The 72089-nt window shown below is 40.9% G+C and overlaps 2 pseudogenes; one reads left to right on the plus strand and one right to left on the minus strand.

Annotated features, from left to right (window-relative positions):
- Window positions 1-33752: 33752 nt before the first annotated feature.
- Window positions 33753-34387, minus strand: Atp5po-ps1 (ATP synthase peripheral stalk subunit OSCP, pseudogene 1; annotated as a pseudogene).
- A 36559-nt stretch (window positions 34388-70946) lies between these two features.
- On the plus strand, window positions 70947-71422 carry Rps18-ps1 (ribosomal protein S18, pseudogene 1; annotated as a pseudogene).
- Window positions 71423-72089: the final 667 nt, after the last annotated feature.

The following is a 72089-nucleotide window of genomic DNA, read 5'->3' on the forward strand; positions in this document are numbered from 1 at the left end:
AATGTCATCCACTATATAAAGAAACTCAAAGATACGAACCACATGAACATTTCATTAGATGCTGAGAAAGCATTTGACAAAATTCAACACCCCTTCATGACAAAAGTCCTGGAAAGATCAGGAATTCAAGGCCCATATCTAAACATAGTAAAAGCCATATACAGCAAACCAGAAGCTAATATCAAACTAAATGGAGAGAAACTTGAAACAATCCCACTAAAATCAGGGACTAGACAAGGCTACCCATTCTCTCCCTACTTATTCAATATAGTACTCAAAGTCCTAACCAGACCAATCAGACAGTGAAAGGAGGTCAAAGGGATACAGATTGGAAGAGAAGAAATCAAAATATCACTATTTGCAGATGACATGATAGTGTACTTAAGCAACCCCAAAAGTTCCCCCAGAGAACTACTTAACCTGATAAACAACTTCAGCAAAGTGTCAGGGTACAAAATTAACTCAAATGGCAATTTCCAAATTCATTTGGAATAACAAAAAACCCAGGATAGCGAAAACTATACTCAAAAATAAATGAACTTCTGGGGGAAGCACCATCCCTGACTTCAAGCAGTATTACAGAGCAATAGTCATAAAACTGCATGGTATTGGTACAGAGACAGGCAGATAGATCAGTGGAACAGAATTGAAGACCCAGAAATGAACCCACACACCTATAGTCACTTGATCTTTGACAAAGGAACTAAAACCATCCAATGGAAGAAGAATAGCATTTTCAACAAATGGTGCTGGTTCAATTGAAGCTCAGCATGAAGAAGAGTGCAAATCGATTCATTCTTGTCATCATATACAAAGCTTAAGTCCATGTGGATCAAGGACCTCCACATCAAACCAGATACACTAAAACTAATAGAAGAAAACATAGAGAAGAATCTTGAACTCACGGTCACAGGAAAAAATTTCCTGAACAAAACATCAATGACTCATGCTCTAAGATCAAGAATGGACAAATAGGACCTCATAAAACTGCAAAGCTTTTGGAAAGCAAAAGACACTGTCATTAGGACAAAACCTCAACCAACAGATTAGGAAAAGATCTTTACCAATCCTACATCTGATAGAGGGCTACTATCCACAATATACAAAGAACTCAAGAAGTTAGACTCCAGAGAGCCAAATAACCCTATTAAAAATGGGGTACAGAGCTAAACAAAACATTCCCAGCTGAGGATTATTGAATGATCATAAAGTACCTAAAGAAATGTTCAACATCCTTAGTCATCAGGGAAATGCAAATCAAAACAACTCAGAACTCAGAAACTGAAATTTAAACTCTGGATTCTCAGGGCTAGAGAGAGGGCACAGTGCCTAAGAAGCCTTGCTGTCCTTCAGTTGGAATTCAGTTCCCAACACACATATCTGTCTATAACCCCCAGTTCCTAGGAGTCTAGCATCGTCATCTGGCTTCCATGGGCACCCACATGCACACAAGATACACACACCCATGAACAGGAATAATAAAATTCACAGTTTTAAAAATAAACTCTGGATTCTTAAATTTAAAAAAAGTACTTAAAGAAATGTTCAACATCCTTAGTCATCAGGGAAATGCAAATCAAAACAACCATGAGATTGCACCTCACACTAGTCAGAATGACTAATATAAAAATCTCAGGTGACAGAAAATGCTGACCAGGATGTGGAGAAAGAGGAACACTCCTCCATTGTTGGTGGGATTGCAAACTGGTACAACCACTCTGGAAATCAGTCTGGAGGTTCCTCAGAAAATTGGACATTGCACTACCTTAGAACCCAGGTACACCTCTCCTGGGCATATACCCAAACGATGCTCCAACATACAGCAAAGACACATGTTCCACTATGTTCATAGTAGCCTTATTTATAATAGCCAGAAGCTGGAAAGAAACCAGATGCCCTTCAACAGAGGAATGGATATAGAAAATGTAGTACATCTACACAATGGAATATTACTCAGCTATCAAAAACAATGACTTCGTGAAATTCATAGGCAAATGAAATGAACTAGAAAATATCATCCTGAGTTAGGTTACTTGATCACCAAAAAACACACTTGGTATGCACTCATTGAGCCAAAAAGCTCAAGTTAACCCCAAGATGCACAGACCATAGGAAGCTCAAGAAGAAGGATGACCAAAATGTGGATGCCCCCACTCCTTAAAAGGGGGAAAATAATATCCATAGGAGGGGATATGGAAGCAAAGTTTAGAGCAGCGACTCAAGGAATGGCCATTCAGAGCCTGACCCACATGTGGCATATATATATATATATATATATATATATATATATATATATATATATATGTATATATATATATATATACATATATATATATATCCACCAAAACTAGATAAGATTGATGAAACTATAAAATGCATGCTGAAAGGGACCAGATATAGATCTCTCCTGAGAGACACATCCAGAGCCTGTCCAATACAGAGGTCAATGCTAGCAGCAAACCACTGAACTAAGAACAGGACCCCCCTTTGGGGGAATTATAGGAAGTATTGAAAGAGTTGAAGGAGCCTGCAACCCCATAAATACAACAATGTCAACCAACCAGAACTCCCAGGGACTAAACCACTACCAAAAACTATACATGGACTGACCCAGGGCTCCAACTGCATGTGTAGCAGAGAATAGCCTTGTTGGGGCACCAGTGGAAGGGGAGGCCCTTGGTCCTGCCAAGGTTGGACCTCCAGTGCAGTGGAATATTTGGGGGTGGACAATGAGGGGGATGTATTCCAGAAATACCCGTATGAGGGATGGGGAGGGGAGGGAATGGTGGCTTATGGACAGGAAACCAGGAAGGGTAATAACCTTTGAAATGTAAGTAAAGAAATATATCTAATAAAAATTTTTAAAAAGAAAGCATCTGGAATAAAAGAAAAGTGCTGGACTAACTGGATGTCTACATGTAGAAGAAGGAAAATAGATCCATATTTATCACCCTGCACAAATCTAGCCCAAGTAGATCAAAGACCTTGACATAAAGCCAGATACACTGAACCCAATAGAAGAGAAAATGAGAAATAGCCTTGAACATACTGGCACAGGAGACAGTAAAATAGTGAACAGAACTCTGATTATGCAGGCACTAAAAACAACAACCAATAAGTGGGACCTGAAAAGTGTCTGTAAGGCAAAAGAAATTGTCGTTTGGACAAAGTGGCAGACTACAGAATGGAAAAGTTTTTTCTACTAACTCCACATCCAACAGAGGGTTATTTTCCAAAATATATAAAGAACAGGAAACTAGGCATCAACAAACCAAATAGTGCAATTTAAAAAATAGACTACATATCTAAACAGAGAATTCTCAACAAAGAACTGGCTGAGAAACACTTAAAGAAATTTTTAACATCCTTACCATTCAGGGAAATGCAAATCAAAATGACTCTAAGATTCTCTCTTATACCTATCAGAATGGCTAAGATCAGTAACACAGTGACAGCTCATAATGAGGAAAATGTAGATCAAGGAACATTTCTCTATTGCTGGTGGTAGTTCTATTTCTATTTTCAAGAATATGAATTTGAGGCCTGGTTGAGGATCTTGCTCATTCATTAAAGTCCTTGCTGCACAAGCAAAAGGACCCAAGTTCTGTCCCTGGAGTTCATTTTCTTGTAATGCAAAGATAGAGATAGGCAGATTCCTAGTTTACTGTCCAGCTAGCCCCACCTAAACGGTGATCCCCGGGTACTGATGAGAGGCTCTGCCTCAAAAACTAATGTAGACAGCTGCTGAGGACCAGCATCTGAGGTTGATATCTGGACTCCACAAGCACAGTTACACACGTGCACACACATAGAATGTCACACAGAGAATGTCACTCCACATATTATCAATCAAAATAATTTTCACAATATGGCAGAAGGGCTTGAGAACATATGCGTACATGTCACATGAACAAAAAGGGCAACAATTACTATTGCTGAAGCCCTAGTAACTCTCACCTGTTAGTTAGCTAGGTACCAATGGATGCCTTGGCATTTGACCACTGCCCGATTTCTAGGTGATTTCAGTTACAACTTGTATGGCTTTATAAAGACTGTCACTAAAACCAAGAAGTATGAGGGGCGCTATATCGTGAGCTGGTGTGAAAACAATAAAAATAGTTCAATTAAAATTATTTTATTCAACTGATAAGTTGCAACTGTCTATTTGCATTTATAATTCTCAAATAGCCCATAAACTTACATCTAAATTTTTATGACAAGAGGATAAAATATAGTACCAGCAAATCAAATCCTTTTTTAATAAAAATGTGCCCTATGAACTGAGAATCTTACAAAAAGCTAGCCTAAAGCAGTTTTTCTTATTTTGTCTCTCAGAAATAAGAAGTAAAATTGAAAAAATAGGTTATTTTGAGTTCAAAATATAAAATTACTATATTTATAGCTGTGACTATATGGGGGTTGAGAGGTGGATTAGTGTCTAAGAGTGTTCATTGCTTTTCCAGAGGACCCCGGTTCAATATCCAGTACCCACATTGCGACTTGCACCCCTCTGTCCCTCTGGTTCCAGGTGTTCCAAGGCCATCCAGGGGATCCACAACCACCAGGCACATGCATGGTACACATACACATGAAGACAAAACACCAATGCACATAAAATAATAAGATGAAATAAAACATAAATAAATGAATGTGGCTTTGCCTGTTTTTGATACCTTACAATAAAGGTAGAGCTTTATAGTAAAGTAAATGCATTTAGCTAAGTTTCTTAAGCCAAAAGTAATACATGCCACTTTTTAGCAAACAAATCTTTTTAATATCTAGTATAAAATAAGCCAAAATAGCTTTCATTCTTTTTATTGGTTATTTTATTTATTTACATTTCAAACGTTATTCCTCTCCCTGGTCTCCCCACCCCCGCCCCGCAAACCCTCTCTCCCATCTCCTCCTCCCCCTGCCTTTATGAGGGTGCTCCCTCACCCACCCACCCCCTCCTGCCTCAGCGCCCTAACATTCTCCCTCACTGGGTCATCCGAGCCTCCACAGAACAAAGGGTCTCCCCTCCCAGATAAGGCCATCCTCTGCTACATATGCAGCTGGAACCATGGGTCCCTACATGTGTACTCTGTTTGGTGGTTTGGCCCCTGGAAGCTCTTGGGGAGCGGGGAGGGTCTGGTTGGTTGATATTGTTGTTCTTCCTACGGGGTTGCAAACCCCTTCGGCTACTTCAGTCCTTCCCCTAACTCCTCTGTTAGGGTCCCCATGCTCAGCCCAGTGGATCTGTATTGGTAAGGCTCTGGCAAAGCCTCTCAGGAGATGATTATATCAGGCTCCTGACGGCAAGCACTTCTTGGCATCAGCAATAGTGTCTAGGTTTGGTGTCTGCAGATGGGATGGATCTACGGGTGGGGCAGTCTCTAGATGGTCTTTCCTTCAATCTCTTCCCACTCTTTGTCCTTCTATTTCCTTTAGACAGGAGCAATTCTGGGTTAAAATTTTTGAGATGGGTAGGTGGCCCCATCCCTCAACCAGGGACCGTGCCTAACCTCTGGATATGGTCTCTACAGGTTCTCTCTCCCTTTTATTGGATATTTCAGCTAATATCATCTCTGTTGGGTCCTGGGAGTCTCTTGCTTTCCTGGCATCTGGGACTTTCTGTTGGCTACCCCAGTTCCCCATCCCCCATTGCTACACACGTCTGTTCAATTTCCTGACCTTCAAGGTATATGCTCAAGCATCCAGTAAGTTTCATGTATTCATATCTGAGCATGCGTGTACTCAGGAGACAAAACAACCACACCAAAAACAACTCACTCAGTAACCCAATCACAGAAAAACAAACATGGTATGCACTCATTGATAAGTGGCTATTAGCCCAAATGCTTGAATTGCCCTAGATGCACAGAACACATCAACTCAAGACGGATGATCAAAATGTGAATGCTTCACTCCTTTAAAAGGGGAACAAAAACACCCTTGGCAGGAAATAGGGAGGCAAAGATTAAAACAGAGACAGAAGGAACACCCATTCAGAGCCCATACATATACAGCCACCCAATTAGACAAGATGGATGAAGGAAAGGAGTGCAGACCAACAGGAGCCGGATGTAGACTGCTCCTGAGAGACACAGCCAGAATACAGCAAATACAGAGGCGAATGCCAGCAGCAAACCACTGAACTGAGAATAGGGCCCCCGTTGAAGGATTCAGAGAAAGAACTGGAAGAGCTTGAAGGGGCTCAAGACCCCATATTTACCACAATGCCAAGCAACCAGAGCTTCCAGGGACTAAGCCACTACCTAAAGACTATACATCGACTGACCCTGGACTCTGACCTCATAGGTAGCAGTGAATATCCTAGTAAGAGCACCAGTGGAAGGGGAAGCCCTGGGTCCTGCCAAGACTGAACCCCCGGTGAACGTAATTGTTGGGGGGAAGGTGGTAACGGCGGGGGGGGGGGGGAGGATGGGGAGGGGAACACCCATACAGAAGGGGAGGGGGGAGGGGGATTTTGGCCCGGAAACCGGGAAAGGGAATAACAATGGAAATGTAAATAAGAAATATTCAAGTTAATAAAGAAAAAAAAACTCACTCAGCTCTGACTGACAGACAACAGTGACCACTGAGAAGTGAGGGAACGGCAAAAGCAATAGGCACCCCGTTACAAGGAAAATACAAAACTGAAGTAAAATAGTCTAAAAACATACTTTCGCCTGAGGTATGCTTAGAATAAATAAAATAGCTCTAAATAACAGACATAAATAGGTTCTCCCTCAGCAAGCATGTGAGTCCTAGCACCTAAAAAGAAAAAAAAATTCTGTGGTGGAGAAAACATGAGAGGGAAAATTAATGTCAGCACCAAATTACCTTTACCATTCTGCTGCCCCATTGCTAACAAGGACATAAGTCAGTGCTAATGAAGGGACCCAGAGAGACCATCTTACCAACTGCACCATTTTTTTTTAACGCACACTAGAAAGCATATGTGGTCTGCCAAGGTCATGCCCAGTTAGAAGCACAGGCCAAAGATTCTAGATCATTTACTCTTTCTTGTTTTAAAAACTGAAACAGCCTCTGCGTGTATGTGGCAACTGTGAGGCGAAGGTTGCTAACACTGCTGATAACATGTGCTTGACTGACAGTAAGGTCGAAGATTGGCAGGGAGAAGCCCTACATTCCCCAGGATGGATAACATGCCGTGTTCTTCTTCCAGCAGGAGGCAGCTGGAGTAAAACATTCCTGCTGTCAGAGTGACCACTGTTTTCAGAAACATTTCCCCCTACCCTTTAGCATGGAAATGAGCCCAAATCCCTTCCTCGGAACAGTTAGGCACAAAATGAGCGCACAAAGGTGCGAGCAGCTTGAAGAATGGCTGCAACGAGTTGGTCCCCTAGTAAACAGATTGAACATTATCACTTTACTTCATACCCTTAATGGAACTCCGTCTCCTGAATGGAATGGTATATTATAACTGGCATAAAATAGGCCACCACTTTAGTTACAACACAGGATTGTCCAAATAAACAAGCATTAATCATGCATATTATGTAGAACATAATGCTCCAGCAAGCTTCGGCAAGCAGTTCCAAATGAACTCAACCAAATTATACCATCTGACAGCTGTTCTGTGACCTGTGGGAAATGAGTTGGTGGTCTCAGTCCAGTTCCTACTGGACAGGTGTCCAAAGCACAAAAACTACCCTCACAATTGGGCCTAATTAGCAACCTGGTTGTTGCAGCCGCAGTAAAACCTGGAGCCCATGTCACCGCCGTACAGTTGGAGGCGTCATGCGCTATCAGGTGCCCATGGACTGAGCGATTAGTGGAGAAAAGCTCATAATGGCGCCTACAAAAAAAATATTATTTTTTTACTTCAAAAGAAACAAAACAGTGTCCAGACCAGCTCTGCCTCTCACCTGACTCCCAAAAGTCTGCCTCCAAAGGTGTCAGAGACAGGGATGCAGTTCTGGGTACGATTTTAATTCACAGAAAAGATGTTTAGAATGCTTACGTTCCCGAATTTCATAAGTGAAATTCATGTGTTACATAAGATCTTAGGTTTCCCTGGATGCCCAATTCCATCTCAGAATGATTCTTTTTACCTTTTGGCTTAAAGTAAAAACCTGCTGCTTCTGTGGACACAGCCCTGCTAAATGTCCATAGCTTTCCACACCCGGGGACACACACTTCATGTAATGTGCTTCATAATGATAAATTGCCCCTGTGTTGTTCGAGCACACTGAGAAGCTGACTCTAGAAATGAGGTTGCCGCCACACCATTTCAGATTCAAGAATTTTTGTCTCAAACTGTTTTTCGATGCCCTGGGTCTGAGGGTGTTCTGAGAACACACAAGCACGCGCGCGCACACACACACACACACACGCACGCACACACACACACGTCCCACATGCACGCATGCACTCGCTCACGCACACACATATGTATGCTTGACTGGGAACAGCAAAACAGCCCAAGAGTAAAAACATTCCCCAAAGGCATCACTGTCATTTATCCCAATATAAAAGCGCCTGCGGTGGGAGAGACGACGTGGAAGTTCACTTAGGGGAAGGTCATCGGCGCAGAAAGGCTAATGAGAAACCCCAGCTGACTGCCTCAGCTTCCTCATCTGTTTCTGCTGGAGGTTGCGAGTGCCCAATTGGACAAAAACTTTATCTCCGTCTGTTAATATCTGTTCCTTCACTTGGAAGCCTCGTCAAAGAGAATACTATTTTTTCCCACTCATACACACTTGCCAGACTCTCTTGAGCTTCGTGGCTCCCACAGGCTGCCCAAACAGAGCATCCCCAAAACTGGATTTTAAGGAGTGTTTGTAAGGCCTGGTTTAGAGATGTCTTGTTAGGTTGTCTGCTAGATATTCTTTTACTCTGGCTTTTATATACTAGTAAATCCCTCAAAACCCAAAGCATGACTAAGCTCCTTCACCAGACTGTACAGAACAAGTATTCTTCAACGTCACTTCTAGACCACCAGTTCCCTTCTTTGCTACACAAAACTTTCAACTCTGTCCCTGTCTACCACCTCTCTTTTTAATCCTCTTCTTCAGCAAACTTCCTGTCTTAATCTCCTTACTTCCGCATCCTCTACAGGATGTCAATAGTGATTTCAGTCCCTGGGAGTGGCTCTCAAGCGCGGCCTTATTTTCTTATCTCCCTAACCTAATGGTCTGTTTCCCTTCAAATCCACCGGTACCCACCCCCACAGCTATCCCTCAGACACTGTCATTGCCTAAAGCTTCCACCTCCAAAACTCGTTTTGTTACAGCTCCCAGGTGTATACTCAGCACAAGTGCACACTACACTGAGACTAGACTTTCGCTCTGACAGCAAGAGCCTCCACTTTGCCTTCCCACGGAGCCTCAACTTCTTTCATTCTTTTACCTGAATTAACATCAATTCCTGTTACTTTTATCTCCAAATCATATTTCCTTTTGTTCACCATTTTATCCTATTTTGGTTTCAATGGTATAAATTCAATAATCCTTGCAGAATGAGTGAAGAATCAGAAATAGATGATGTTTTCATTTCTGGTTAGAATATAGAAGCACAAGAGAAGTCACTCCCACATTGAGAATGGATAGAATCTAAAGTTTTTCTTCATGCCCAAAAAACAGAGAAGGTTGCAAGCAAAGATAACCAGATTATAAAGAATGATAAACTGGAAAAAAAACTGTGAACTATTTCACCTTTGACAGAGTATAGAAAAGAATGGTTGCTATGTAAATAGAAAAGCATTCAGTTAAATTTTTTATTCATTCAAAGAGTGGGATAGAAAGACACTGAGGTATAGCTAGACAAGACAATGAGGGATATTATATATTTATAGAAGTTTTGGGTTTGCAGGGGTTGCTTTGTTCCATTTTGGTTGTGCTTTATTTCAGAACTCCTATTTTTGAGAATTTATTTGATACCTATAATACCATATAGCAAATTCCAAATACTGTACATATAGCTCCCTAATAAGATAACACAAAGACATTAAGTTTTTAATAAAAAAACCTATCACTTATAATCTCCAAACAATACTACTGCACTTTAGCTGCTGAAATCTCATAAAGTGTTCATGTAATAATCTGCAAACCAGTTTTTATATACATTTTCAGGTTTTTTATTTTTATTTCTTCACTTTACATCCCACTCACTGCCCTCCTCCCTGTTACCTCCTCCCACAATCTTCCCCACTCTCCCCTCTGCATCTCCTCTGAGAGGGTAGAGACCCCCTGGGTATCCCCCCACCCTGGCACTTCAAGTCTCGGTTAGACTAGGTGCACCCTCTCCCACTGTGGCCAAACAAGGTAGCTCAGCTAGAAGAACATATCCCACAGACAAGGGCTTTTGGGATAGCCCCACTCCAGTTGTTCAGGGCCCACATGGAGACCAAACTGCCCATCTGCTACATATATTCAAGCAGGGAGGGTTTGGTCCAGCCAGTGTAGATTCTTTGGTTGGTAGTTCAGTCTCTGAGAGTCCCAGGGGTCTGTTGGTGTTCCTGTGGAGTCTCTATCTCCTTCAAGGCCCACAAGCCTTCCCCCACCTCTTTCATAAGAGTCCCCAAGTTCCAGCCATTGTTTGGCTGTAGGTCTTTGCATCATTCTGAGCCAGATGCTGGGCGTAGCCTCTAAGAGAAAGACATACTAGACTCCCATCTGCAAGCATAACAGAGTATCATTAATAGTGTCAGAGATTGGTACTTCGCTATGGTCTGAAGTTGGAACGGTTATTCCCTCAGTCTCTGCCTCATTGCCATCTTTGTATTTCTTCTAGACAGAGTAAATTTCAGGTCGAAAGTTTTGCAGGTGGGTTGGTATAACTATCATATCACTGGGGTTCCTTCCTGGCTTCATGAGGGGGGCTCTTCAGGTTCCATATCCTCAATGGTGTGAGTCACAGCTACATTCACCCCCAATGTTTCTTGAGAGCCTCCCCTATCCCAGTTCTCTATCATGTCCTCAAGATGCCCCCCACCTCCTGACCCCTGTCAGTTGCAGATTTCCATTCATTCTCATCGCCATCTGATCATCTCTTCTATCCCTCCCCACACCTGATCCTAAAACCACCCCATCCCCCTCCCATCACCTCTCCCACCCAATTCCCTCTCTCCATCTGCCTCCTTTGACTACTTTATTCCCCTTTCTAAGTGGTATTCAAATATCTGTGTTTGGGCCTTCCTTCAGGTTTAGCTTCTCTGGGTCTGTGGAGTGTAGCATGGGTATCCTATATTTTATGGCAAATGAATACCTATAAGTGAGTACATACTATGCATGTCCTTTTAGAACTGCGTTACCTGACTCAGGATGATATTCTCAAGCTCCATCTACTTACCTGAAAAATTCATAATGTTTTGTTTTTAATAGCTAAATAGTATGCCATTGTGTAGATACATCACATTTTCTTTATCCATTCTTCAGTTGAGAGACATCTAGGTATTTCCAGTTTCTAACTACTATGAATAAAGCTGCTATGAACATAGTAAAGTGTCTTTGTGAAATGGTGGGGAATCTTTTGGGACTATGCTCAGAAGTGGTAGAACTGGGTCTTGAGGTAGAATTATCCAGTTTTCTGAGAAACGGCTAAACTAATTTCCAAAGTAGTTGTACAAGTTTCCACTCGCACCAGCAATGGAAGAGTGTTCCTCTTGCTCTCTATCTTTACCAGCATGTGCTACCACTTCAGTTTTTTATCTTATCCAGTCTGGTCAGTCTAAGATGAAATCTTGGTTATTTTGATTTTCATTTTCCTGATGACTAAGAACTTTGAACACTTCTTTAAGTGCTTCTCAGCCATTTGAGATTCCTCTGTTGAGAAGTCTCTGTTGAGCTATGTACCCCAATTTGTAATTGGGTTATTTGGGTTATTGATGTCTAACATCTTGAGGTTTTTAAAATTTTGGTGTTAGCCCTCTGTCAGGTGTAGGGTTGATGAAGATCTTTCCCAATCTGTAGGCTGCTGTTTTGTCGTATTGATAGAATCCTTTGCCTTACAGAAGCTTTTGTGTTTCATGAGGTTCCATTCATCCGTTGTTGATCTTAGAGCCTAAGCCATTGGTGTTCTATTCAGGAAGTTGTCTCCTATATCAAGGAGTTCAAGGCTATTCCCCACTTTTTGTTTACTAAATTTAGTGTTTCCAGTCTTATGTTGAGGTCTTTGATCCACTTGTACTAGAGTTTTATTCAGAGTGATAGGTATGGATCCATTTGCATTTTTCTACATGCAGACATCCAGTTAGACAAGCATCATTTATTGAAGATGCTTTCATTTTTCATTGTATGGATTTAACTTCTTCGTCAAAAATCAAGTGTCCATAGGTGTGTGAGTTTCTTTCAGGGTCTTTGGTTTGATTCCATTGGTTGACCTGTCTGTTCCTATACCAATTCTGTGGAGTTTCTAATCACTACTGCTCTGTAGTACAGCTTGAGGTCAGAGATGCTGATACCTCCAGAAGTTTTCTTATTGTTCAGATTGTTTTTGCTATCTTGAATCTTTTAATTTTTCATAAGAACTGCTCTGTCAAGATCTGTAAAGAATTGTGTTGGTTTTAGTGGGAATTGCATTGAATCTGTAAATTGCTTTGCTTTTCGTAAGACAGCCATTTTCACTATGTTAATCTTACTAAATCCATGAGCATGGAAGATCTTTCCATCTTCCGATATCTTCTCAATTTCTTTCTTCGGCAACTTAAAAGTTCTTGTCCTATAGGTCCTTTTATTTGCTTGGTTAGAGTTACACCAAGGTATTTTATATTATTCGTAGCTATTGTAAAGGGTGTTGTTTCCCTAATTTCTTTCTCAGCCAGTTAACATTTGTATAAAGGAGGGCTGACTTCTGTGAGATAATTTTGTATACAGCCACTTTGGTGAAAGTGTTCATCAGCTATAGAAGTTCTCTGGTAAAATTTTTGGGTTCACTTATGTATATATACTATCATATCATCTGAAAATATCAATACTTTTGAGTTCTTCCTTTTGATTTTTTTTGTTGTGGCTGGTGGTGATGGTAGTGGTTATTTTATTTATTTACATTTCAAATGTTCTGTGGTTTAGATGTTAGAGTGACTATGGCCTTGTAGAGTGAGTTTAGCAGTGTTCCTTCTTTTTCTATTTTGCAAAAGAGTTTGAGGAGTATTAGTATTAGCTCTTCTTTGAAAGTCTGGTAGAATTCCTGACTAAAACTAGCTGGCCCTGAGCTTTTTTTTGGTTAGGAGATTTTTGATGACTGTTTCTATTTCCTAAGTGTATATAGGTCTGTTTAAATAGTTTACCTGATTTTTGACTTAACTTTGCCAAGTGGTATCTGTCTAGAAAATCATCCATTTGTTAAGATTTTCCAATTTTATGGAGTACAGGCTTTTGAAGTAAAAACTAATAATTCTTTAAATTTAAGTGCTTCTCAGCCATTTGAGATTCCTCTGTTGAGAAGTCTCTGTTGAGCTATGTACCCCAATTTGTAATTGGGTTATTTGGGTTATTGGAGTCTAACTTCTTGAGGTTTTTAAAATTTTGGTATTAGCCCTCTGTCAGGTGTAGGGTTGATGAAGATCTTTTCCAATCTGTAGGCTGCTGTTTTGTCCTATTGACAAGTCCTTTACCTCTCAGAAGCTTTTGAGTTTCATGACGTCCCACTCATCAATTGTTGATCTTAGAGCCTAATTCCTGTGTCTGTTGCTATGGCTCCCTTTTAATTTCTAATTTTATTAATTTTGATATTGTCTGTCTATCCTTTGCTTAGTTTCGCTAAGGGTTTGACTATCTTGTTGATTTTTCTCAAAGAACCACTTTCTTGGTTTGATTAATCCTTTGTATTGTTTTCTTTGTTTCTAACTGACTGATTTCAGCCCTGATTTTGATTATTTGCTGCCTTCGACTCCTCTTTAGTGTGATTGCTTCTTCTTTCTAGAGCTTTCCGGTGTACTTTTAAGTTGCGGGCATGAGAACTTTGCAATTTCTTTATGGAGTCTCAGTGCTATGAACTTTCCTGTCAACACTGTTTTCTCTGTGTCCCATATATCTGGGTATGTTATACCTTCATTTTCATTGAATTTTAGAAAGTCTTTATTTATCCTTTCACTGATAATATTGAGTAGAGAGTTGTTCTGTTTATATGGTCCAGTTTGGTGAAGGATTCATGAGGTGCTGAGAAGAAGGTATATTCTTTTGTGTCTAGATGAAATATTCTATGGATGTCTGTTAGGTCCATTTGGTTCATAATGTCTGTCAGTTTCTGCCAGAGTACTCCACCAGAAGTCAAACAGTACCTGAAGGGGGAGTGATGATTTAAAAAGACCCAGAGAATAGAAAGAAGTCAGAGACAAGAGATAGTTTCTGGAGGACTACCATTGAATACTGCATTACAGCTTTTTTATACACCACAGTGTTGTGGGAAGCAAAACCACAAGGTAGCAGAAACAATTACTCACATTACACAGGATATCTATTTTTATCCAGAACTTGCCTGTTCCTTCCACCAAGGCCAATAAAACATTGAGCACCTCACCTTGAGACTTAACTGTATTTCTTCCCAAAGTTACATGAGACAGCAGACCAGAAAATTTGCCTGTTTGCAAAACAGCTTGGTAGGCCAGCAATCCCTGACCTGTTTTGAACCTGCCTTAGCTGACAGATTTTTACTATGCTTCATAAGCAGGTGTATGGCTCCCAACAAGTCTCATTATTTCTCTGTTTAGTTTTTGTCTGGATAAACCTGTCAGTAGGTGAGAGTGGGGTGTTGTAGATTGCCACTACTAATGTGTGGGGATAAATGTACAATTTAAGCATTAGCAATGTTTCTTTTACAAATGTGGGTACCAATAGGATGTCAAACAGGATAGAAAATGGGCTGTCAATGGACAAGAAGGAAAGATGGGGGGAGAAAAGTTTGAGGTAAGAGAAGGAGACTGGAGGGGAAAGGCGAGGAATGGGAGAAGACTCCAGGGAAGCCATAAAGAGAAAACATGGAGGCTTACATTAAAATTCCACTCTGTGTGACAAAACGTGCTCAAACTTATATGACACAATGAAAGCTGTGCTAAGAGGAAAACTCATAGCTCTAAGTGCTTGCAAAAAGAAACAGGAGAGAGCATACATCAGCAGCTTGACAGCACACCTAAAAGCTCTAGAATAAAAAGAAACAAGTACATCCAAGAGGAGTAGAAGGCAGGAAATAATTAAACTCAGGGTTGAAATCAACCAAGTAAAAAGAAAAAGGACTATACAAAGAATCAATAAAGCCAGGAGCTGGTTCTTTGAGAAAATCGACAAGATAGATAAACCCTTAGCCAGACTAAACAGAGGTCACAGAGAGTGTACCCAAATTAACAAAATCAGAAATGAAAATGGAGACATAACAACAGAATCTGAAGAAATTCAAAAAATCATCAGATCCTACTACAAAATCCTATATTCAACAAAACTGGGAAATCTGGAGGAAATGGACAGTTTTCTAGACAGATACCAGGTACCAAAGTTAAATCAGGAACAAATAAACCATCTAAACAACTCCATAACTCCTAAAGAAATAGAAGCAGTTATTAAAGTTTCCCAAACTAAAAGAGCTTAGGACCAGATGGGTTTAGGCTGAATTCTATCAGATCTTCATAGAAGACCTCATACCAATACTGTCCAAACTATTTCACAAAATAGAAACAGATGAAGCACTCACTACCAAATTACTTCTCTGAAGCCACAATTACTCTTATACTGAAGCCACACAAAGACCCGACAAAGAAAGAGAACTTCACACCTATTAGCTTATGAATATCTACACAAAAATACACAATAAAAATCTTGCAGTCTAAATCCAAGAGTACATCAAAATGATCATCCATCATGATCAAGTAGGCTTCAACCCAGGGATGCAGGGATGGTTTAATATACAGAAATCCATCAATATAATCCACTATATAAACAAACACAAAAAGAAAAATCACATGATCATTTCATTGGATGCTGAGAAAGCATTTGACAAAATTCAATATGCCTTCATGATAAAAGTCCTGGAAAGAACAGGGATTCAAGTTCCATACCTAAACATAGTAAAATCAATATATGGCAAACCAGTAGTTAGCATCAAACTAAATGGAGAGTAACTTGAAGCAATCCCAATAAAATCAGGGATCAGACAAGGCTGTCCACTCTCTCCCTGCTTATTCAATATAGTACACCAAGTCCTAGCCAGAGCAATCAGACAATAAAAGGAGGTCAAAGGGATACAAATTGGAAGGAAAGAAGTCAAAATATCACAATTTGCAGATGATATGAGAGTATACTTAAGTGGCCACACAAGTTCCACCAGAGAACAGAGGAATGGGTTTAAAAAAATGTGGTACAACTACACAATGTAGTACTACTCAGCTATCAAAAATGATGACTTCATGGAATTCATAGGCAAATAGAATGAACTAGAAAATATCATCCTGAATCAGGTAACCCAATCACAGGAAAACACACATGGTATACTTTCATTGATAAGTGGATATTAGCCCAAAAGCTTGAATTGCAATCCACAGACCACAGGAAGCTCAAAAAGGATGATCAAAATATGGATGCTCCCCACTCCTTCTTAAAAGGGGAACAAAAATATGCATAGGAGGGGATATGGAAGTAAAGTTTAGAACAGAGACTGAAGGACCAGCCATTCAGAGCCTGCCCCACATGTGACCCATATATATACAGCCACCAAAACTAGATAACTTGGATGAAGCTAAAGAGTGCATGCTGAAAGGCACAAGATATAGTTCTCTCCTGAGAGACACTGCCAGAGCATGTTAAATACAGAGGTGACTGCTAGCAGCAAAACACTGAACTTGGAACAGGACCCCCTTTGGGGAAATTATAGGAAGTATTGAAAGAGCTGAAAGGGCTTGCAACCCCATAAGAACAACATTACCAACCAACCAGAGCTTCTAGGGACTAAACCACTACCCAAAGACTGTACATGGACTGACCCAGAGCTCCAACTGCATATGTAGGAGAGAATAGCCTTCTTGGGGCACCAGTGAAAGGGGAAGCCCTTGGTTCTGCCAAGCTTCAACCCCCAAGTGCAGGGGAATGTCAGGGGGTGCTAAGGGGGTGTGGATGGGGGAGGAACACCCTTATGGGGGAGAGGGAGGGGATAGGGGGTTTGTGGCCAGGAAACTGGGAAATGGAATAACATTTGAAATGTAAATAAATATATCCAATAAAAAAAGAAAAAATATACCACTCTGGGTATTTACAGGGTGTTTGAATATTCTTAAGGGATGGGTATGTGCAGGGTTTTGTATGTTTAAATGGTCAATTCTATCTTATCAATTAAATCAATTATTGTGTTGTGTGTTCTTTCTTGTGGAAAATTTAGTTTGGGAGAGTATGTGGCAGCAGAGACCACCACGGTGTTAGGATGTGTGCTTCTGGCAAGATATCTACCAGATATCTTGGGGCACTGTGGTGCCAGGTCTTGTGCAGGTAAAAGACAGCATTTTATTTTTTATAAGTTTACAGCTACAGGTATCCTTGTGTTTGGGACACAGATGTTCAGAATTGAGATACCAACTTGGTAAGTTTTTCCTTTGAGGAGTATGAAGTGTCTTTCCCTGCCTCTTTTTATTAATTTTGGTTGAAAATCTATTAGATATCTTTTATTAGATATTAGAATGCCTGCTCCAGCTTGCATCTTGAGTCTGTTTGCAAGGAAAACTTTTTTCCAGCCCTTTAATCTGAGGTAGTGTCTATCTTTATTGCTGAGGTGTGTTTCTTGTACACAGCAGAATGATGGATCTTGCTTTCTCATCCATTCTGTTACCATGTGTTTTTTAATTTGGGAATTGAGTTCATTGATGTTGAAAGATATTAATGATCAATAATTGTTAATTATTGTTATTTTGATATTGGTGGTGTTAGTATGTGTGTGCATGTACATGTGCGTGTGTGTGTGCATGTGCATGCGTGCGTGTGTTTCCTTTATTTTGTTTTGCTGGTGTGGAATTGATTATTTCTTGTATTTTCTTTAGTGTAGTTAACCTCCTTGGGTTGGTGTTTTCCTTCTGGTATTTTCTGTGGGGCTGGATTTGTGAATAGATATTGTTTGAATTTGGATTTGTCTTGGATTATCTTGTTTTCCCAATCTATGGTGATTGAGAGTTTTGCTGGGTATAGTAGTCTAGGTTGGCATTCTGTGGTGTTTTTTTTTTGTTTGTTTGTTTGTTTTTCTTTTTTTTGTTTTTTGTTTTTTGTTTTTCGTTTTTTTTAGAGATTGCAAGATATCCGTCCAGGCCCTTCTAGGTTTTAGTGTCTCTGTTGAGAATTCAGGTGTAATTCTTACAGGTCTGCTTCTGTATGTTACCTGCACTTTCCCATTTTTAATATTCTTTGTTTGTTCTGTAGATTTTGTGTTTTGATTATCATGTGCTGGGAGGATTTTTTCTGATCCAGTCCTGATGGCATTCTATAAGCTTCTTGTGTGTTTATAGGCATCTCTTTCTTTAGGTTGGGAAAGTTTTTTCTATGGTTTTGTTGAAAATATTTCCTGGGCTTTGGAGCTGGAACTCTTCACCTTCTTCTATTCTTATTATTCTTAGGTTAGGTCTTTCCATTGTATCCCAGATTTCCTGGATGTTTTGTGTCAGAAATTTTTTTAGACTTAGCATTTTCTTTTACTGATGTATTAATTTCTTCTATTGTATTTTCCACACCTGAGATGCTTTCATCTCCTGTATTCTGTTGGTGATGTAGCAAATGTTATTCCTCTTCTCTTCTCTAAGTTTTTCATCTCCAGGATTTTCTCAGTTTGCATTTTTTATTGCTTCTTTTCCCATTTTCATGTCTTGAACAATTTTATTTATTTATTTCACCTACCTAATTGTATTTTCTGTATTTCTTTAAGGGACTTTTACCTCTTTAAAGACTTCTATCAACTTTAAAAGATTAAATGTAAGGTCATTTTCTTGTGCTTCAGTTGTGTTAGAATATCCAGGGCTGGCTACAGTATGGTATAGTATAGTATTGCCTGGCTTTTGATTATTGTGTTCTTTTGAGGTCCTTTAGCCATCTGAATGACTTCGGTCCTTGGATGTTGTAGTAGGTATTGGAAGGTGGGGTAACCTTGATGGTAATGTGTGAGCTTCTGATGGGTATTCTTTGAATGTATGGTTCCAGATTAGCATGTGTGTATGGTTTACGATTCAAAGGTCTGATGAAAGTGGGCAGAGAGGTTACAAGAGAATGGAAGTCTACCAGAGATAGACCTCCTCTGGGGGTGCCCCAGAGGATTCACAAAGCAAGGAAGATAGGAGGGGAAATGGAAGCTAACCTCAGGATTCAAAGATTCAGGATTTGAAGGTCTGATGAAGGTGGACAGAGAGATAGCAGGAGAATGAAGATCTGTTAGGGATAGCAGACTGCTCCCTGCAGACCAATTTTAATGAACAAATAACATCTTTAAGCAGACGTGACTTTCCTAAATTGTTATTGGGTATGAATTTTACAAGCATTACTTATATTAGTGAGGACTATGAGAGCTGCCAATTGTTGCTTTCTTCAAGCTGCACAACAAAGCCCACCAATCATATGGTGGAACTTACAGCTCTTTCCAAATCTGTGACTCTTTCGGCTTGCAGATGTCAGTTCAAGAATCTTACTGTGTTTGTAGACTAGATTGGTGATCCATTGGGTACCTTCTGATCGCTTTTTGGATTAGATACAGGAAGATAACCTCGAGAGATTTATATGCAGAATCTTCCTTAACCCCGAAAGAATTCAGGACTCTCAAAGATCCAAAGTGGCTTCTAGGTCTCTGAGCAGGCTAAAGGTTTGTGGCAAATTTCAGCTAGTTATCTTGCTGATGAACAAGCCTTGCTGTGAGTTGCAGGAACTGGTAGTTTGTGGGCCACAGCTAAAAGCAATCCTGTAAATGCTGAGACCATTGCTCAGCTTTGTATCCCAGCCTGCTTGCTTTATCCACAACAGGCTTAAGGGGAGAGCCAGATGCAGAGCACAGAGACAGAGGTGCTTTCAACAGGGGACCCTCAGAATAGCATGGAACTGCTTCTTCTTCTCTAGCTCCAGATGTATGTGTTCCGTTGTCAGACAGATGCTTATTAAAAGACTTGATTCAGCAAAAAGACATAATGTTGTGCCTAAGGACATTCAAAATAAGTGTTAAAAAGACAAAAGTACGAGATAAATATTTTTGCAAACACGATTGGAAATGTTAATGTTCCAGTTTTAATAATGCTTAGCAAAACCAAAATATAAGTAATGAAAAGGAATCAGGACTTAGCCCAGTGAGTAAACAACATCTGAGACACACATACAAAGCATCCTGACCACCAATAGCATACATGTTCTTCTCAGTTGCACAACTTCTCAGGATATAGACTTCAGAATTACTTATCAAAAGATTTCTAATAATAGAGAGCTACAGCTCTCTAGTGGAACACTCCCTAGCACAAACAAAGCTGTGAGCTGAATCCCTGGCACTGAAGAAAACCAATAAACATAATGTCTTCCTTAATCACTATGGGATGAAAGCATAAATCAATAAAGAGAAAATCTGCAAATTTGTAGCAATAAAATATACACTCACAAACAGGTAAACCAAAGAATAAATTAAAAGAAAATTAATAAATACCACTGATGGACTAAAAAAGCAAAATCCATGTATCAAACACTGGGCACAGGGAAGATAATGAATACTAAGGAAGAAGTGTGTTAATGTGTTTATTAATGCTCTATTAATCTCATTCAAAAACCTAACATTTAAACTTAAGAAGTTAGGGAAAGAAAAATCAAATAAACCTAATGCTAGTAGACGGAAGTAAAAGTTAAAAAGAACAAATGAAGTAGAGAATAAAAAATCATAGAGATCTTGGTATGGTGGTACATATCTACAGTTCTTGCATTTGGGAGGTTGAGACAAAATAATCACAAATTCAAAAGTAGTGAAAACTACAGAGGAAGTTCCAGGACAACCTGATTGACAGAGAAAGACTGGTCTTTAAGAAACACAATAGAACTTAAAAAAGAGAGACACAATAATTGCATGATCATCTTAGATGCAGAAAACACCTGAGATAAAATCCAAAACAGCTTTGTGATTTAAAAAAAATTACATATATATATATATATATATATATATATATATATATATATATATATATATAAAACAGACCTATATTTAAAAAAAACTGTATGGTACTGGCACAAATAAAAAATCTTTAGGAGTAAAAAAAAAGGCGACCTCATAAAACTGCAAAGCTTCTGTAAGATAAAAGACACTGTCATAGGACAAAACGGCAACCAACAGATTGGGAAAAGATATTTACCAATCCTACATCTGATAGACGGCTAATGTCCACAATATACAAAGAACTCAAGAAGGTAGACTCCAGAGAGCCAAGTAACCCTATTAAAAATGGGGTACAGAGCTAAACAAAACATTCTCAGCTGAGGAATATTGAATGGCCAAAAAGCTCCTAAAGAAATGATCAACAACATCCTTGGTCATCAGGGAAATGCAAATCAAAACAACCCTGAGATTCCACCTCACACCAGTGAGAATGGCTAAGATCAAAAACTCAGGGGACAGCAGATGCTGGCAAGGATGTGGAGAAAGAAGAACACGCCTCCATTGTTGGTGGGATTGCAAACTGGTACAACCTCTCTGGAAATCAGTCTGGAGGTTCCTCAGAAAATTGGACATTCCACTACCTGAGGACCCAGCTATACCTCTCTTGGGCATATACCCAAAAGATGCTCCAACATACAACAAAGACACATGCTCCACTATGTTCATACAATCCTTATTTATAATAGCCAGAAGCTGGAAAGAACCCAGATGCCCTTCAACAGAGGAATGGATACAGAAAATGTGGTACATCTACACAATGAAGTACTACCCAGCCATCAAAAACAATGACTTCATGAGATTCATAAGCAAATGGAATGAACTAGAAAATATCATCTGGAATGAGGTTACTCAACCACAGAAAAACATACTTGGTATGTGCTCACTGATAAGTGGATATTAGCCAAAAAGCTCGAATTACCCAACATGCAATCCAGAGACCACAGGAACTCAAGAAGAAGGGTGACCAAAATGCGGATGCTCTCACTCCTTCTTGAAAGGGGAAAAATATCCATGGGGTGGGGGGATATGGAATCAAAGTTTCGAACAGAGACTGAAGGAACGCCCATTCAGTGCCTGTCTCACATGTGGCTCATATATATACAGCTGCCAAAACTAGATAAGATTGATGAATCTAAAACAAATGCATGTTGAAAGGGACCAGACATAGATCTCTCCTGAGAAACACATCCAGAGCATGCCCAATACAGAGGTCAATGCTAGCAGCAAACCACTGAACTGAGAACAGGACCCCCTTGGGGGGGATTAGAGGAAGTATTGAAAGAGTTGAAGGAGCTTGCAGCCCCATAAGAACAACAATGCCAACCAACCAGAGCTTCCAGGGACTAAACCGCTACCGAAAGACTATACATGGACTGACCCTGGGCTCCAACTGCATATGTAGCAGAGAATAGCCTTGTTGGGGCACCAGTGGAAGGGGAAGCCCTTGGACCCCCAGTGCAAGGGAATATGGGGGAGGCAGTAAGGGGGATGTATGGGAGTAATACCCATATGGGAGAGGGGGAGGGGAGGGGATAGTGGCTTATGAACAGGAAACCAGGAAGGGGAATAACATTTGAAATGTATATAAAGAAATATATCTAATAAAAATTTTTTTAAAAGGCTGTATGGTACTGGCACAAAATACAAACATGTAAATCAATGGAATAAAATGGAAGTCCCAATCATGAGTACTCATAATTACACTTAGCTGATATTTGACAAAGAGGGAAAATATACAGTGGAGAAAAGACTGATCATCAGCTATGCTTGGCAAACTAGATGCAGAAGAATGAGATTAGACCCCTATCACCCTGCACAAAAACTAACTATAAGTGGATCAAAGACACCAATGTGTAACCTGAAACATTAAAGCTGCTAGAAGAAAATGTAAGCAGCATCCTCTATGATATAGGTATACCAAAGGACTTTATGAAAAGTACTCTACTTGTCCAAAAACTTGTTAAGGACAAGTGTGGCCTCAACATGAAAAAAATCTCTGTATAGGTAAGGAAACAATTGGCTGAATGAAGAGGCTCAAAGAGTGGGAAAAATTTTGCCAGCTGTACTTCTCACAAATGATTTGTATCCAAAATATACAAAGAACTCAAAAAACAAAGTCCAGAGAGCAAATGACCCAATTTAAAACTGGGCTATGTGTCTGAGTAGTGTCAAGAAAGAAAGAAGGAAGGAAGGAAAGAAAGAAGGAAGGAAGGAAGGAAGGAAGGAAGGAAGGAAGGAAGGAAGGAAGGAAGGAGAGAGAGAAAGAAAGAAAGAAAGAAAGAAAGAAAGAAAGAAAGAAAGAAGGAAAGAAAGAAAGAAGAAATAACAATAAAAGGAAAACCTCATAAAGTATTCAACATTCTTAGCTACTCTAGGGAAATGCAAATTTTACAAACTTTGACAATGCATCTCACCCAATCTGAATGAATAAGAACAAAAAAATGACTAACAATAAACACTGCCAAGGATGTGCAAACACTCTGAAAATCAATGTTGAGAATTCTGGAAATATTAAAATAGGTCTAACGTGTGACTTAATTACACCACTCCTCAGCAAGTGTCCCAAGGACATTGCGTCTTACTTCACAGACTCAGCCGGGCTCACTGCTGCTCTATTCAGAGTAGCTAGGAAGTGAAAACACCTAACTGTCCTTCCACTGGTGAATGGATAGTAAAAGTATTTTACATGATACAATAAAAATAATATCCATCTGTAAAGAAAAATTAAATAGTGCAATGTATGGATAAGAGGAAGGAACTAGAAAGTCCGCTGAATACAACCCAGAACCAGAAAGACAAAAACTCCATGTTCTCTCTTATTTGTGGTTCCTTGTTTCAAACTCGACATGGCAATATGTGAGTATGCAATCTGAGTTAACCAGTGATACCAGGAAAGTAAAAAGGGCCCATGGGAAGAGGAGTTAGAAGCAACTCTGTAGAGGAGAATAGCAGGACACTGGGCTTTTCGGCGGAAAGAGAAAACATGAGAGGACTTTAACTGTGGACGGGCAGAGATAAAAGAATCAATAAGGATGTTTGAAAACATCATAGGGAATGATATTATTTCATGTTTACCTAACATTACACGAACACACGCAAAGTGAAGTTAAACCACTTAGGGTGATGCTACAGTCTATTTAACAATAACTCAAGTGAGACACGAGAAACCTCCTTTCAAGCTGTTGGTCAGGGAATCCAAGAGACCTCCGAAATAGTATTAAAAATTGCTGCTGCCTTTAGTTTCCTAGAATTTGAAGGTATGTCCCTACTGCTGAAGACAATACACATATCAAACACAGGACAAGAGAACTCGAGCTAGACTTGACTTTGAAATCCTCCTCCCTGAGGACTAGTGTTCACACTACTAAAATACTAAATTTCAGTACCAAGGTAAGGAAGCAATAGTCCTATCCAGCTGTGACCCTAAGATATCCCTAGAGCTGTAACAGTGGCTCGTAAGGCTCAGAGGTAACCAACAGCTATTTGATTGGATTTAAAACCTACTCAACAGGAGGAAATTCATGCTTAGTACTATAAGCCTAGCCCATCACCGTTGAGGTCATGAAGCCTAAAAGAAAGCCTACTGCAGCTACTTGCCTGAATTATGCCAATTTATTTCTAACTGCATCTTAAATACTTAACCTTATGCATACAGATCATCTTATCTCTCATCATTTAGCAAAGAAACTCTTTTTTGCAAAAGGAGACCATTACAAAATGTACAACTCATCAAAATGTACATAATAACTAACCATGTCGTGCTCAGCCCCAATAGATATATCTATAATACAACCTGTACATCCAAGACTTAAGGAACATAGTGGGAAATGGGCAGAAAGGTAGTAAGCGAGAGGGGACCAGGACGTCTGCTGTGAGATCATGTCTTCTACACCTGACAGGAAAGCTGCAAGCAGGAAATCTCAACAATGTGACTGCCTAAACAAGACCTGAACACCAGTTGACAGGCCAACATACTTGGGGGAAAATCTCACAAGGCCTCCAGTCATAGATAAAAGGTACAGGCAATTAATGACTTCTGAGAGATGGAGATCCATTGTTCCCCAGATGATCTCCCCAGCTGGTTATGCAAATGATCAGCCCTAAGAGCATATACATGCAAGCAACACTAACTAGATTCAGCTATGCTGCCTGTGCCTGGGGCAGCCCTCTGTCTGATCCTACCAGCCCGTGGGGCTTGGGGGTGAGTTGGCACCAGAGTCAATGACACAGACCCCAGGAGCAAGTGGGAAACGCTGCAGCAAGCTCATTTGAGAACTGCTGCAAGCTCCTTTAAGACCCTCCACCCATGCCCCTATTGGTCCTAAGAAAGCATCTCTTCCAAACAGCAGTTCCTGTTTGGCTGGCATTGTTTGCAGTTGCAATCCTTCATCTCTAAGGCAGTCCTCAATTAGGTCCTCCTGCAGAAGGTGCTTTTGCAGCTGTACAACTCCCAGCATTTACATAGGGGCAGCCCTGCTGTTCCTGCCACATCATAGATTGTATTTACATATTTGCTTGTTTATGTAACAATGATAATTAAATAAAGAAAAGTCAAAATTTTTGAAAAGGTGCCAGAGGGAGTAACATGACAGAAGTTCGGGAAAGAGGCAACTAGTGTAAATACCAGTATCATATATGAAATTCTCAAAAATAATTTTTATTAATATATTTATTTATTTACCTTATACTCCAATCACAACTTCCTCTCCCTCCTCTCCTCTCAGTCCCTCCCTTTCACCACCCTCCCTCCATCTGTCCTCCTACCTTTCTCCTCAGAAAAGGGGAGACCTCCCATGGATATCAACCTTTGGCATAGAGCAACTTCTCCTAATAAGGCTAGACAAAACAGCTCAGAACTGCTCCTGCTCCTGCTCCTGCTCCTGCTCCTGCTCCTGCTCCTGCTCCTGCTCCTGCTCCTGCTCCTGCTCCTGCTCCTGCTCCTGCTCCTGCTCCTGCTCCTGCTCCTGCTCCTGCTCCTGCTCCTGCTCTTAGGAGGGCTTAAGTCCATCCTTCTCATGTTCTCTGTAAGGCAGTTCAGTCTCTGTGACCCCTATGGGCACAGGTTAATTGATTCTGTATGTTTTCCTGTGGTGTCCTTGATCCATCTGGCTCCTTCAGCTCATCCTCCTCCTCTTACATCGGATTCCTCCCAAGCAACATTTAATGTTTGGATCTGGGTCTCTGTATCAGTTTCCACCAGTTGGTAAGTGAAGCCTCTCAGATGACTGTTATGCTAACCTCCTGCCTACAGGTATAGCAGAAAATTATTAACAGTGTCAGGGTTAGGCGCACTCTCGAGGCATGGGTCTCAAGCTGAGCCAATCATTATTTGGCCCTTCCTTCAATTTCTGCTTTATCTTTTACCTCTGTGCTTCTTGTAGATATGACAAATTGTGGGTCAAAGATTCTGCAGCTAGGTTGGTGTTCCAATCCCTCTATTGGGAGTCAGGAGATAGCCAGTTCAGCTTTCATATACACCATTGCTAGGAGTCTTATCTAAGGTCACCCTTGTAGACCTAGACAATGGAGTTTTGAATGGGAGTTTCCATTATCCTAGGTTTCTAGCTAGTCCCAGAGATGTACGCTACCATTCCAATTACCTCTCTCAGTACTCTCTCCCTCCATCTTCTCCCTACAGGATCCCTCCTATTCCCATACCTATCCCATCCCTCACCCAGCCCCCTCCCTCCACCCACCCCCAATGGTTATTCCATTTCCTCTTGTCAGTGACATTCAAGCATCCCACCTTGGGACCTCCTCATCACTTAGTTTCTTTGGGTCTGTGTACTGTAGCATAGTTACTCTATCTTTATGGCTAATATCCACTTATAAGTGAGTACATATCACGGTTATCTTTCTGCGTCTGCGTTGCCTCACCCAGGGTGATATTCTCAAGTTCCATCCATTAGCCCGCAAGTTTCATTATGTCATTTTTTAATAGCGGATTAATAATTCATTGAGTAAATGTACCACGTTTGCTTTTTCCATTCTTTGGTTGAGGGACACCTAGTTTGATTCCAATTTCTATCTATTTTGGATAAAGCTACTAGGAACATAGTAGAGCAAGCGTCTTTGTGGTACGGTGGAGCATCTTTTAGGTATATACCCAGAAGTGGTATAGCTGGGTCTTAAGGTAGAAATATTCCCAAGTTTTTAAGAAACTGCCAGATTGATTTCCAAAGTAGTTGTACAAGTTTGCACTCCCACCAGCAATGGAGGAATGTCATCCTTGACAGCACGAGCTACTGCTTGAGTCTCTGATCTTAGCCATTCTGACATATGTAAAATGGAATCTCAGAGTCATTTTGATTTGTATTTCCTTTATGAATAAGGATGTTGAACATTTCTTTAAGTGCTTCTTGGTTATTAGAGATTTCTCTGTTGAAAATTCTCTGTTTAGATCTGTATCCCATTTTTTTATTTTTTTCTTCCATTTTTATTAAATTGGGTATTTCTTATTTACATTTCAAATGTTATTCCCTTTCTGGGTTTCCAGGCCATCAGCCTCCTAGCCTACCCCCTCCCCTTTTATATGGGTGTTACCCTCCCCATTCACCCCCATTACCACCCCCCCAACAATCCCGTTCACTGGGGGTTCAGTCTTAACAGGATCAAGGGCTTCCCCTTCCACTGGTGCTCTTACTAGGCTATTCATTGCTACCTATGAGGTTGGAGCACAGGGTCAGTCCATGTATAGTCTTTAGGTAGTGGATTAGTCCCTGGAAGCTCTGGTTGGTTGACATTGTTGTTCTTATGGTATCCCATTTTTTAATTGCATTATTTGGTTTGCTGATGTCCAGTTTCTTTAGTTCTTTATATGTTTTGGATGTCACCCTCTGTCAGATGTAGGGTTGGTGAAGATCTTTTCTCATTATGTTTGTTACCATTTTGTCCTTTTAATGATATCCTTTTCCTTTCAGAAGCTTTTCAGTTTTATGATTTCCATTTCTTAGTTGTTGATCTTAGTGCCTGAGCTATTGGTGTTCTGTTCAGAATGTTGTCTCATAATTTTTTAAAAGAAACACAGCATACAAAAAAAAATAAGTGACACCAAATGTTGGCTCTTTGAAACAATCAACTAAGACAATGAAGGTATGTGGATATGTACATGTGTACATGCATGCAGGCAGAGGTCAGTCATGGAAGCAACCACCTTACACACTGAGCCATCTTGACTGTCCTTCCACTAAATATTTTTAAAAAGAGATAATACTAATCTTTCTCAGATGTTTGTCAAAAAAACTATTTTAAACAAATTGAGAGAATGCTTTGTAACCTGCTTTCTAAAGCTGGTATTGTTCTAATACTAGAAACCAAAAATGCTATTATAAAACAGAAACCAAATGGAAATAAGGAAGGAAGGGAAGAGGAAGGTCTGGGTGTAAAAGGAGGGTAGATGGAAGGTTGTGAACACTGACACTAAAGTTCTCAAAAATACATACAAACTGAATCTGTAGCATGTTAAAAGTATTATATGTAATGTTCAAGTACTATTTGTTTCTGGAATGCAAGGATATTTAAGTATGTGAAAAAGAATAAAAGTGTGTTCAATGTTAACAAATTAAGGACACAAACATATGACCAACTCAAATGAGTCACAAAAAAATCACTTGATAAAATTCAACACCTATTCAAATATTAACACTCAACAAACTAGAAAGATAAGGGGACTATGTTAACATAACTGGGTTTAACATATGAAAAGTCATGGTGAATACTATACTCAATGATGAAAGATTAAAAGCTCTTCCACAGTCTGTTCCTGACTCTGTTGCCTGCCTGCAGATCCTATCTGACCTGCCTTGTCTGGCCTCAGTAGGAGAGGATATGCCTAGTCCTGCAGTGACTGGATATGCCAGTATGTGCTGGTATCCGGGGTGGGGGTGTGGGGTCCTCCTTCCCAGAGGAAAAGGGAAGAGGGAATAGAACTAACAAGTAAACTAGGAAAATAGTGGGATAAGAACAACGCAATTATATGTCCCTACAAAGCTGACTCAGCATTAGAAAGCTAATCAATGTCATTCTCCATGTCAACAAACAAAAAACCCTCCTTCAGAAAGAAAGGGGGGAAGGGTATAGAGAAAGAGAGAGAGTGAAGAGAGAAAAAACCAGAGAAAGAGCAAGCAGGAAGGGGAGAGAGGGAATGAGGAAGCTGAGGACAGGCTTGCAAGGTCAGAGGGCAATTCACAGGTGTCAGTTCTCCCTGACACCTTGTCAGATCAAGGAGTCAAACAGAGGTCCTCAGGTCTGAACACAAGCACCTGTATACCCTGAGCCATTGTTTTAGCCTGAGAGAAAAGCATTTCAGAACTCCACAGATAACATCATACTTGATAGGAAGAGAACAAATTATTTCATTTTCAAAACATCTTAGTATATCTTAATAGCGAACTTACAGGAACAGTACAGAAGCCATACAACATTTAAAAGACAAGCTTGCTCAAAGGACAACTCAGTTATAAAATCAGAGTGAAAGAAATCAAAGTATCATTATTTGTAGATGATAGAATAATATACATAAGTGACTCTAAAAAATCCCACCAGGAAACTCTTAAAGCTGATAAACATTTTCAATAAAGTAGGTAGATACAAAATTAACCTACAAAAAAATCAATAGCTTTCCTATCTCTAAATACTAAACAAGCTGAGAAAGAAATCATGGAAACAACACCTTTCACAATAATCTTAAATAATATAAATTAATATCTTGGAGTAGCACTAACTGAGCAAGTGAAAAACTTGTATAACAAAAAAAAAAAAAAACTTCAAGTCTTTGAAGGCAGAAGTTGAAAAGTTACATGAAGATGGAATGATCCCCATACTCATGGACCAATAGGATTGATATAGCAAAACTGTCCATCCTTCAAAAAGTAATCTACAGATAGATTCAGTCAATCTCCATCAAAATTCCAACACAATTATTTGCAGACCTTGAAATGACAATTCTCAACTCCACATAGAAAATTAAAAAACCCAGGATAGCTAAACCAATCCTAAGCAATAAAAGAACTACTGAAGATCTCATTATTCCTGATTTCAAGTTATAGTCCAGAGCTATAGTAATGAAAATGGCATGGTATTTATGTAAAACAGACATATTGATTAATGGAATAAAATTGAAGACCCAGACATAAACCCACACATATACAGACAACTGATTCTTTTTATGAAGAAGCTAGAAATACACAATGAAAAAAAAAGATAGCATCTTTAACAAATGGTACTAGTCAAATTAGACTGCTACATGTAATAGATGCATGTAATGCAAATAGACCCATAGTTATCACTCTGCATGAAACTCAAGTCAGGGTATATCAAAGACCTCAACATAAAACCAGATACACTGAACCTGAGGGAAAAGAAAGTGGGGAAGAACCTTGGATTATTAGTGCAGGTAAGTTTCTGAATAGAACACCAATAGCATAGGCACTAAGAACAACAGCCACTAAATGTGGCCTCATAAAATTGAAAAGCTTCTGCAAGGCAAAGAACACTGTCAATCAGACAAAGCAGAAGCCTACAGAATGGGAAAATATTTTTACCAATGATACATCTGATAGAGGATTAATATCAAGAGCATATAGAGAACCCAAGAAACTAGACATCAACAACCGAAATGACCCAAAGCAAATAACCCAATTAGAAATGGGATGCAGACCTAAACAGAATTCTCAACAGAGCAGTCGCAAATGACTGAGAAACACTGAAGGAAATGTTCGACATTTCTTTAGCCACCAGGGAAATCAAAACTACTTTGAGATTCCATCTTTCACCTGTCAGAATGGCTAAGGTCAAAAACACCAGTGACGGTTCTTGCTGGTGAGAATGTAGAGCAAAGAGAACACTCCTCCTTTGCTGTAAGAGTGCAAACTTGTACAGCCACCGTGGTAACCAATATTGTGGTTCCTCAGAAAGTTAAGAATCCATCTACCTCAAGATCCAGCTGTATCACTCTTGGGTATATATACCCAAATGACCGTCCATCCTATCACAAGGACCTCTCCTGGGCATATACCCACACGATGCTCCAACATATAACAAAGACACGTGCTCCACTATGTTCATCGCAGCCTTATTTATAATAGCCAGAAGCTGGAAAGAACCCAGATGTCCTTCAACAGAGGAATGGATGCAGACAATGTGGTACATCTACACAACGGAATACTACTCAGCTATCAAAAACAATGACTTCATGAAATTCATAGGCAAACGGATGCAACTAGAAAATATCATCCTGAGTGAGGTAACCCAATCACAGAAAAACACACATGGTATGCACTCACTGATAAGTGGATATCAGCCCAAAAGCTCAAATTACCCAAGATACAATCCATAAACCATATAAACCTTAACAAGAAGGAAGGCCAAAATATGAATGCTTCAAGCCTGCTTAGGAGGAACTAAATAATCACTGGAGGGAGAGGAAGGGAAGGAGGTTCCTGAGTGGGAAGGGAAGGAGGGCAAGTTCAGGAATGAGAAGAGACAGGAGGAAAGTCTAGAGGACCAGAAGAATGAATAGAGATATGTTGCAATGGAGAGGTGAATAACAGTGGGGGGAACCACTACAAAGTCCCAGACACCAGGGATGCTTAAGGCTCCAAGGACCCAATAGGAGTGACATTAGCTGTAATTATGGATATGTAATATCTAATTATGCATATGTAATTAGCAGAGGGGAGATGAACCTGAAGTGACCACTCCCCAGTTGAGAGAAGAGGCCACTCACCCATCTCAAAGTGTTTAACCCTGTATTGTTACTGTCAAAAGGAAACGCAGGGACAAAAAATGGAACAGAGCCTGAAGCAAAGGCCATCCAGAGACAGCCCCACCTTGAGATCCATCCCATCTGCAGACACCAAACCTCAATACTATTCCTGATGCCAAGAACTGCTTACAGACAGGAGCCCAGTATGGCTGTCTCCTGAGAGGCTCTGCCAGCACCTGACTAAGACAGATGCAGATAATTACAGTCAACCATTGGACTGAGCCCTGGGACCCCAATGAAAGAGACAGGGAAGGACTGGTGGAGCTGAAAGGGATTGCAACCCCCATAGGAAGAACAACAGTATCAATTAACAGGAGTCCCCACAGCTCCCAGGGACTAACCACCAACACAAAGAACATCCATGGGTAGGTCCTGGGCTCCAGCTGCATATGTACCAGAGGATGGCCTTATCTGGCATCAGCAGGAGGTCCTGTGGAGGCTTGTTGCCCCAGTGTAGGGAGATGCTAGAAGGGTGAGGCAGGAGTGCGGGGGGGGGGGGTACCTCTTAGAGGCAAAGGGGTGGGGGATTGGATAGGAAAGTTGCAGAGGGGAGACCAGGAAAGGGGACATTTGAAATGTAAATAAATAAAATAATCAATAAAAAATAAACAAAGGGGAAAAAGTGGATCTGCCAATAAAGCACAGATATCCATTTGTTCATTCATCATCTAGAAGGCATGTTTGAGGCCAGTGGTTGAGGCAGACTGGGATCTCAAATGTTGAGAACTGGGGTAAGGCCCTGGCATCTGTGTGGCTGCCGTGCACCTAAGCTCAACCTACCTAAAAAATCACCAGGACCACTACGTGTTTTTCATGGGCTTTGTGTTATAATGAGAACAATGATGTATTATATAAGGGACTAAAGAAGACAGCTATGCAAATTATATTTGTGAGCTCAGATTATTTGAGGGTAGAAAATGTTATTTACCAAGATTTAAAGGGCATATGCACTAAAGAGCTCTACGATGCTGCTCCAGTGAACAAGCCTTCCATCTATTTGAAATTGCTAATCCTCTCTGAGATGGGTAATCCTCTCTGAGATGGGTGCTCAGTAATACACACAGTATAACCATTGGCAGATGAATGTAATCGTTATCAATTATAATGGTAACAACTTGTCCTCTTTTACTTGCTGTTCTATTTTAATTTATCCAAAATCTAGATAGGGAAGGCAATATTTATAGGGCTCTTAAAATACAACCACTTAAAAACCTTAAAGAAGACTGGGTGTGGTGAAACATGCTTTTAATCCCAGCTCTCGGGAGGCAGTGACAGGTGGCTCTCTCTGAGTTCAAGGCCAGCCTGGTTCACAAAGCCAAGACTGTTATACAAAGTAACCCTATCTTGAAAAACAAAAAACAAAACCAACAAAAGAAAGAGGGGGCCTTGGGGCAACTATCTGCCCCAGACTGAAAATATTCCCTTTTACTCAGGAGGCTAATGAAACTCATAGGAAATGTATAAGACTCAGGAGGGACACAAAGTTTACAAGACTCATGAGACCTCCCTCCCCCAAAGTGATGTATGCAATAAACAATTGCTCTGAAAGGGACTCTTCAGAGGTGTAGCTGCCTGTAAGTTACACAAGATAATCCAATGATGCAGCCTTCATGACTTATCATTCATGCTGGGACAGGTTTTTCAGCAGCACAGCTATCTGAATCACCCTTGCTTCTCTAAGAAACCTCAATAAACCCATTGTTCCAAAATAAATAAATAAGTAAATAGCACTGTGAATAGACAGAAATCTATGGGATTAAAAATGCTATACCATTTAACTGCCATCAATAAGAAATTTGCTTATTTTTCTTTAAAAAAGGAAATGCCATCATTTTCCAGAACTTTTTTTTCTCTGTTCAGGAAGCATTTTATTGTTGGTCCAAGGACAAAAACTCACACAGATGACAGTTTCTCAGAGCATCTCCCGAATGGCCTTGCTGAGCTTCTGGATCTTGCTCTTTGCAGACAAATCAACATACTTCTCCCCAATTCAGACAATCTCCCAACATGATTTACGGCCAGTCTTGACCTCCAATTCCAGTATTTGGCCTTGTCTCAGGAAGCTCTTCAGCCCTGTCTTTAATTCAGAGAGAACAGCTTCATCTAAAGGAAATGCTGTGATCACTGTGCATGGCACTTCTCCACAGTGGACACTCATGATGGTGGAAAAGGCAAAGACGATGACCTGAGTGTTGCCTAGGCAACCATTTTCAGCAAGTAAATTCATGAGGTTGGTCTTCAGCGGAGAGAATTTTTCCTTTGTGGTGATATCATGCAGGCTTTTCACTTTGATGGAGGGCTTAATTGTAGGGATTCAGAACAGCAAGAGACACCTTGGGATCCTTCAGGAGTTGCCCCATTCGCAGCAACTTTCCACCTGGTCCAGCTTATTCTGTTTAGATGCAGCAGAGTACAGGGCGGTTGCATAGCTGCCTTCGATGCTGTGGACCTGAACAAGAGCCTTACAAGCTTGTCAAAGGGCCTAACCACAGATGTACTGAAGCTCTGCATCTGTTGGGACAGCCCAGATGTGGCTAGGGCGGCCATCTTTTCCCCAGGCGGCTGTAGGTCAAACCCAAGTGAGAAGAGACCAGTGATGCCAGCGCGCGCACGCATGATTGCTCAGCTTTCTGGGAAATGTACTCCCAGAACTTTTTAATAAGCTTATTTAAGAATATTATAAAGGTGACTTGTTGAATTCGGTTCATTCAGTGTTCTAACTTCTATCTATGCTTTGCATACTGCTTTTATACTAAAAATTTGCACACAATGGAGGAAGAGAAACTGCCAGTATCTGACTTCTGTTCCCCATTTTTCCACTTGCCATCATATACTTATAGGTACCTTTCAATCCTGCCAAAGGAAATGTTTATCATCCAGAATTATTAATAATAGGAAGAACATGGGGTAACGTTTTAGGCATTTCTGTTATGAAAATGAAATTATTCCCTTTGCTGTGGATTCTTTTTTTCATTAATTTATTTATTCACTTTACATCTTGATTGCATCCCCCCCCTCCTCCCCTCCCAGTCCCACCCTCATGACCCCTCCCCTCGTTTCTCATTTCCCAGAAAAGGAGAAACCCTGTGTTAGTGACAGCTGCCCCTCCCACCCCCCAGCATATCAACTCACAGCAGGACAGAGTGCTCTCCCTCTTTAGCAAGACAAGACAGCCCAGCTAGGGGAATGGGGTCTAAAGGCAGGCAGCAGAGTTCGAGACAGCCCCCGCTACAAATGTTAGGGAACCCACGTGAAGACTAATCGGCACATCTGCTACCTATGTATAGGGAGCAGATCCATCCCTTTCATACTCTCTGGTTAGTGGTTCAGTCTCTGTGAGACCCCATGGACCCAAGTTAGTTTATTCTGTAGATATTCTTGGTGTCCATGATTCTGGCTTCCTCAATCCTTCCTCCGACTCTTTCATAAGAATCTGTGGGCTCTCCCTAATCTTGGCTGTGGGTCTCTGCATCTGTTTCCATCAGGTGCTAGATGAAGCCACTCAGAAGACAGTTATGCGAGGCTCCTGCCTGTATGAATAGTAGAGACTCATCAATAGACTAGTGTTAGAGGTTGGCTCTCTCACATGGGATGGGTCTCAAGTTGACCCAGTCATTGTATAGCCGTTCTCTCAATCTCTGGTCCATCTTTATCCCTACACATCTGAAAGACATGATAAAATTGGGGGTCGAAGGTTTTGTGGGTGAATTAGTGTCTCCCTCCTCCCACTAGAACTCCGCCTGACTACAGGAGGTAGCTAATTCAGGCTCTATATCCCCCAGCTGCTAGGAGTCTCAGCTAGGATCACCGTTAAAGACTCTGGGGAGCTTCTCCCATCCCAGGTCTCTGGCGAATCCCGGAGATGTCCTCCTACAAATTTCTATTCTCTCTCCCAGCCCTCTCACCTTGCCCTCAATCCGTCCTGTCTCCACACCTGTTCCCCACCCCTACTCATTCCCCTCTGCGCTCTCTCTCTCTCTCTCTCTCTCTCTCTCTCTCTCTCTCTCTCACCTAGTTCCCTCCTTCCAACCACTTCCGATGTCTATTTTATTTCATCTTTTGAATGAGATTCAAGCCTCCTTTCTTGGGCCCTCCTTGCCACTTAGCTTCTTTGAACTGTAGCACGGTAATCCTGTACTTAATGGCTAATATTTACTTATAAGTGACTACATACTTTCTGCGTCTTTCGGGACCTGGTTTATCTCTCTCAGGATATTTTCTAGTTCATCCATTTGCCTAAAACTCTCACGATATCGTTGCTTTGAATAGCTGAGAAGAAATTTATTGTGTAAATGAACCACATTTCCTTCATCCAGTCTTCCATTGCACGACACCTAGATTGCTTCCGGTTTCTGGCTCTTATGGATAAAGCTGCTATGAACATAGTTGAGGAAGTTTCCTTGTGATATGGTGGAACATCTTTGCATAAATGCCAGGAGTGGTTGTGGGCTTAGATTTTTAAGCCTACTTTTTTTTTTATTAACTTGAGTATTTCTTATATACATTTTGAGTGTTATTCCCTTTCCGGGTTTCCGGGCAAACATCCCCCTCCCCCCTCCCCTTCCTTATGGGTGTTCCCCTCCCAACCCTCCCCCCATTGCCGCCCTCCCCCCAACAGTCTAGTTCACTGGGGGTTCAGTCTTAGCAGGATCCAGGGCTTCCCCTTCCACTGGTGCTCTTACTAGGATATTCATTGCTACCTATGAGGTCAGAGTCCAGGGTCAGTCCATGGATAGTCTTTAGGTAGTGGCTTAGTCCCTGGGAGCTCTGGTTGGTTGGCATTGTTGTACATATGGGGTCTCGAGCCCCTTCAAGCTCTTCCAGTTCTTTCTCTGATTCCTTCAACTGGGGTCCCGTTCTCAGTTCAGTGGTTTCCTGCTGGCATTCGCCTCTGTATTTACTGTATTCTGGCTGTGTCCCTCAGGAGCGATCTACATCCGGCTCCTGTCGGTCTGAACTTCTTTGCTTCAGCCATCTTGTCTAATTGGATGGCTGTATATGTATGGGCCACATGTGGGGCAGGCTCTGAATGGGTGTTCCTTCAGTAGCTGTTTTAACCTTTGCCTCTCTCTTCCCTGCTAGGGGTATTCTTGTTCCCATTTTAAAGAAGGAGTGAAGCATTCACATTTTAATCATCCGTCTTAAGTTTCATTTGTTCTAGGCATCTAGGGTAATTCAAGCATTTCGGCTAATAGCCACTTACCAATGAGTGCATACCATGTATGTCTTTCTGTGATTGGGTTAGCTCACTCAGGATGATATTTTCCAGTTCCAACCATTTGCCCACGAATTTCATAAAGTCATTGTTTTTGATAGCTGAGTAATATTCCATTGTGTAGATGTACGACATTTTCTGTATCCATTCCTCTGTTGAAGGGCATCTGGGTTCTTTCCAGCTTCTGGCTATTATAAATAAGGCTGCAATGAACATAGTGGAGCACGTGTCTTTTTTGTATGTTGGGGCATTTTTGGGTATATGCCCAAGAGAGGTATAGCTGGATCCTCAGGCAGTTCAATGTCCAATTTTCTGAGGAACCTCCAGACTGATTTCCAGAATGGTTGTACCAGTCTGCAACACCCCAACAATGGAGGAGTGTTCCTCTTTCTCCGCATCCTCACCAGCATTTGCTGTCACCTGAGTTTTTGATCTTAGCCATTCTCACTGGTGTGAGGTGAAATCTCAGGGTTGTTTTGATTTGCATTTCCCTTATGACTAAAGATGTTGAACATTTCTTTAGGTGTTTCTCAGCCATTCGGCATTCCTCATCTGTGAATTGTTTGTTTAGCTCTGAACCCCATTTTTAATAGGGTTATTTGTCTCCCTGCGGTCTAACTTCTTGAGTTCTTTGTATATTTTGGATATAAGGCCTCTATCTGTTGTAGGATTGGTAAAGATCTTTTCCCAATCTGTTAGTTGCCGTTTTGTCCTAACCACAGTGTCCTTTCCCTTACAGAAGCTTTGCAGTTTTATGAGATCCCATTTGTCGATTCTTGATCTTAGAGCATAAGCCATTGGTGTTTTGTTCAGGAAATTTTTTCCAGTGCCCATGTGTTCCAGATGCTTCCCTAGTTTTTCTTCTATTAGTTTGAGTGTGTCTGGTTTGATGTGGAGGTCCTTGATCCATTTGGACTTAAGCTTTGTACAGGTTGATAAGCATGGATCGATCTGCATTCTTCTACATGTTGACCTCCAGTTGAACCAGCACCATTTGCTGAAAATGCAGTCTTTTTTCCATTGGATGGTTTTGGCTCCTTTGTCAAAAATCAAGTGACCATAGGTGTGTGGATTCATTTCTGGGTCTTCAATTCTGTTCCATTGGTCTATCTGTCTGTCTCTGTACCAATACCATGCAGTTTTTATCACTATTGCTCTGTAATACTGCTTGAGTTCAGGGAGAGTGATTCCCCCTGAAGTCCTTTTATTGTTGAGGATAGTTTTAGCTATCCTGGGTTTTTTGTTATTCCAGATGAATTTGCAAATTGTTCTGTCTAACTTTTTGAAGAATTGGATTGGTATTTTGATGGGGATTGCATTGAATCTGTAGATCGCTTTTGGTAAAATGGCCATTTTTACTATATTAATCCTGCCAATCCATGAGCATGGGAGATCTTTCCATCTTCTGAGGTCTTCTTCAATTTCTTTCTTCAGTGTCTTGAAGTTCTTATTGTACAAATCTTTTACTTGCTTGGTTAAAGTCACACGGAGGTACTTTTTATTGTTTGGGTCTATTATGAAGGGTGTCGTTTCCCTAATTTCTTTCTCGGTTTGTTTTTCTTTTGTGTAGAGGAAGGCTACTGATTTATTTGAGTTAATTTTATACCCAGCCACGTTGCTGAAGTTGTTTATCAGCTTTAGTAGTTCTCTGGTGGAACTTTTGGGATCACTTAAATATACTATCATATCATCTGCAAATAGTGATATTTTGACTTCTTCTTTTCCCATCTGTATCCCCTTGACCTCCTTTTGTTGTCTGATTGCTCTGGCTAGAACTTCAAGAACTATATTGAATAAGTAGGGAGAGAGTGGGCAGCCTTGTCTAGTCCCTGATTTTAGTGGGATTGCTTCAAGTTTCTCTCCATTCAGTTTAATGTTAGTGACTGGTTTGCTGTATATGGCTTTTACTATGTTTAGGTATGGGCCTTGAATTCCTATTCTGTCCAGGACTTTTATGATGAACGGGTGTTGAATTTTGTCAAATGCTTTCTCAGCATCTAATGAAATGATCATGTGGTTTTGTTCTTTCAGTTTGTTTATATAATGGATCACATTGATGGTTTTCCGTATATTAAACCATCCCTGCATGCCTGGGATGAAGCCTACTTGATCATGGTGGATGATTGTTTTGATGTGCTCTTGGATTCGGTTTGCCAGAATTTTATTGAGTATTTTTGCGTCGATATTCATAAGGGAAATTGGTCTGAAGTTCTCTTTCTTTGTTGGGTCTTTGTGTGGTTTAGGTATAAGAGTAATTGTGGCTTCATAGAAGGAATTCGGTAGTGCTCTATCTGTTTCAATTTTGTGGAATAGTTTGGATAATATTGGTATGAGGTCTTCTATGCAGGTCTGATAGAATTCTGCACTAAACCCGTCTGGACCTGGGCTCTTTTTGGTTGGGAGACCTTTAATGACTGCTTCTATTTCCTTAGGAGTTATGGGGTTGTTTAACTGGTTTATCTGTTCCTGATTTAACTTCGGTACCTGGTATCTGTCTAGGAAATTGTCCATTTCCTGTAGATTTTCAAGTTTTGTTGAATATAGGCTTTTATAGTAAGATCTGATGATTTTTTGAATTTCCGCTGAATCTGTAGTTATGTCTCCCTTTTCATTTCTGATTTTGTTAATTTGGACACACTCTCTGTGTCCTCTCATTAGTCTGGCTAAGGGTTTATCGATCTTGTTGATTTTCTCAAAGAACCAACTCTTGGTTCTGTTGATTCTTTCTATGGTCCTTTTTGTTTCTACTTGGTTGATTTCAGCTCTGAGTTTGATTATTTCCTGCCTTCTACTCCTCCTGGGTGTATTTGCTTCTTTTTGTTCTAGATCTTTTAGGTGTGCTGTCAAGCTGCTGACATATGCTCTTTCCTGTTTCTTTCTGCAGGCACTCAGAGCTATGAGTTTTCCTCTTGGCACAGCTTTCATTGTGTCCCATAAGTTTGAGAATGTTGTACCTTCATTTTCATTAAATTCTAAAAAGTCTTTAATTTCTTTCTTTATTTCTTCCTTGACCAGGTTATCATTGAGTACAGCATTGTTCAGTTTCCATGTATATGTGGGCATTCTTCCCTTATTGTTATTGAAGACCAGTTTTAGGCCGTGGTGGTTCGATAGCACGCATGGGATTATTTCTCTTTCTGTACCTGTTGAGGCCCGTTTTTTGACCAATTATATGGTCAATTTTGGAAAAAGTACCATGAGGAGTTGAGAAGAAGGTATATCCTTTTGCTTTAGGATAGAGTGTTCTATAAATATCTGTTAAGTCCATTTGGCTTATGACTTCTCTTAGTCTGTCTACATCTCTGTTTAATTTCTGTTTCCATGATCTGTCCATTGATGAGAGTGGGGTGTTGAAATCTCCCACTATTATTGTGTGAGGTGCAATGTGTGTTTTGAGCTTTAGTAAGGTTTCTTTTACGTATGTAGGTGCCCTTGTATTTGGGGCATAGATATTTAGGATTGAGAGTTCATCTTGGTGGATTTTTCCTTTGATGACTATGAAGTGTCCTTCCTTATCTTTTTTGATGACTTTTAGTTGAAAATTGATTTTATTTGATATTGGAATGGCTACTCCAGCTTGCTTCTTCTGACCATTTGCTTGGAAAGTTGTTTTCCAGCCTTTCACTCTGAGGTAGTGTCTGTCTTTGTCTCTGAGGTGTGTTTCCTGTAGGCAGCAGAATGCAGGGTCCTCGTTGCGTATCCAGTTTGTTAATCTATGTCTTTTTATTGGGGAGTTGAGGCCATTGATGTTGAGAGATATTAAGGAATAGTGATTATTGCTTCCTGTTATATTCATATTTGGATGTGAGGTTATGTTTGTGTGCTTTTCTTCTCTTTGTTTTGTTGCCAAGACGATTAGTTTCTTGCTTCTTCTAGGGTATAGCTTGCCTCCTTATGTTGGGCTTTACCATTTATTATCCTTTGTAGTGCTGGATTTGTAGAAAGATATTGTGTAAATTTGGTTTTGTCATGGAATATCTTGGTTTCTTCATCTATGTTAATTGAGAATTTTGCAGGATACAGTAACCTGGGCTGGCATTTTTGTTCTCTTAGGGTCTGTATGACATCAGTCCAGGATCTTCTGGCCTTCATAGTTTCTGGCGAAAAGTCTGGTGTGATTCTGTTAGGTCTACCTTTATATGTTACTTGACCTTTTTCCCTTACTGCTTTTAGTATTCTTTCTTTATTTTGTGCGCTTGGTGTTTTGACTATTATGTGACGGGAGGTGTTTCTTTTCTGGTCCAATCTATTTGGAGTTCTGTAGGCTTCTTGTATGCCTATGGGTATCTCTTTTTTTAGGTTAGGGGAGTTTTCTTCTATGATTTTGTTGAAGATATTTACTGGTCCTTTGAGCTGGGAGTCTTCACTCTCTTCTATACCTATTATCCTTAGGTTTGATCTTCTCATTGAGTCCTGGATTTCCTGTATGTTTTGGACCAGTAGCTTTTTCTGCTTTACATTATCTTTGACAGTTGAGTCAATGATTTCTATGGAATCTTCTGCTCCTGAGATTCTCTCTTCCATCTCTTGTATTCTGTTGGTGAAGCTCGTATCTACAGCTCCTTGTCTCTTCTTTTGGTTTTCTATATCCAGGGTTGTTTCCATGTGTTCTTTCTTGATTGCTTCTATTTCCATTTTTAATTCCTTCAACTATTTGATTGAGTTTTCCTGGAATTCTTTCAGGGATTTTTGTGACTCCTCTCTATGGGCTTCTACTTGATTATTTATGATTTCCTGGAATTCTTTCAGGGATTTTTGTGACTCCTCTCTATGGGCTTCTACTTGTTTATTTATGATTTCCTGGAATTCTTTCAGGGATTTTTGCGATTCCTCTCTGTAGGCTTCTACTTGTTCTCCTAAGGGAGTTCTTCACGTCTTTCTTGAAGTCCTCCAGCATCATGATCAAATATGATTTTGAAACTAGATCTTGCTTTTCTGGTGTGTTTGGATATTCCATGTTTATTTTGGTGGGAGAATTGGGCTCCGATGATGCCATGTAGTCTTGGTTTCTGTTGCTTGGGTTCCTGCGCTTGCCTCTCGCCATCAGATTATCTCTAGTGTTACTTTGTTCTGCTATTTCTGACAGTGGCTAGACTGTCCTATAAGCCTGTGTGTCAGGAGTGCTGTAGACCTGTTTTCCTGTTTTCTTTCAGCCAGTTATGGGGACAGAGTGTTCTGCTTTCGGGCGTGTAGTTTTTCCTCTCTACAGGTCTTCAGCTGTTCCTGTGGCCTGTGTCTTGAGTTCACCAGGCAGGTCACTTGCAGCAGAAAAGTTGGTCTTACCTGTGGTCCCGAGGCTCAAGTTCGTGCGAGCTCTCTGCGGCGGTAGCAACCAGGAAGATATGTTCCGCCGTTTCCAGGAGCTTCAGTGCACCAGGGTTCCAGATGGCGTTTGGTGTTTTCCTCTGGCGTCTGAGATGTGTATGCAGAGTGCAGTCTCTTCTGGTTTCAGGCGTGTCTGCCTCTCTGAAGGTTTAGCTCTCCCTCTCACGGGATTTGGGTGCAGAGAACTGTTTATCCGGTCTGTTCCTTCAGGTTCCGGCGGTGTCTCAGGCAGCAGGGGTCCTGCCGCTACTGGGCCCTCCCCCACGGGAACCCAGAGGCCTTATACAGTTTCCTCTTGGGCCAGGGATGTGGGCAGGGGTGGGCAGTGTTGGTGGTCTCTTCCTCTCTGCAGCCTCAGGATTGCCCACCTGACCAGGCGGTGAGGTCTCTCTCCCACGGGGTCTGGGAGCAGAGAGCTGCTGTGGGCCGGGATCTGCGGGTGTGTGACTCCTGATAAACACAGTATGTGCCCGGTCCTAGAGGAATTCTGCCTCTGTGTGTCCCAAGTTCACCAGGCAGGTCTCTTGCAGCAGAAAAGTTGGTCTTACCTGTGATCCCAAGGCTCAAGTTTGCTCGCGGGGTGCTGCCCACGAGCTCTCTGCGGTGGCAGCAACCAGGAAGATCTGTGCCACCGTTTCCACAAGCCTACTTTTAATAAAAAGTTCTCAAATGCTTCACACCCCCCCCCCACACACACACACACTTCTGGGGAGAAAAAATGGCAAACAGGACAAGGAGATGTGGACCTGTTTAGACGTATTTCTTTGAGGTGATTCCAATCTCAGGATACCAGCAGTCCAGTTCAGTAGTATCAGGATACCAGAAATGAATTAGCAGCAGCAGCATGATCCAGCAGAAACAGCAAGGCCTCCACCAAATCCACGCCAGTCAGCAGGAGTGACCAGGATGCCAGGAGAAGTTTTCTGCTGTGCCTCTCTCAATGAATAAAGTGAAGATCAGTGAAGACAAAGATTCAAGACCAAAGAAGCATTGCAAACTGAGGTATATAAGCACCCATCACTGTCCATTGAGTCCTATTTATACTTTCTCCAAACATCACATGTCCTCCCATGGTCTTGCTTCAACAAAACAACATGTGAGCCTGCATCGCCTGACAGATATAAAAACTTCTACTTCAGAAGCAGTGATTTAGAGTTTAGCTGGGTCTTGAAGTAGAACTATTCTAAAATTTTTGATGAACTGCCAAATTCATTTCCAAAGTGGTTGTACAAGTTTGCACTGTAATGCAGTGGAAGAGTGTTACCCTTGCTCCACATCCTCACTAGCATGTGCTGTTGCTTGAGTATTAATCTTAGACATTCTGATTGGTGTAAGATAAAATCTCGGTTGTTTTGATTTCATTTTCATGATAACTAAAGACATTGAATCTTTAAGTGCTTCTCAGCGATTAGAGAGTCATCTGTTAAGAATTCTCTATTTAGCTCTGTACCCCATTTTTAAAATTGGGATATCTGGACTCTTGGCATTTACCTTCTTCAATTCTTTATATATTTTGGATATTAGTCCTCTGTCAGATGGAGGGTTGGTGAAGAACCTGTCCCAATCTGTAGGCTATTTTGTCCTTTTGACAGTGTCCTTGGCCTTACAAAAGCTTTTCAGTTTCATGAGGTCCCATTAATTAATTGTTGATCTTAGTGCCTGAGCTGTTAGTGTTCTGTTTGGGAAATTGTCTCCTGTACTAATATGTTCAAAGCTATTCCCCTCTTCTTCTATTAGATTAAATGTTTCTGGTTTTATGTTGAGGTTTTTCTTCCACATGGACTTGAGTTTTGTGCAAGACATTAAATATGGATCTATTTGCATTCCTCTACATGCAGATATCCAGTTAGACCAGCACCAGTTGTTGATTGTATGATTTTAGCTTCTTTGTCAGAAATCAAGTGTTCATGGGTATTTTGGTCTGTTTCTGGGTTTTCATTTGATTCCATTGGTCAGCCTGTCTGTTTTTATAACAATACCATGTGGTTTTTATTACTATTTCTCTGTAGTATATGTTTGCTGTGGATTCTTTTTAATATTTATTTACTCATTTATTCATTTATTACTATGACTATACTGTTTCTGTCTTCAGACACACCAGAAGATGCATCAGATATCATTACAAATGGTCGTAAGCCACCATGTGGTTGCTGGGACTCAGGAACTCTAGAAAAGCAGTCAGTATTCTTAACCACTGAGCCATATCTCCTGCCCTCACTATACATCTTTAAGCATGATCTCCAAGTTTGTAGCAAGCCAGCTGGAAATCCTTGAGCATGTTATTACACCTTTGTATAGATAATACACAAATTTGGTATCTTCAAAAAAGCCAACCAGATAGTCTTCACTTGCCTCTTGGAAAGTTCCAGTTACCACGCACTGGAAGTGCAGGTCTGATTTGAAGAGCTGAGCAAATTCTATAACCAGACTCTGGAAAGGAAGTTTGTGAATCAGAAGCCCAGCTTAATTCTGGTCACCTTTGATTTCACCCTGTGTTAGAGCACCTGGCCTATAAGGTCAAGGTTTCTCCACCATTCCAGTAGAGGGCACACTTGAAAAGCTTTTGGAACTGGTTGTTTTCTGGGTGCTTTAATAAGATGTGAGCCCTGATATATGGGTGTCCTTATTTACCCTCTTCTTTGACTGGAGCTCCATGAGTGATTGTTGGAGAGCAGAGGTACTGGCAGTGGCCATGAATTCCTCAAAATTGAGGTCCAAGTTTCACTGTTCTACTCTGCATTGTAATAACTGTCATAGACAAAGCAATAAGGCAACAACAATAACAATAATAATAATAGTAATAATGATGATGTGCATATTGGACAAAGGTAAAGGAGGTTTTATTCAGAGACAAGATTATATAGAGGATCCCAGAAATCCAACAACAACAACAAAAAAAAAAGAAAGAGCTAAATTGAAGGATATAAAGCAATATACAAAAACTAGGCTGGTTTTTTTTTTGATTTTATCTTTTTATTCATTAAGATTGTTTTATTCTAACTAACTCACTAATAAAAGCATCACATAGCTACTTTAAAGAAGCCAGTGAAATTTACTCAGTCTCAAACTCTCTATACCTCTCAATGAATAGTATAGTTACCCCCAAAAAAAGCCTTTCTGAAGCAGTGAAGCTCCACTTACAGTTTTCACCCTGGTAATTACATTTTTATTCACCTACCTACCACAAAAAAAGGAAAAATTATGACTGAGTTGAAACTAGAAAAATACCTTTATCACTTCTTTTGTGGCTCATGAGTCCTTCTGCCTACGTGGGGTCCCTCTTAGTCATCTTTTCTTACCTTACACATAGAAATTAAAAGTATACATATTTAAGAGATCCTATGTTATGTTTTAATGCAAGCACACAATGTTGATACTTAAGTTGGGTCCAATATGTCTGTCTCCTCAAACATTTATCTTGAGTATCACAAAAGCATTCGAACTACATTCTTCAAGCTGTTTGAGATGCACATGCTTTATCATTGTATTAACTTTTATAGATTCCATAGCTGAGTGGTACTGTGTGATGCTTGTCTTCCTATGCCTGGCTTATTTCATTTAGCATGATGATCTCTGTTTCCATTGGGTTGTCTCAGATGACATGATTTCATTCATTCTACATGTATCATGCATTCTTTATCCACTCCCTGGTGTATGGACTTGTCTGTTGGTATCATCGCTTGACTATTATGAGTTCTACTTTGAAGAACATGAGATTCTGACTACAGAGCTCAGCAGGTAAAGGCACAATGTGACAATGAGAGTTGACAATGTGAATTTGATACTCAGGACCCACAGGATGGGAGGAGAGAACTAACTCCTAAAAGTTGTCCTCTGGCCTTCATATGTGTGGGATGACATGAGTGCACACGAACAAATAAATAAATGTAATTTTTCACGAAGAACATTGGATTTTAGTAGCTGAATAATATTCCATTGTGTAAATGAGCCACATTTTCTGTGTCCATTGTTCCACTGAGGGGCATCTGGGTTGTTTCCAGCTTCTGGCTATCACAAATAAGCAACATAATGGAGCACTTGTCATTGAGGTATGGTGATGCCCAGGATTGGTATGACTGGATCTTCAAGTAGAAATTTTCCCAATTTTCTGAGTAACTTCCAGATTGGTTTCCAGAGTGATTGCAGCAGTTTGCAATCCCACCATCAATGAAGGAGTGCTCCTCTTTCTCCACACCCTTGCCAGCATATGGTGTCACATGAATTTTTTATCTTAGCCATTCTGATTGGTCTCCGGTGGAATCTCAGGGCTGTTTTGATTTGCATTTCCCTGATGACTAAGGGCTTTGACTATTTCTTTAAGTGCTTCTCCGCCATTGAAATTCTTCTGTTGTGAATTCTCTGTCTAGTTCTGCATCCCATTTTTTTAATTTGGTTATTTGGGTGGTTTGAAGGTTAACTTCTTGAACTCTTTATATATTTTAGATATTAGCCCTCTATTGAATTAGTGTTAATGAAGATACGTTTCCTGATCCGTAGGTTGCTGATTTGTCCTACCGACTGTGTCTTTTGTCTTACAGAAGCTTTTCAGTTTCATGAGGTCCCATTTATCAATTATTCAGCCTGAATCATTGGTGTTCTGTTCAAGAGATTCTCCCCAGGGCCAGTGAGAGCAAGGCTCTTTCCCACTTTTGCTTCTATTAGATTCAATGAATCTGGTGTTTTTTTCCATCTTTATTAAATTGGCTATTTCTTATTTACATGTCAAATGTTATTCCCTTTCCCCGTTATGTTGAGGTCCTTGATCCACTTGTATTTGTGCTTTGTACAAGGAGAAAAATATGGATCAATTTGCCTTCTTCTGCACGAAGACATCCTGTCAGACTAGAACCATTTATTAAAGATGCCTTCTTTTATTCCACTTTATGGTTTTGGCTTCTTTGTCAAACATCAAGTGCCCATGGGTATGTAGGTGTATTTCTGGGTCTTCAATTCTATTCCATTGATCAACCTATCTGTCTCAGTACCAATACCATGTGGTCTTTATCACTATTGCTTTGTAGTACAGCTTGAGGTTAGGGATGGTGATTTCTCCCCAAAGATCTTTTATTGTTGAGAATTGTTTTTGCTATCCTGGATTTTTTTCCATATAAAGTTGAGAATTGTTCTTGCCATGTCTGTGAAGAATTGAGTTGAAATTTTGATGAGGTTTGCATTAAATCTGTAGATTGTTTTCGGTAAGATGGCCATTTTCACTATGTTAATCCTACCAATCCATTCAGCAATTAAAAATGAGGACATAGGGCTGCAGCTGGACTTGGCAATGTGTAACAATCACCCAGGTGGTACTGGTTTTAAAGGCATCATGGAGAACAGCTAACGCTTGGCACTGTAAAAAGTCAGGGAAGGTCACTGGTGAAAATAGGGCCTCCGTTGCAATTAATGACCCAGGACCGAAGGGGTCTTGCAAAGAAGTTGAGGCTTAGCACCACTTCTGAGCCTATGAAAGGCTATTGGTGAAGTCTACTTGCAGCAAACTGGAGATGCCAGTACCATGGTATATCTGCCGAGAACAGCAGCAGCAGTGAAGTAGAGTCAACCAGAGTCTAGAGTGTTACAGAGAATAGAGCTGGAGAGATGACCCAAGCACTTTGGAGGAGCCTAGAAGATCATGTGTGGGTCCCAGACACTGGAACAAGAACCTATGAAGTTGAAGTTGCCTTAGAGACCCCAAAATGTTAGAGATGTTGAATCCGTGGGATGCCTACCAAGGAAAGTTGCTAATAAAGAGTAGAATCAGCACAAGAGAACAAAATCTGTTGCTGATGAATGCCAGATCTGCCAGAAGCAGTCTACAAGGATGAAAGGAGTTGGAAAGCTGAAGAGCGCTTTGACATTGGATATGAAGACATGGACTTTGGAGTTTGCCTAGCTGGTTTTTGGTTTTGCTTTCATCCAATATTTTCTATTACAATTTGGGATGGTAATGTATATCCTGTGATGCTGGAAGTATGTGATCTGCTTTTTTATTTTGATTTTATAGTAGATTACAGTTAAGAGAGTGCATGACTCTCAGAGAAGACTTAGAACTTTCCACTTTTCATATTGCTTAGACTATTAAAGACTACCAGTTGGACTAAACATGTTTTTCATTATGCTATAGCTGGTTATGGTCACCATAGACTCATGTGTTTGAACAAGCCTATGGTGGCCAAGGGGTGAAATGTAATACTTTGAATATGCTTGTCCCAGGGAATAGCACTATTTGGAGGTGTGACATTATTGGAGTAGGTGTGACCTTGTTAAAGGAAGTATGTCACTGTAGAGGTGGGCTTGGAGACCCTCCTACTAGCTGCCTAGAAAACAGTCTTTTCCTGGCTGCCTTCAGATCAAGATGTAGAACTCTCAGCTCCTTCTTCAAGACCATATCTGCCTGGATGCTGGCATGTTTCCTGCCATGATGATAATGGACTGAATGTCTGAAACTATAAGCTAGCCCCAAGTAACTGTTTGCCTTCATAAGAGTTACTTTGGTCATGGTGTCTCTTTACAGCAATGAAAACCCTAAGACAGATACTGTGAATGTTGGAAAAGATCCCAAACTACTACCCTTCCTTAAACACAATCTCAGAAAAAAAACACCACATTAGGAAGTAAATGCTTCAAATTTCTCTGGGTTTTTTTTTGTTAGAGAGAGACAGAGACAGAGAGACAAAGAGAGTAAAACATTTCTGAATAAACTAGATTTTTACATGAATAAGCACTTACCAGCTTTATTTTTAAATTATCTGTTCCATCATTGGGTTCCCAAAGAATCTATATCATCTCAATCATTGGCAATCAATAATTAACAAAATAACTAACAAAAAATAAACAGCCCACTTCTCTAAATAAAAATAAAATACATTTTTTCAAGAAGGCCTAATATTTTCCCATCTCTCTTAAAGACAGATAAACTTTATTAGTTTCTGGGAGTTGTGAAAAGCTGATCAGACTGTGTATAAAGCAGAGCAGCATCTGAAGATTGTAGCAAAACAAGATTGTATGGAGGATCTGCATCAATTATAGCTTACAGAACATTTCGCAGAGGGATACCAGATAAAATTATTATAAATATCTGCCACCACTTTCATCTTGCCTTCAGTAACCGTAACAATAACATCTGAAATCTTTTCTTCCTGATGCATCCATAAACAATTAGCATCTCTTTGTTAAACTCTAATTGATCTTCCTACACAGCTGTGCCACTGTACAGCTCAAGAAAGAGGGCTCAATTGTTAAGACAGTTATTAATAATGTCATAACAAACTATAAGAACCTGAGGAGTACAGGAAAAGCAGGTCACCCACATGATTTCAGAAAATAAAACCACGAACTATATCCTAACTGCATGCCTTACATGGCCTTTTCTCTTAAATATAAATCCATGGTAAGAGACACAGGAGTGTAGAGCTTAAGAATATGGCCTCTTCAACCAGATTGCATGCATCTGAACCAGGTCCATGGCTGAGAGAAGAAAAAAAAAAAAAAACAAGTAAACGGGACACACTACAGTCTGTTTGGCCCACTGTGTTCATTTGTGAAACAGGGCTTGTAGTGGCTTATACCAAGCTTAACAGCTGTATGGCCTTAGAGGAGTATCTTGAATATATTAGATGCTTAGTTTATTTATAGAAACAATTCATTTTTTTCGATTGTTGTTTACTTTTCTCATAGCAGAATGGTTGGGTTGGCTTTATCGACTTTTTTTTTTACCTTAAACCTGTGGTTAAAACCTGTGATCTAACCACGTCCTCGATAACAGCAGTCATCAGGCAGCACATACAACGGGTGTCTCAGCAGCACCATGGCTGACAGGGAAAAGACCAGAATGCCACAAATATTCACTGCAAGACCCAAGTCATTTCTAAACCTTAGAGTTTTTCACCCTTCAACATGACACAATGAAGAATGACAACTTCCCCAACCCTTTCTACTTGAGAAACTCCAAAATCTGTTTGTCCCAGAAATATCTTGACATGTTAGAGGATTTGAGCTTCAGGAAATAAAATGTTCTACAGTGGACGATTGAGACATCCACAAATCTGACATGAAATTACTTCACAGAGTAAAGAAGCAAATCTTCTCTAACAAAAGCCTAAGATGTGGTTGCCCTCTGTGTGGCTCCTCGGTGATACAGCTTATCTGCAAATGCAGTGACCAACAAGCTGGTCTTCGCATTGGCCACATTTGGCTACCAGTAGCTGAGTCTCTGACCAACAATAGATTAAAATTAACATATTTAACTTTTCACAAAAGTGCTGCAAGGTTGTGCCTTACTCATTTTTCACCTGCCATTCACAGCTCCTCTTCTCTATCCTCAAGCCTGCCATCTCTCGCCTCTGGGGGCACTGCCTTGATGTCAGATCATAACACATAGGATAATCTCAAGGAGGAAAGAAGAAAGGAGGCCATCCCCATAGAGCTTCAACCCAGAAGACTTGACTCTATCTCCTTGTCCAAAATTATATTACAAATTATATTACATGAGCTGTCTTAACTATAAGAAACTGTGTGGCAGAATTCAGAATTTCCAACCTTCGTTGTGGGGGGAGGGGAAGACAACAAGGAGGAATCAAAATGGCCACTGAATGGCCAACCACATCTGTCACACCTGCTCTGAAGCCCTTTCCCTAATTTTCCATCTGGGAAACTCTTAATCATCCCTTCATAAACAATGATCTGTTACTTCCTTGGCAAATTCCTGGCTCAGCCCAAGGCAGATTGAGTTCCCTGGGGAACTAGTAGCAGTTTACATGTGTATACATTAATGTGCCCTGCTTGCTTGCACTATGAGTGTCATTAATATGGTTCCACACTGGAGTAAATTCCTCTAATGGGGAGACTGTATATTAACCACTAAACTCTAAATGCCTATTGATATGATGATTGAGAAACAAAGACCAACTTATTTAAACTAGGCTACACATATAAATAACCAAATAAATCTCTGAAAGAAATTAAAGAGTAAACTGATTGATTGATTGATTGATTGATTGATTGTCACCAGGGTAACTGTGGTAGTTTGAAAAAAACTAGACTGCATAGGTCAAAGAGAGTGGCACTTTTAGGATATGTGGTCTTGTTAGAGGTAATGTATCACTGGTAGGGTGTGGGCTTTGAGATTGCAGAAGTTCAAGCAATGCCTAGTGACACTCTGCCATTTCCTGCTGCCTGCAGATCCAGATGTAGACCTCTCAGCTCTCTCTCCAGCCCCATGTCTGCCTGTGTGCCACCCTACTTCCCACAATGATGATAATGGACTAAATCTCCAAACTGTAATCCAGTTCCAATTAAAAATGTTGTCCTTTATAAGAGTTGTCATGGTCTCTTCACAGAAATAAAACTCTAAGAAGCAAATAATGTTACTCTCTTTTCATTGGATTTTTCTGAAATAACAAAACAAAGAAGGAGCACCCAACATTCATCTGCCCTGAAACCCGAGGAACGGGGGTTTTCAGAAGCTGAGAATGCAGATTACATGCCATCATTGCCTGGGTTTATAACATAAGCATCTCTTCCTGATGGTTTACAGAAGGAGTTATTTTTTTTCTTGTCATATGCTTACTTCTAATTTATTTTTTTAAATAAAAAGCTTTATTCATTTAATTCATCTGTATATGTGCTTGCGTGCATGAATTTATGTGTATCATATGTGTGCAGGAGCCCAAGGAGGTGAGAAGGTGGCATTGGCTTCCCCAGAACAAGTTAGAGTAGACAGCCTTTCCCAATTTGGTTCTATGTTGCTAGTGTTTTTTTTATTATTATTATTATTATTAACTTGAGTATTTCTTATATACATTTCGAGTGTTATTCCCTTTCCCGGTTTCCGGGCAAACATCCCCCTCCCCCCTCCCCTTCCTTATGGGTGTTCCCCTCCCCACCCTCCCCCCATTGCCGCCCTTCCCCCAACAGTCTAGTTCACTGGGGGTTCAGTCTTAGCAGGACCCAGGGCTTCCCCTTCCACTGGTGCTCTTACTAGGATATTCATTGCTACCTATGAGGTCAGAGTCCAGGGTCAGTCCATGGATAGTCTTTAGGTAGTGGCTTAGTCCCTGGAAGCTCTGGTTGCTTGGCATTGTTGTACATATGGGGTCTCGAGCCCCTTCAAGCTCTTCCAGTTCTTTCTCTGATTCCTTCAACGGGGGTCCTATTCTCAGTTCAGTGGTTTGCTGCTGGCATTCGCCTCTGTATTTGCTGTATTCTGGCTGTGTCTCTCAGGAGCGATCTACATCCGGCTCCTGTCGGTCTGTACTTCTTTGCTTCATCCATCTTGTCTAATTGGGTGGCTGTATATGTATGGGCCACATGTGGGACAGGCTCTGAATGGGTGTTCCTTCAGTCTACAGAAGGAGTTATTAAGTCCTCCCAGAGTCATAAAATAGTGACCAACCCAGTAGCACAAAGAATTCAGGGATCTCTCCACGGTAAATGATAGAAATGTGCTCAAGGCTAAAATTTTTTCCAAACATGTAGCTTAGAAATTCTCTGAGACTATTAGAATCACCTCAAAGAAACTTAGAATCCTATTCACCAAGATGAGACATGGAACCTATAACCAAAGATGAGACATCTTCAACACCATTAAAGATAATTACAATAAGTTAAAGTACATCACATATACTTATAGTTACAAATTACTAATGCTACTCTTTGGGTTTGTTTTGGTCTTTGGTTTTTGATATTTGAGTCAGGGTATCATATAACTTAGGCTGGCCTTGAACTCCTAATCCTCTTTCCTTTGTCACCCCTTTCTCTTTGAACCCAAATTTCACTGATTGGCTAATCTGGCTGGCCAGTGAGCTCCAGGAGTCTACTTGTCTCTCTACTCCACTATCTAGACCATTTTTTTAAAATTTAAGTGTTAGGGGCTAGAACTCAGTTCCTGTGCTTGCACAGCAAGCAGTTTTCCAACTGAGCCATCTCCTAAGCCCTTGGGGAAAGGGCTTAAATGCTTTCAAAATGCTATCACATTGAAACCCAGCATAGTACCCCTAGTAGTAAATATAGAACTCACAGGCAGAGGCAGGAGGCTCACCAAAAGTTAAAGGCTAGTAAAACTGGACTACACAGTAAAACTCCATCTCAAAGGAAACTTTGACATTTGAAAAACAAATGTAATTTAAATTGTGGCTATGTGTGTATCATATTAAAGACTTATAAAATATTAGATGATAGTTTAGATGAAGAGGTATGCTTGGAATCTGTTTTAGGATAATTTGGGGAGTAATGACACCAGAGTAAATAGAATCTGTCATGTAGGTCACTGAACTGAGTGGTCAGCGCACTGTGACTAATTGTCATTTTCCACCTACTTTATGTAGTCACATTGTTCTACAATTAAACATTTTTATAATACTTCCCCGCTGTAAAATATTAATAAATGGACCAGGCCTGATGGTTCATGCCTGCAGTCCCCCAGCACGTAGGAGGCTGAGGCTAGATAATTGTAAATATGAAAACAGCATTGTAAGTTCAAGTTTCATGTAAACTACATATAAGACCCTAAGATAGATAGATAGAAAGATGATTGATAGATAGATAGATAGATAGATAGATAGATAGATAGATAGATAGAGATGGCTGGGTGGCTGGGTGGGTAGGTAGGTTAGGTAGGTATGTAGATAGATAGATAGATAGATAGATAGATAGATAGATAGATAGATAGATAGATAGATGGCTGGGTGGGTAGGTAGGTTAGGTAGGTATGTAGATAGATAGATAGATAGATAGATAGATAGATAGATAGATAGATAGATAGATAGATAGATAGATAGATAGATAGGTGCAGGCCTAACGAAGCTTATAAAACACTGAATAGAATTTGACCAGTACTCTGTGAAGAAAGTATTCCTTTAATAAGTTGGATAAAATCCACTCTACTATTTTCTAGAGTTGTTATGACAAAATGCCCCAAACTAAGCTATTTAACAGAAGTTTACTCCCATAGATCTGGGGGCTAATGTTCCAGGATTAGTTAGAGGTTTGGTCCTCAGATAGTTCTTGTCTCACTCAGGCCTCACATAGACTTTTCTTTAGGTGTATTCCTACCATCTCTCTGTGGCTCCAGATCTCTCCTCTTATAAGGATACCACTCACATTGGATTAATTTCCACCACAACAACATCATTTTCACATTTAAAGATTCTCTCCAAGAAAGTGGGAAGAGCCTGTAATATACAGGGGAAATTTTCCTCAACAGAACCCAAATGGCTTACGATCTAAGATCAAGAATTGACAAATGGGACCTCATAAAATTGCAAAGCTTCTGTAAGGTAAAAGACACTGTCAATAGGACAAAACAACAACCAACAGATTGGGAAAGGGTCTTTACCAATCCTACATCTGATAGAGGGCTAATATCCAATATATACAAAGAACCCAAGAAGTTAGACTCCAAGAAAACCAAATAACCCTATTTTGAAATAAGGTACAGTGCTTGGTATTCCTCTCAACTGAGGAATACCAAGCACCCTTTAGGTGCTGAGAAGCACCTAAAGAAATGTTCAACATCCTTAGTCATCAAGGAAATGCAAATCAAAACAACCCTGAGATTCCACCTCACACCAGTCAGAATGGCTAAGATCAAAAACTCAGGTGACAGCAGATGCTGGTGAGGATATGGAGAAAGAAGAACATTCCTCCATTGTTGGTGGGATGCCAAGTTGGTACAACCACTCTGGAAATCAGTCTGGCTGTTCCTCAGAAAATTGGGCATAGTGCTACCTGAGGACCCAGCTATACCACTCTTGGGCATATACCCAAAGATGCTCCAACATATAACAAGGACACATGCTCCACTATGTTATAGCAGCATTCTTTATAAAAGCCAGAAGCTGGAAAGAGCCCAAATGTCCTTCAACAGAGGATTGGATACAGCAAATGTGGTACATTTATATAATGGAGTACTGCTCAGCTATTAAAAATATGACCATGAAATTCATAGATAAATGGATAGAACTAGAAAATATCATCCTGAGTGAGATAGCCCAGTCACAAAAGAACACATGATATGCACTCACTGATAAGTGGATATTGGCCCAAAAGCTTGGGATACCCAAGATATCATTCACAGACCATATGAAGCTCAAGAAGAAGGAAGACCAAAATGTAGATGCATCAGTCCTTCTTAGAAAGGAGAACAAAATACTCTTGGGAAGAAATACAAGGACAAGGAATGGAGCAGAGACTGAAGGAAAGGCCATCCAGAGACTGTCTCACCTGGGGATCTATCCCCTATGTAGCCACCAAACTCAGTCACTATTGCTGATGCCAAGAAGTGCTTGTTGGGAGCCTGATATGGATGTATCGTGAAAGGTTCTGCCAGAGCCTTTCTGATACAGATTAAGATGCTTGCAGCTAACCATCAGACTGAGCACAGGGACTCACCAATGGAGGAGTTAGGAAAAGGACTAAAGGAGTTGAAATGGTTTGCAACCCCATAGGAAGAACAACAATATCAACCAACCAGACCCCTGAGAGCTCCCAGGGACTAAACCACCAACCAAAGAATACATATTGGAGAACCCATGTTTCCAGCCACATATGTAGCAGAGGATGGCATTGTGTGGCATCAGTAGAAGGAGAGGCCCTTGTGAAGGCTTGCTTCCGCAGTTTAGGGGAATGCCAGGGTGTTGAGGTGGCAGTGGGTGGGTGGGAGAGGGAGCGTCCTCATAGAGACAGTGGAAGGGGACAGAAATGGAGGAACTGGGAAGGGGGAAAAAGAAAAAATATTCTCTCCAAATATGGTTACTTTTTAAGGTATTTGGGATTAAGAGTTCAACAAATATGTGGGGACAGAGCATAATTCCTATAAAAAAAAGTAATGTCATCTTTAGTAAATCTTTATTATGACCTAACACCCTGGGAATATTACTTGTCAACCTTCCTCTACAACCCTTTAAAAAAGTCAGAAATTGGATCAGGTTTGATGGGGACACTTCACGTCAATTTATCCCAAATAGATCTAAGCCTCTGAAAACATTAAAGGTTTAAAATATACTCTTGCCTAGAACAAAACAGAATGTATGTGGGAATGAATTTGGGGTGTGCAGTTGCCTATCCAAATTCAATGAACTTGTCATAGCTTGGATAATCAATGTCTTTCCGACTTTGCTTAAGGCACCTTATTCCATGCAGAGAACGGACGCGCGCAGAGAAAACATGTCTTTGCGGCACACGAGGTTACAAAGAGTCAACAGGAACTCCACTGTGCACCATCTGCATTAACAGAGAGAGACAGAGGCAGCTTCCTGCCATGAGCCACAGGAAACCTAACCCTCCCAAGTCCAACAGTCCCCAAACGGTCCCTACCGTGTACTTTCTATCACTGTGCTGCCAGTTCTTGGTCTGAGGTTCGACCCAGCAGCCAGGCCATCCTTCTCACAGGTGGTTTGGTTTTATTCCCTTTCCAAATTTTCTAGGCACCTACACAAATCACAGCACTCTTCTCCCTCCTACCCCTCCCTCTGCCAATGAGATAGGGAAATTGTAGTTGTTTAATTGGATACTGTTTTACTACTTTAAATGAGGTTATGTTCCCAATGACTCTCTCAGCTCTATCCTTCTGAGGGAAAACTTTACCTCCAAGATACTCTGTAGTCAAGTAAGTTGATTGAGCTGGCATCATTTTGGGCTCAAAATGAGAACACTGAAGCCTCACAGGTCTACCTGAATTGTGTCTTGCCTTCTCACACCAGCTAAAAATATATAAAGTTCCTTTTCTGACACAACCCGGACAAAGTCTGTGCATTTCTTCAAGAACTTGTGCATACCACTAATGCAGAACAACTCGGCACTAATTCCTAGATTTTTCCTTCTTATCATCTATTGATACAAAATTGTTATCAGTCACTAGTTCATTAGGTTGACATAACTAATTTTGCTAAATCACACAATTTATAGATAAATCACACCCCCAAGATTCCCACAGCCACAACAATAAATAATTTTATACTCCTGACTTTCCCCAAATTCCTAGTCCAAAACAATCTACTGAATAAAATCTTAGAAAGGCCAACATGCAAAGCTTATTGGGAGGATTGGGAGCAGATATGTTACAGACAAAGCCAAAGGAAAAAGGAAAGTATCCAGACCTTGTACCAGAGAGAAACCCAGTTCCAGTGGCACTGACAGAAGGAGCAGATATGGAACCCAGAAGGAGAGAACTTGGAATGATAGCCAAGGGAAGCTGCACAGAGGTTCCAAAGCAAAGGATTGTGTCCTTGTCTCCAGCTTACCCACCCACGCTTTGCATTGAATGTTTTCTCTCTTTGTGACTCCCACTTTGTCAGTTCATAAGTCTTAGAAATTAGAAATGTGAGCCTTGACTAGGGCACGTGGCAGGTTGAGTAAATGCAATCGTGAGAAACCCTTATCCTGCTTCCTCCTGGTACATATAACAGAAGCCTGGGAAAAGTCTGCATTTTTTTTTTGAGTCAGGCAAGAAGAATAGCTTCTAGTCAAGTCTCCTACTAGCTATCTGTACAGAAAATGTCCAAATTAGTTCTATCAAATTAGTTGTAAACCTCAGAACTTCTCTGTTTCTTGTGTTTAGAGTCAGAATAATTCTATCAAAGGGTGATTTACAAGATTAGATGACATACTTCGGGGTCAAGTCTTAGATATGATATAATTCTGTAAATGCTTTCCCTTCCAGGGAAAACCCAACAGTCGAGACAAACAGGGAGTCATCCACTAGTCATCAAGGTCAACGAGAGCTACTGTGTCAACAGAATGGGAAAAAAGAGGAAAGGAAGGAAGGAAGGAAGGAAGGAAGGAAGGAAGGAAGGAAGGAAGGTAGGAAGGAAGGAAGGAAGCAGAGAGGGAGGGAAAGGAAAAAAGGAAGGCCTTCTGAAAACAGCTAGGGACATGTTAAAATGTTCTCTAGTAACTAGAAAGTTTCACTGCATTTTTAATAATATTTTTAAGAGAGAATGATTTAATTTGTGTAGAAAAGAGGATATGGAGGCAAAGTTTAGAGCAGAGACTGAAGGAACAGCCATTCAGAGCCTGCCCCACACGTAGCATATATATATATATACACCAAAACTAGGTAAGATTGATAGGGCTAAAAACTGCATGCTGAAAGGGACAGGATATAGTTCTCTCCTGAGAGACACAACCAAAGCATGTCAAATACAGAGGTGAATGCTAGCAGCAAACAACTGAACTGAGAAGGGGACCCCCTTTGGAGGAATTAGAGAAAGGATTGAAAGAGCTGAAGGGGCTTGCAACCCCATAAGAACAACAATGCCAATCAACTAGAGCTTCCAGGGACTAAACCACTACCCAAAGACTATACATGGGCTAACCCATAGCTCCAACTGCTTATGTAGCAGAGGATGGCCGTTTTGAGCACCAGTGGAAGGGTCCTGCCAAGGTTGGACTCCCAGTGTAGGGAAATGTTGAGGGGAGTGATAAGGGGGAGTGAATGGGGGGAAAACCCTTATGGGGAGGGGGAGGGGCTAGGGGGCTTATGGGCAGGAAACCGGGAAAGGGAATAACATTTGAAATGTAAATAAATAAATATGTCTATTAAAAAAATAAATTAAAATAAGCCTTTCTCTCATTTTATTTTTATGTGCATGCATGCTTTGCATTCATGTTTATCTGTGCACTACATGTGTGCAGTGCCTTCAAAGGACAGAAAATGGCATCATATCCCCTGGAATTGGAGTTACAGACAATTGTGAGCTACCAAGTGGGTGCTAGGCACTGAACCCAGATCTTCTGAAAGAGCTATCAATGTTCTTAAACTCTGAGTCATATCTCTAGCCCCAGGCCTCCTTTTTAAGAGACACCAACTAAAATCTGATAGTGTCTACAGGTTACTTTCCAATGGCATATGTGCCCTCATACACCAGGCAAGTGACGTCACACGAGGACTCTGGTGTAGTAAGAAGAGTGGAAGAGTCTGAAAGTCTGAGATAACAGCAGCCATAGTTGCTTCTAGAACTGCAGGTGAAAGATGATATACTTCCAGACCCAACATTCCCAGTAGCAGAGTGAAGGCCAAAGTCCCCAGGCCTTTTTCCCCAGTCCACACATGAATGATTTCAGCTACCTGCAGGACCAATCTGTCTTCTCAGCACACTTTGCTTTTGGCCATGATCACTCTAATTAACACACAGAGGGTAATTTCTGCTTGTCTCTGTTTTTTTTACCATCCTGTGAGACACATGAGGATATATTTGTATTTTTTTTGTTGTTGTTGCCCTGAGAAACACCTAAAACGATGCACGGTGCATAGTGATTTCTTAGTAAATATTTTTTTAATTAATATATAAGGGTCAACTTCCGGGAGTAGATACACCATCTACTCCTACACCATGCCTACTCAGCCATATCACAGGACACAACAGAGTCCACAAGCCCCTGAAAGTTCCTTTCTGACCAACATTTGCTGAGCTAATTTGTGTACCACAATCACAGCTGAGGCTGCCACAGTCTCTGTCCTTGTCAACAGGCATTTTGGAAGGTGTTTGCTGGAACCCATGTTGGCATAGTATGATCTAAATATTCCTCTCTGCCCTGTTCATCCAAAAGCTGTCTCTCTGAAGCTTCAGAAAAAGAAAACCACCTCTTCACTCGCGAGTGTAAGTAAACATGATTCAGAAATTATTTATTTCACTAATCTATTATAAACTTGTTAGTCAGAATATTTCCCCGTGTGTAACAATGTTTGATCCACATACTGATCTTATTAAGCTACCCTAGACAAGAGTATTTGCTGTATATACCCACGAATGAAGTACATGTAAGTCATTCAAAGTGTCACCTAGCATGTGGTCAAAGGTATTCTTGTTCTTTCTTTTGTAGTGGCAAAGAGAGAATCCAGTTAGATCAGCCAGACTGGTGACATTCTAAACAGAAAAGACCAGGCAACGATGAGATTTCCCCAGAACGTTAGAAAAGGCATAAATGTGAGAGGCACATTTCAGTAAGTAAGTATGATTCTCATAAAACACAGAAGGACATTTAGCAGCAAGGAGAAGTGAGAGGAAAGCAGAGAAAGAAACAATACACCAAGGTACATGAAATGAGCAGGTATGGAAGACTGGGGTGAGTTAGGTGCAGGAGGCTGGCCAGCCAGACCCCGCTTCCTCACTCCATCCTCCCCACCTCTCACAGTGAGTCAGTGGTTCCCATTAGCTGGATTATATTTATGAGAGGAGTTTGCCACATGACCGAGTCCTTCTGTTAACCATAATTCTTAATGGTGTGTCACTCGGTAGTTTACATTTTATGCTGACACGGGGTTTCATTAGCTCATTTTGTAAAGACAGAGAGAGAGAGAGAGAGAGAGAGAGAGAGAGAGAGAGAGAGAGAGAGAGAAGAAACAAAAAACAAAAACAACAACAAAAAAAGCACATCTGCAGTGGAACACTGGCTTCTCAAAGCATCAAATTCTCTTACAGGAAACTTGAAATTTCCTTTTGATAATTTGGCAAAAGAAACAGACACGGTTTAATCCATTTTCTAAACCGTTAAACTACAAACAAGTCTCCTGAAATCTGTTGGGAAAAGATTTTTATGTTTTTGTTTAAAAATATAAATTACCAAATTAGCTGCTAATCAGCATAAATCCTGGGTCCGATCTGTTATTTCTGGAAATGCTTTTCCAGCTATTTGCTAGCCTAGCCCTTGTAAATATATTTTTATTTCAAATATCTTAATTCATATTTTTTGAATTGTGCAATGCCGTACACCTCTCGATCAATAAAAGGAAGCCTTTTTGCACTTTAAAAGTGGGCTTTTGAGCACAAGATACAGCAGTAGTAATTTTCTGCAAAAGAAGAAAAGGAAGGGTATGAGGAGAGGGGGGAAAAGGAAAAAGAAAACACTCATAGGTATCAGGCTTCAGGAAGGTTCCTTTATAGCAACCTGTGGCCTGCCTACGAACCTTAATTAGTTTGAGAGATCATGATATAGAGGCTCTTCAAACTGGACAGGAGTGGGGGAGCTCTCTGTGGAGAAATAGAGCAAGCCTTTGTATCAGGTAATTTAAAGAGCAGCAACAGGCTAATATGTAGACAAGAGAGGGTGTAGCATGTGGTGTGGTTCTCAGCAGAGCAGCAGGCCCCTAATGAGGCCCAGTAGTGGATAGCAGCTGGTAAACTTGGGCTCAAAATAGGAGGCTCTGAGGGCCTTTATTTGCTAACAAAAGACTGCAAATTGCTCAAAGGCCCAAGTAGGCAATGAGAACATGTTCATATGGTGAGCCAGTATATAAATTTTCAAAACAAATATTACAATATATAAATTTACATTGCAATGAGAATCAGAAGAGTCCTATGATTGTCGACATTTTGGTAAGAATAGGTACAGAAATTGGCTATTAAATTTTGTATAAGAAATTCACCACCTGCTCTTCAGTCCATTCTGGGACTCACAGACTAAAATGCATGCAGTGTGTGCTGTAGCCATTTGTACAATCATGCCTTACAGTGCCTGCAACCCCGGACCACTGGAAGTTAAAGCACGGTGTGTTTTGTAAAGTAGTACAGAATTAATTACGCATGATGAAATTGCTTCCTGAGCTGCCCAATGATACACTAATGGCATAACAAGTCATAAAGATCACAAAAAAGAAAGCTCAAATCTCTTGGGTTAATTAACAGAAGACCTAGACTGGCCTAGGTTTTGGGGACTAATCCTAAATAGATGATGTGCATTCTTTCCATGCTCTGCCTGGATTATGGATTTCTAACAGAAAGCATTCTCTTTAGTAGCTGTACTGTCAGGACAGCACAAGCAGGAATTCCCGAGAGAAAACACGCAGATGGATACTAATCTACGTGGTTACACTGACATTTTCTACTCATTCTTCTCCAGCACTACTACAAGCAATCTCCATAATTTGCTTGGATAACTCATATCTCTTGAGAAATTTTTCTCAGTTTTATTGAGGTCTAACTGATAAATACAAAGCCTGTGTATTCTCGACACACAACGTGATTTGACATGCACGTGTCTTATGAAACAACTACCACAGTTGCCACATCTATCCCCGCACACTATACCATTTTTGTAAAGTCCCTATTATAAGTCATAAATATTCTGTGTGTGCTCTTTTAAGTGAAAGCAGGGAAATTCTTAAACCATTACAGATTCTAGGTTTTCAAAAAGACCCAGTCCTAAAAGCACACATCAGAGGACATGAGGGCTTTGTCCATTGTTTTGTGATAATTAGAATCACTCATGTAACTATAGAGGAAACTCCTAAACATTTCCTGGCACAGATGTTATTTGTAAGGCTTTGCTATCGATTTCAATTTTTGGGCTACCTCAATTGTAACTCTATTACTTATAACGTAGAGGTACCTCTTATATGTTCCCCACATTCCCAATCAACATTTAATTCCGCATCCAAGACTTTCCAGACCTTCACAGACAACATGTGATCCTTCTCTAGCCATGTTCTTCATCAGCCTGTGTCACCTCAGCTCTTCATCATTTCTAAAACCACAGCCAGGACCTGCCTGGCATCTCCACCTTATGGATGGTTCACACCCGGAACTCTACTGCCTCACTCTTTGACCAGTGGCTTGCTATGATCCCTTCACCTGAAAAAAACGCATGCAATGTTGTTCAAACTGGGCTCCCAGCTACCCTGGAGTTCATACTTGTTTGAACTCCCCCATCCCACTGGGGCTGCAACATTTGAATTTGGAATTTTCCCAACAGTCTGTATGGCACAGGCTTGTCACTGGCCTGTGGTATTGTTGAGAGCTGATGAGAATTTTAGGAGTAGGGCCGCATGAAAGGAGGTTAGGGCATTTGGGGAATGCCTATGAAAGGGGATAGAGTGACCATGGTCCCTCCTCCTTCTCTCTTTTTGGTTTCTCAGCTGCCATGATATAAATGGTCCCCTCCAATGTAAACTTCTACCATGGTGGGCTATGGTGCTTCAGGCCTAATGCAACAGAACTGTGTCTAAGAACTGGAACACCCGAAACTGTAAGACAAGATACATATTTCTTCCATTTAAATCTATTGTCCTGGGTTTTATATTACAGCAAAAGAAAGCTAAATACAGTGACCAAAACCCACCAGTCTCCTCAGCCACCCTCTGCCTCTCTCACGAGTCTGCTTCAGTTGTGGGTCACTTTCCATACTGTTTTTCAACTGATGCACGTGTGTCTTGATATCAAACTATATTTTAGAGATAAAATGATTATTTGCCAGCACTCAAGTAATAAGAAACACTTACCAAGGGCTCTAAATGAAGAAAGTATGGTACAATGCCCTCTTGTAATACAAATGTGCAAACTTGAAATCTAAATTAGCCCACATCCTAGATACATCTTCCTCTATCTGGATGATTTATGCTACCTCTTGTGTATTATAAAGAAAATCATATTGATCTAGCAACAATAAATCTGTTCACCTCACTCACTATGCATCCTTTATTTTTTTTTCTCCCTTGACTAAGCAATTCATTAAACTTTATTCATTGCTCACAGTATTTTGAGTGGCAGCCTCCCTGGAAAGTGTCTCATCGGTCACTGGTGAACTGGCTAAGGATTTGATTGATGGAAAATGTAAGCAATAATTAGCCTGGGGAAGAGGGCAAAGACATGTAGCTTTGCCTCTTCCCTGCCCTCACCACATGTCTCTACCCAGACAGAGACTCTCATTCCATTTAAGTCCTGGTGTCCATGAAACCTGCAGAGAAGAGCATCCTGACACAAGAACAGCTTGCTTCATAAGCAACATACAAGGAAGCTCATCTGGCAGATCAGGAAGTTTGGTTTTAGCCACCATTGTTCGTAATTCGTACTACGGAGAACTGAAATCCTAGTCTCTGAAAACAGACTGATGCCTTATCTGTGTCAACAAACGTCTGTAAAAGTGAACAAGGGATGCCAGCCCGCACCATTCCCTCTCCCTCACACAGCCCTCTGAAATCCTGATGAGCTAAGCCTATCACAAGTCCCCGGTGTATGATGCTTGTTCAATTACAAAGTCTATTCAACTTAATTATGGATCATAATGAAAATACCTGCCTCAGGCTAGAAGAGTGGTCTAGTTCGAGGTGAGAGAATAGGAACTACTAGGCAGGGGCTGAGCAGAACACCAGGCAGCCAGGGTTGGTGGCCTTAGGGGTCAGCCATTTGTCACAAGCTGCAGTTGGTGAGCTTCTGGCAGAGTTGCCTAACCCCTGAGAATCCACACTACAGCTCCCCTCCTGACAGATGGAGCCCTAAGTTAAAATATTCCCAGACTTGGATAAAGAACTTAATCTCTTACAAAATTGCTTTTTTTTATTATTAGAAATTGTACTCACACATAAAAGTGACCATTTGTAAGGTAGGCTTTGCACAACAATTCTGGCCTTTCTTTATAATAGGTTATCTTTTCTTTATAATAGGATATCTGTGTGGCTGCAGAATAATTAGCATCTATCCCAGTATCCTCTTTGGAAGTACTTTCTTTGCTCACACTTGTACTTGAAAATAGCATTATTAATCAGACTTTCCCCCCATGGCAGAGTTCCCTTCTGTTTGTGACAATATCACAATTGTTGTATCAATTCTCCCTTGCCACTGGGCACAGGGCAACAAGAAGCTCTCTATGTTATTTAATAATACACATCCAGCATCAAAGGTGGGGTCTGTCCATGAGAAAGACACCTGTCAGACCATGGTTAAACTGTGCAGATGACTTCTTAGTGCTGTCATCGGGATCTCTCCGTAGAGCATGTGACTGTACAACAGTGCTTTCTGTGTACTCCACAACTTGCTATATAATAAGAAGAGTCGTCACGTAAAGTACAGCTGGCTCACATACAGAGGGGAAATGGGGAAATATCCCAGGAGACTGGGGGACTTCACCGACCCCACTTTGAGCATGTCCCATGGGACTTAGATGACAGGGTTACTTTCCTCCTTGCTGCAGTTGGGTCCTAGCATAAATAAAGTCTGCCACTCTTCAGAAAGAAGAATCAAGTCACTCTGCAAACAGGATCCAGGGGTGCTGCTCCTGCCACCCTTACCAGCAAAGGCCATACTTCTACTGCACCAAACAGCAACAGCTCATTCTTTCTTCTACCTAGAAAATGTGCCCTCAACAGAGGGCACCAAATCATTCACTTATTATTTCAGATATTTTTTATTTATTCCTTGGCAAATGCATACGTGTATTCAGTGTATCATTATCATATCCACCCTAATTCCTTCCCCTTATCCCCCAGCACTTCCTCACACCTTCATGTCCTCTTATATTTTCAGAGGCTACTGAAATCAGTTTATGCTCCCTGTATGCACATGAGTGTGAGGACATCCACCTGAATACAGGCAATCCAGCAGCAGTCACGCTCCTGAAGAAAAATAGCTCTCCCTCCTCCAGTAGGCAACTGCCAGCTGACAGCTCCTCAGCTAGAGATTGCACACTACAGCCCCTCCCCCATACATGCTAGCATAACGACTGACTGGTCTTGCACAGGTCTCCATGGCTTTATAAATTCATGAGTATAATGGCCATGTCATATCCAGAAGATTCTGTTTCACACTGCTCCTCCAAACTCTCCTGCTCTTATATTCTTTTTTTCTTTTCTTTTCTTTGTTTTTCATCTTTATTAAATTGGGTATTTCTTATTTACATTACAAATGTTATTCCCTTTCCCCTGTTTCCAGGCCAACATCCCCCTAACCCCTCCCTCTCCCCTTCTATATGGGTGTTCCCTTCGCCATCCTCCCCCCATTACCGCCCTCCCCCCAACAATCACGTTCACTGGGAGTTCAGTCTTGGCAGGACCAAGGGCTTCCCCTTCCACTGGTGCCCTTACTAGGCTATTCATTGCTACCTATGAGGTTGGAGCCCAGGGTCAGTCTTTGGGTAGTGGCTTAGTCCCTGGAAGATCTGGTTGCTTGGCATTGTTGTTCATATGGGATCTCAAGCCCCTTCAAGCTCTTCCAGTCCTTTCTCTGATTCCTTCAATGGGGGTCCCATTCCCATTTCAGTGGTTTGCTGCTAGCATTCACATACGTATTTGCCATATTCTGACTGTGTCTCTCAGGATAGATCTACATCCAGTTCCTATCAGTCTGGACTTCTTTGCTTCATCCATTTTATCTAGATTGGTGGCTGTCTATGTATGGGCCACATGTGGGTTAGGCTCTGAATGGGTGTTCCTTCAGCCTCTGTTCTAAACTTTGCCTCTCTATCCCCTCCCAAGGGTATTCTTGTTCCCCTATTATATTCTTTACACTCCCTATTCTGCGCTGTCTCCTGAGCCTTGTCAGGGTGAGGGCGGTGCTTATTTCTCATGTGTCATTCCAGACTCATTATTGTCCCCAGGAAAGCTTCCTGAACTGCTTCACCTGTTATTCTTATCTCTGATGAACTGCTGTATCATCATCTACCACCTTATCCTCAAATGATCCATTTGTTTGCCTGTTTCCTTTTATATAATTCACTTTAAAAGATCACAGAATTGTGTCATCTCCATTTCCTTCATCTTAACCTAATGTTGGACAAAGAGCAGTTGTTCATAAACTTGTGACAAACTTAATCGGAGTGAATAGCCCTTTGGATAGGTCAGAAATTGTGGTCGGTACCTCTGTAGGGCAGAAGCAGCAATGATAATATGGTGACCCAGAACAATGTAATCACCTAGGTTATCTTATGATAATGTCCTAAGAAGAGATGGAGTCTTGCCCCTAAAAAGCTTTGGATTAAATGGTGCCACAATAAAACCCTGTGAAAGCAGAAGCTTGAAGCCCATCAAATAATCGTACTATTAATGACATTTTGTTTGTTTGTTTCTAACTGGCTGTTCTTCCATCACAACAGACCTAAGTTAATGGTAACTTAATGGATAATGTCTCAGTGTTGGCTCTCTGCCACAGCCTGCCTTCATTCCACGTCCATAATGAAACTTAAAAAAAAAAAAAAATCAAAGAATGTCATCACCAAAAGCTCTATGAGCTATATGTGGTAACCTGAGATAACATATATTTTACATTTCTCTTCAGCCTTCATACCTGTGGGTTCTTTTTGTTAACTAATTAACACCGGATATAAAGTTCATCACAGGTTAATGTACAAAGCACTTGGTCTCATTATAACAGTTTTAAATGCACTGTAAATGAAGCCATCTTTTGTGTCACAAAAAACAAAGAGGCTGAGCTAAGAATAAAAGACGAGCGCATTCTTTGGAACAAGAATCCCAAACGGTATTAATAAACAAGGACAACCTGTAGCTTCCAAGGTTAAATAAGCCTTCTAAACCCCAAATCAAATGCAGAGGGGCAGGGTCTTTAGTGCAGGATTTCTCAAAGACCTTAGTACAGTAATACGCGGTATGAATTCTAAGACAATAGTATCTGATGTAGCATTTTACCAGCATATTTGATTACAAACCCCCGCTTCATTGCATAGACTTTGGCAAGCAGAAGCTAAATCCCGAGATCCAGATGGTTGTTAGAGAAGTTCATTGCAAAGAACACTAGTCCTGGAAAGTGAACATTCGCTATCTTCCCAGCTGTCTGTGCCTTTAATGTCACATGGTAATGCAGGCATAGCATACTTCCAACTCACCAGAAACTTCATATGAAAAAGGTGGGTTCCTGAACTACCTGAGGACCCGCTATACCTCTCTTGGGCATATACCTAAAAGATGCCCCAACATATAACAAAGACACATGCTCCACTATGTTCATAGCAGCCTTATTTATAATAGCCAGAAGCTGGAAAGAACCCAGATGCCCTTCAACAGAGGAATGGATACAGAAAATGTGGTACATCTACACAATGGAATATTACTCAGCTATCAAAAACAATGACTTTATGAAATTCATAGGCAAATGGATGGACCTGGAAAATATCATCCTGAGTGAGGTAACCCATTACAGAAAAACACACATGGTATGCACTCATTGATAAGTGGATTTAGCTCGAATTACCCTAGATGCACAGAACACATGAAACTCAAGAAGGATGACCAAAGTGTGAATGCTTCACTCCTTCTTTAAAAGGGGAACAAGAAAACCCTTGGCAGGGAATAGGGAGGCAAAGTTTAGAACAGAGGCAGAAGGAACACCCATTCAGAGCCTGCCTCACATTTGGCCCATACATATACAGCCACCCAATTAAACAAGATGAATGAAGCAAAGAAGTGCAGGCCGACAGGAACCGGATGTAGCTCTCTCCTGAGAGACACACCCAGAATACAGCAAATACATAGGCGAATGCCAGCAGCAAACCACTGAACTGAGAACGGGACCCCCGTTGAAGGAATCTTAGAAAGGACTGAAAGAGCTTGAAGGGGCTCGAGACCCCATATGAGCAACAATGCCAAGCAACCAGAGCTTCCAGGGACTAAGCTACTACCCAAAGACTATACATGAACTGACCCTGGGCTCCAACTGCATAGGTAGCAATGAATAGCCTAGTAAGAGCACCAGTGGAAGGGGAAGCCCTTGGTCCTGCCAAGACTGAACCCCCAGTGAACGTGATTGTTGGGGGAGGGTGGTAATTGGGGGAGGATCGGGAGGGGAACACCCGCAGAGAAGGGGAGGAGGAGGGACTAGGGGGATGTTGGCCTGGAAACCGGGAAGGGGAATAACAATCGAAATGTAAATAAGAAATACTCAAGTTAGTAAAGATGGGGAAAAAAAGGTGGGTTCCAAGGTAAAACAAGTGTACTCAAGAAGTCAGTCTGAGATGAAGGAGAAGCTGGAGTTGGTTCTGGAAAATGGAGTCAGGGACAGTGAACTGATGACAGCTTCTAGCCTGGGGCCAGGTGAAAGGGAAGCTCCAGCCTAACTCAGCATTGATTGTCCTCAGCTGGGTGGAGGCAGCCTTGAAGCACAGAGAGGCCTTCTGCGGGAGATTTAGCTGTCGCCCTGTAGGCAAAGACCTTCTGCACGTTCCCCATGGGGGGGGGGAGGGGGAGCCACATCTATGCATATCATTTATTGACTATTCATTATGGAAAATATATGCATACTGTACTGTATGCCACCACTTCTCAGGGTGGACCCGAGTTTAAATAACTTTTGAAGGGAGGAATGTCTGGGGAGAGAAGCTTATTGCCTAAGCCCTCAGAGCTTCTTGGTACCTCATTAGCATGAGGGAGAACTCTGTTCTCTGCTACATGACCACAGATCATGTTTTCTTATATGGAGAGTAATGGCACGTGTTTCATCCAGGCCAGGAATCTGGCAGGGAGCAGAGAGTTGCCTAAGTCTCAAGTATGTGCACATCTAGTCTCTGGGTCTCAACCCACTCTATCTTACCAAGCTTCCTGGCATGGTTTTACCTTCCCACAATGACAAACACAGGCACAGCTTTCCTTTGTCCTGTCTCAAAGGAGTATGCCAAAGTCATCATGTAAAATGTGCTTACTACCAGAATCTTTGAATAGTTAAATGTAACCCTAGTAACTGACATTCCTCTCATCCCTACACCTAAAAATGAGTCTTTCAACTTTGTTTATAAAAAGAATTTTTGTCTGGGCATAGTGGTACACACCCAACACTCAGAAGGCAGAGGCATCTGATACAGAGGTGAGTCTCTGTGAGTTCAAGGCCAGCCGAGTGTACAAGAGTGAGTTCGAATATAACCAAAGATACACAGTGAGAACTTGGCTTGAAGAAAGGAAGGAAGGAAAGAAGAAAGAAAGAAAGAAAGAAAGAAAGAAAGAAAGAGAGAGAGAGAGAGAGAGAGAGAGAGAGAGAGAGAGAGAGAGGGAGGGAGGGAAGAAGGAAGGAAGGAAGGAAGAAAGAAAGAAAGAAAGAAAGAAAGAAAGAAGAGAAGAGAAGAAAGAAAAAGAACAGAAAATGTGGCTTTCTTTGATGTTTGAGGAGAAGGATTGTTTTCATGCTTGGCAGGCTCTCCTGTAGCCCAGGGTGGGTTGGAATTCACTGAGTAGTCAAATAATCAAGGATGACCTTGAACTCCTGATCCTCCTGCATTTCTTTCTCCTCCTCTTCCTCTTCTTCCTCTTCCCCCTCCTTCTCCTCCTCATTCTTCTCTCTCCTCCTTTATCTTTTAAATTTTTATTTTATGGTTATGAAAATTAAGTACATCTATGTATCACATGCCTGTGGAGGTCAAAAGAGGGCATCAGGTCCTGTCAAACTGAAGTTATAGATGGTTAGTAAACTATCAATGGGTGCTAAGAATCAAACATAGGAGTTCTGGAAGAGCAGTCAGTGCTCTTAACTGCTGAACTGTCTCTCTAGCTCCCTGCCTCTACTTTTAAGGGCTCAGATTATAGGCATGCACCACCATGCCTGATTAGGCAATTACTTAAGATAATAATAGCAATGTGTAAAACATCTCATTTAAGTTTTAAACTGTACTTTTAAACTTTGCTTAGTCTTTGAACCTGGTTGCAAATTGCATCTTTTGAGCAATGTAATTTTAAAAGACACAAACTGGTGTGTGTGTGTGTGTGTGTGTGTGTGTGTGTGTGTACATGAGTACACTTGTGGGGTTTGCATACATGCACATTTGTATATGTATATGTGTAAATATGTGTAGACATTATTGTTAAAACACTGTAGTGTGACTGTCTTTCTTAAGAAGCTTGCATATGCTCTTTCACAGGAGGCCCACATGCCACTGCTTGTGCTGCCGCACGTCTCTAGTGATCCCGAGAAGTTCCAGCACATTTTGCAGGTACTCAACACCCACATCGACTGGCGGCAGAAAATAGCCTTTATCATTAAGGGTGTGGGGCGGAGATATGCTCATGTGGTGTTGAGGAAAGCAGACATTGACCTCACCAAGAGGGCTAGAGAACTCACGAGGATGAGGTAGAGCGTGTGATCACCATCATGCAGAACCCACGACAGTACACGATCCCAGACTGGTTCCTGAACAGACAGAAGGATGTGAAGAATGGGAAGTGCGGTTAAGTTCTAGCCAATGGTCTAGACAACAAGCTGTGTGAGGACCTGGAGCCGCTGAAGAGAATTCAAGCCCATTGGGGGCTGGGAGCTGCGCCACTTTAGGGGCCTTCAGGTCAGCAGTCAGCACACAAGACCACAGGCTGCAGGGGCTGTACTTTGGGTGTATCCGAAAAGAAATGAAGCTCTGGGCCTTTACTGCTAATAGTTTATATACCTATGGATAAAAAGAAGAAGCTTGCACACAAGCATTAGGATCACACTACGGTTCTTTTCTCAGGGGTGTCTGTCTCTGAATTCCTGTGCTTAAATCTAGAGCATATAATAGCCTTTACCTCAGCTTAGTATGTTTACTGTTTTTTTTCTATTCCAAGCACACTGAAACCCTTTCCTATGTTTTGCTTTAAGACAGGTTCTCAAGGAGTTGGTGGGTGGTAGGGATGAAACGTATCAAAATATGAAATTCTCAAAAATTGGTAAAAAAAAAATTCTTAAAAGGACAGTCTCACTAAATTACTGTTTCAGTCAGTGGTCTGTTGATATGAAGAGCACCATGCCTACAGCAACTCTTACAAAGGAAAGCTTTAAATGGGTTCTTGCTTATAGTTTCAGAGGGTTAGTCTATTATCATCATGGTGAGGAACATGGTGGCCTGAAGGCAGGCATGGCGCTAGAGAAGGAGCTGAGAGTTCTACATCTTGATCTGTAGACATTAGGAAAAGAAAATGACACTGGACCTGGCTTGGGTTTTCAAAACAGCAAAGCCTACTCCCAGTGATATACTTCCTCCAACAAGGCCACACCCACTGCAATAAGGCCATCCTTCTCAAGTAATGCCACTCCCTAATGA

This window comes from Rattus norvegicus, chromosome 5 (assembly GCF_036323735.1).
Source record: "Rattus norvegicus strain BN/NHsdMcwi chromosome 5, GRCr8, whole genome shotgun sequence".
In the NCBI taxonomy this organism is placed as follows: Eukaryota; Metazoa; Chordata; class Mammalia; order Rodentia; family Muridae; genus Rattus; species Rattus norvegicus.